This window comes from Euleptes europaea, chromosome 4, assembly GCF_029931775.1.
Source record: "Euleptes europaea isolate rEulEur1 chromosome 4, rEulEur1.hap1, whole genome shotgun sequence".
Taxonomy (NCBI): domain Eukaryota; kingdom Metazoa; phylum Chordata; class Lepidosauria; order Squamata; family Sphaerodactylidae; genus Euleptes; species Euleptes europaea.
In genome coordinates, this window is record NC_079315.1 from 10,874,450 (window position 1) to 10,935,397 (window position 60,948).

The following is a 60,948-nucleotide window of genomic DNA, read 5'->3' on the forward strand; positions in this document are numbered from 1 at the left end:
TGCTATTACAACTGATTTCCAGCCGATAGAGATCAGTTCCCCTGGAGGAAATGGTTGCTTTGGCCATTGGACTCTATGGCATTGAAGTCCCCCCCAAACCCTACCTTCCTCATGCTCTGCCCCAACACCTCCTGCCCATGGTGAAGAGGGGCCTGACCTGGCGACTCTATAATGCCATGCCACTTTGGAACTTGGTTGCCAACTCCAGGTTTGGAAATACCTGGAGATTTTTGGGGCGGATTTAGTTACGTTGTTCATGGGGATTTAGTTATGGCACATGCCGCACCCTTTGGATACGCAAATTCATCCAGGGATCTGCTTCTGCACTGAGATTTCTGTTGCTCGATCAGGATGAATATATATTGAGAGGGGAGGCGATCCAAATTGCACAATTGCAGACAATTCCTTCGAAGTACAAGAAGTTCAAGGAGTTAGACTATTGTTAGTCCAAATTAAATTTATCATAATTGTTCGCGTAGAACTTGGCACCAAAACTGTGGAAGGAGGACACAGATTTTTGTACACAGTAGAAATAAGGGAGGAGGATTTTATACTCGGTTGCCTTTGTATTTTTTTTTACTTTATATGATTCATCATGAGTTTGTTGTTAGGGTATCGACTGCGGCTAGAACAGGCTAAAAACGGGAAAAGAAAGCCTTTTCGTCCGCGCTCGACTCAAAAACAAAACAGGCACTCTTGATTCCTTACAGAAAAAGAATAAATTGACTTTTCAATAACAACTCTGGAAAGGGAAGAAAGCGATGATGGAAATGTCAGGTTCGGTCGAACTCTTCACTGGAGGATTCAAGGAGGACGAACCAGAATTTTTTCTTTTGGCCGTCAAGTCAAGGTCAATGTATGGCAACCCCTGTAGTTTTCAAGACAAGAGAGGAAGTGTTTTGCCATTGCCTGCTTCTGCATAGCAATCCTGGACTTCCTTGGTGATTTCTAGTGATGCCAGGTCCCTCTTCGCCACCGACAGGAGGTTTTGGGGGTGGAGCCTGAGGAGGGTGGGGTTTGGGGAGGGACTTCAGTGGCATAGAGTCCAATGGCCAAAGCGGCCATTTTCTCCAGGGGAACTGATCTCTGTCGGCTGGAGATCAGTTGTAATAGCAGGAGATTGCTGGCTAATACCTGGAGGTTGGCGACCCCAGTGGTTCCCCATCCTAGTATTAACCAGGAGCCACCCGGCTTAGCTTCCAAGAGCGGAGGAGATTGGGCTCGCTTGGGCCATCCAGAATCCTCCTCAGCTCTGTTCAATAGGGCTTACTCCCAGGAAATTGTCCTTAGGATTGTAGCCTCAGCCTCTTCGTCCACATGCTGGTGTCCTTGGTTGACGACTCTCTCCAGGATGGAGGGATCACAAGGGAGTGTCAGTCTTCCAGATTGTCAATATGGCTCCAACTACACACCCCAGGCAAGGCAGCACACCAGCTCTTTCTGACAAATTCTGGGTATAAATATGTTCAGATCCATTTTTAGCTTTTCCCTGAGTAGAGGGACCAACCTCATGGGGCATCCTGGAGCTTCCCCAGAAGGACAACAGGTCTCTAGACTACAGTTCCCAGGGAGGAAATGGCAGATTTGGAGAAAGGACTCGATGGTATACCATAGAGCCTAGGGGAGAGAAAAGTCCTTGAGTGGCATCACATCCCCACTGAGCTTCCTCCCAAAACTCCATCCTCCCTATCTGCAAATCTCCAGGGATTTCCTAAAACGGATTGGGCAACTGTCTCTGAGTAAATGCCCACCTAACCTCGAACTCAGGCTCCCCCTCTGTGTTCCCTGCTCCCCATTTCTCACTGTTCCTTGGATACACTGCCTCACATTGGCTCTCCTTCAGGCAGCTTTTATTCTCCTCCGTGCCGGTTGCTCTTGGGGGACTGATTCTTCTTCTGCTGTTCTCCCTGGCCCTTGTCATCCTAGTCGGTCGGCTTTCCCGATTCCAGATCTTGGCTTGCAATTTATTTATTTGTTTTATTGTGTTATTGCATTTTTTATTTTATTGCATTTTATTGCATTTCACAGAGGAAAGGGGTATTCATGGCTATTAGTTAAAATGGACACTAGTCATGCTGCATACCTATTCTCTCCAGTATCAGAGGAGCATGCCTATTATCTTAGGTGCTGTGGAACACAATGGTGCTGCTGCAGTCGTCTTGTTTGGGGGTTTCCTAGAGGCCCCTGGTTGGCCACTGTGTGAACAGACTGCTGGACTTGATGGGCCTGGGTCTGATCCAGCAGGGCCTTTCTTATGTTCTTACCCTGCCCTGCCCAACCCGAAGGCGGGGCTGCCCTCCCCCAGATCCATCCACCCCAGAGGTCCCGCGCAACTCCGATGTGTATTCTTAGGGTCGCCAGGTCCCTCCTTGTCACTGGCGGGAGCTTTTTGGGGAGGAGGGCGGGGGTTTGGGGAGGGACTTCAATGCCATGGAGTCCGATTGCCAGAGCGGCCATTTTCTCCAGGTGAACGGATCCCTATCAGCTGGAGATCAGTTGTAATAGCAGGAGATCTCCAGCTAGTACCAGGAGGTTGGCAACCCTATGTGTTCTGGTAGGCCTCCTATTTCAATGCTGTGGAACAGTCAGTTCTGGGTTTCAAGTCCACTGGGAATAGGGGGACGCCCAACTTGATTCAGTCTTACCAAGGTTGACTACAGCCTCCCCCCCAACTCATCTCCATCCTGGGTCTGACAGATCGAATCAAGAGGATTTGCCAGGAGGGCTCTTCCACATCCCATAATACTGTAATGTGACATTTTTGGAAAGTGGTCGCTTTGGCCAGAGAAGCTGCAGGCTTTCCCTCATATACAGTCAAGGTCACTCTTTTGCTGGGCTCTGAGCTATAAAATATTGAGGGTTGATTGCTTTTCATTGCTGGGGTTATTTCCCCCCTTTGATACATGTTAAAAACCCATAACAATATTAAACATTTGGTAGCAACTCCCATTGGTTTCAGTAGGAAAAACATTCCCTCTTTGCTGATGTAATTTCCAGCGACTGTACCCCTTTACCCAAGGGACCCTCCCTCTTAAATTCCAGATAGAAAGATCTCCCTTCTAGAAGCAACGAGAATCACAGTATGTTTCTGGTTCTACCATCCCCACCATTTCCACATTACTGGAATTAAACCTGCAGTATTTGTAGCCCCTCACCCCATGGGATCATCCCCAGACAGGAAAACCCGTTTTGTAGGCTATTCGTATTCTCCTTTGAAGAGTGGGCACATGGAAAGTTGGTGAATTAAAAACAAAACAAAACATTTCCCACCACAGGGATCCTATTCATCTGTTACATGTGACCCCCATCCTTCCTCCAAGGAGCTCAGAGCTGTATACCGTTTCTCCCTCCTCCATCTTGACCTCACAACATCCTTGTGAGGTAGGCTAGGTTGAGAATGAATGATCCAATGACATCCAGCAATGGTCATGTTGGCATTTTTCTTTCATGCCCTGCCTAACTCACACCTACTTCCTGTTATTCACATGAACACACGAAGCTGCCTTATGTTGAGTCAGACCCTTGGTCCATCCAAGTCAGTATTGTCTACTCAATACTGTCCAGTCTACTCTGTACTGTCTACTCAATACTGTCTACTCTGGCTGTCCAGGGTCTCAGGCAGAGGTCTTTCACATCGCCTACATGCCTGGTCCCTTTAACTGGAGATGCCGGGGATTGAACCTGGGACCTTCTGCATGCCAAGCAGATGCTCTACCACTGAGCCACGGCCCCTCTCCTAGACCCTCGGTCCATCAAAGTCAGTACTGTGTCCTCAGACTGGCAGCGGCTCTCCGGTAGAGGTCTTTCACATCACCTACTTGCCTATTCCCTTGAACTGGAGATGCTGGGGATTGAACTTGGGACCTTCCACATGCCAAGCAGATGCTCTACCACTGAGCCACAGCCCCTCTCCTAGACCCTTAGTCCATCAAAGTCAGTACTGTGTCCTCAGACTGGCAGCGGCTCTCCGGTAGAGGTCTTTCACATCACCTACTTGCCTATTCCCTTGAACTGGAGATGCTGGGGATTGAACTTGGGACCTTCTGCATGCCAAGCAGATGCTCTACCACTGAGCCACAGCCCCTCTCCTAGACCCTTGGTCCATCAAAGTCAGTACTGTGTCCTCAGACTGGCAGCGGCTCTCCGGTAGAGGTCTTTCACATCACCTACTTGCCTATTCTTTTGAACTGGAGATGCTGGGGATTGAACTTGGGACCTTCCACATGCCAAGCAGATGCTCTACCACTGAGCCACAGCCCCTCCCCTGAGGAGCAAGTGGGCTTGTTTGGACATAATGCTTCACACAGTAAGAAAAGGTGCGTGAAGGCAAGGGCTTTCTCTCTCATGGCTTGCATTCTGTTTTTATGTAAACTGTTTTACTTGTGACTTGGCAGATTCAAGCTTAACCCCCAGGAGTCCTTTTACATGAGGGAGATCCAGTCATTTTCTCTCCTTGCCCTGCTCTTGTGTGTATGCATCTCTCTTTCTCTCGACTTGTTAAAATTGGCGTGGAAGCAGAGTTAGGAATAATGCTGTTTGGTGGGAACGTGGGCTAAGTGTGCTGGTGGGATAACGTGCCTGTCAGACACCTACCCACTAACTCATTCGCCCCTGAACGAAAATAGATACTCAAGGCTCTGAAGCCGGGGCCCGATATAACAAACCCCTATGGGTAATAAGTACTTACAGTCCTCTGGAGACAGACATCAGCCCCTCTTGGTTGGCAGGCAATATGAAGCTTCTGGATTTTCCAGGAGCAAATACCACTAACATAATGGTATTCTTTCTGTATTATCGGACCTCCCAGGGCGATCCAGAGCCTTTCGTCTTTTTAACATGCTCTCAGACAAAGATATGGAGATAACTTTTAAAGTGGCCAGATTTGGGTGGCAAGCAATGAGGACCAGGCGTGCATGGGTCGAACTTAACGGTGGAGCGATTTTATATTTATACTAATCCCAAACATGTAATATTTTTAATTAAGCGCTTAACGGCTTTTATGAGTGAGAGATTGTAAGATGTTATAGGGGCTCACACTTGATGCACTTTTATATGTGTTATGTTATGTATGTATATCTAGTATGTTTTTATGCTGGTCTTGGACCGTATTAAACTCTCTTTGTACTTTGATATAAATACAAAGAGCCTGGCCTCCTGCATTTGCCTGGTCAACAAAGAAACACTTGCCCTCAGGCTGAAGCTGCCGGACTCCAGGGAAATTAAGCTACGAATATCTATTCCAGGTCTGGATTTGGAAGTAGCCACTCATGTGAGCTCGGCCCTGGTAAGCAGAATAGAAGGAGGGATGGTTTTTATATGCCGACTTTCTCTACCACTTAAGGCAGAATCAAACCAGCTTACAATCACCTTCCCTTCCCCTCCCCACAACAGACACCATGTGAGGTAGGTGGGGCTGAGAGAGTGTGACTAGCCCAAGGTCTCCCAGCTGGCTTCATGTGGAGGAGTGGGGAATCAAACCCGGCTCTCCAGATCAGAGTCCAACGCTCTTAACCACTACACCACTCTGGGTGTAGGTTAAAATGCCCTCTGATTCCAGCGTCATTCTAACATGGGGAGAGAAAAGCAGCACAGGCGGGCAATATCTGGATGCATTCACAACTGGACACATTTCAGAATTTGAATCTTAACTTTACAGTCCTTCCGTTCAACAGTATGTATATTTAAAAAAAACACCTGGAATTAGGAAAGCATACTATTGAATTTTAGAAGCTAAATTCAAGCATGGAGAATTTGATAAGAATTCTCACGGTCAAACTAATTTCAGTCCTGCAAATAATCGTTCCTAAGTAAGCCGCAACTGGTTGACCACTGTGAGAAACCAGATGCTGGACCAGATGGACCCCTGGCCTGATCCAGTAGGACTCTTCTGAGCTTCTGAAACGGGTCCTTTCCTTTTAGCGATCCAAGCCCACTCTGCTTTCTGTGGCTGTATTTCTCCTTTGAGGATTCCCAGCTCGCAAGTTCAGACCTGCAGGCTCAGGAGTTCAGCTCAGGATCGCTAGGCAAACCACCGGTAATCTCAACATGAGGAGCCAGATTCATGGGGCAGGATGTTCCCCACTCGGTTGGAGAGATCTCGCTCTCATCCTGCCTCCCCATTTCCATCAGGCCCTGTCCTGAGCCTCAGTTGGTCACCAGATGCCACTCTTTGCCTACCAGTGGTCGGCAAACCACGGATCCCGAGCCGCATGCGGCTCTTTGGCCCCTTGAGTGAGGCTCCCCGCCTCCCCATCCGTCGGCTGAGCGGCTCCTCCGCATCCCCGCGCCCAGCCAGGCAGAGGCGCCGCGCTCCCGCCAGGCTCCAGCGTGCCCCAGGTGGGAGGAGCCAGCAGGTGAGCAGGAGGCGGCGCCCCCCTCCCCTGGCCTCCCCTCCTCTCTCTCTCTCTCTCTGGCGGGGAGGGATCAGAGGCGGCGGGGAGAGGCGGTGGCTGGCCGCCCAGGCTGCTGCTGCAAGGGGGGGGAGAGAGGCAGGCTCCGTCTCGCGCTGGGCAGGAGTGGGCTGCGCGCCCCGTGCAATCCCGCCGCCGCCTCGCCCAGCCGGCCCAGGAAGGAAGGGAGGGCGGCGGCAGTGGGGCGCGGGGGGAATCCCTCCCGGAGTGCAGAGCAGGGCACCCATTGGGTGGGGTTGGGGGGAGATAGCGGCGGCGACGGGGCGCAATTTGCACGAGATCACTCCGGAGGCATAGAGTCAGTGGCTGCTGTGTAGGGGCTGAATGGGAGATACAGCATTTGTTGAGGGCAGGCAGACACTGGGGCTCCTTCCACCCCCCCCTCCCATTGCTAACCTAGTAGCAAAATCTCAGTTGCAGGAGTTGGGCGACCCTAATGGTGTTATTTATGTTGATGGGACTTAATAAAAGCGAGCTGAAGGCTCCATAAATAACTGCAGGGTGGGGGAAATGATGGGGAAAGCAAGCTGATTTCCTGCCCCCTCTTTCTTCTCCCTTTATTTGTTTAGGTGGCTCTCAAAAGAAATCTCAATCGTTGTACTGTTGATATTTGGCTCTGTTGACTAATGAGTTTGCCGACCACTGGCCTACACCGGGTACCACTAGGCCCAACCCTTATTCTTTCAGGCTCCACCCACTGATCTGCTGGGCATCATTCCCAGGGGCTTTAGGGTACAAGGCTCTGAGGATCTGGCAAACCCCCTCCCCTTCCCTCCCCAGGGTTATCCTATTTCCATTTCTGAAAATAAAGAAACCAAAGATATGTTTCATGCAGAGGTAGGAAGCTCAGGTGTGAAACAGAATTTAATCCAGTGGAGGGTTTGTCTGTTGGTTGAGATTCTGTGGGTGTGTTTTTTTTCTTTTTTCCATTGCTTGTCACTGTTTGCTTGGTCGAGGGCGAAAGGGAGGTCGAAGCAGGCGAAATAGTGGGGCAAGATGGGCATGGGGGTGATGAGGGAGAGAGAGGGCGAGCGGCGTAAGTGAACATCCAGAGGGCAACGGGAAGGAGAGCCGTCTGAGCTTGGCGCTGACCGCAACGACATCAGCTTTCAGGTCAAACGCAGCCGAACCTTCAAGCAACGGTGCGGGCAAACATGCGCACTTGAAACGGAAACAAAGGACAGGGACGGGCAAGGAGATGCACACACACACACACACACACAACAGCCGACTGTCGACATTGCGCAGCACACAGATTTCGACACAAACGCCTACCGAGGCACAAAGCACTGATCCACACGTTCCCAAGGGGCAGCAAATACGGAAATGCACGCTCTCGCTTGAACGGGCACGCTCAACCCGCGCTCCGGTCTAAGGGCGGCCTCCCAAGCATGCGCGAGCTCGCCGCACGGCAAACACGCTGCCTTTACGCGTGGGTGTGACGATGACTCAAGCGGGCCCACGGGGCAGACACGGCACGACACACGCGAAAGCCGGCTCGCACAACGGCACTGTGACGGGCGGAGGGAAGCTGCGTTCTCGACGTTTCTCGGGAGGGATTCCACTGGGTGGGGGGGCCCTGAACTTACAGGGGCCGAGCAGGAGGGACCGGCTTGCTAGAGAAGGAACCAGGGAGAGAGGAGCAGGGAGGAGGGAGGGTGTGGGCTAAGGGGCACTCAAGAGTCTGTGCAGTGGGGGGGATTAGCAGGCGAGCCAGCATGGGCCGAGGGCAGTGTTTATAAGACGCTCGGGTTACGGAAGTTGTGCCCGGCGAAACGAGCTTCATCACCCAGCTCTTCCTCGATCCTGCAGAAGAGAGACAGACAGACAAGAAGGTTAGTGGAACTCACCCCAGTCTTACAGTGAACACGATCCAGAGAAACTTAAGTCCCGCTGAACCTTAAATGTAAAAGGTAAAGTACGTAGGAGCCATTCACTCACAAGTGTGGTGCCCATGGGTACCACAGTGCTTGCCAACACCTTTCCTGGTGCCCGCCACATTAGACCACACTATCTATTGCAATGGCAAATCGAGTTCACTTTGGCCATTTATGCAGGGTCAATTCTGATGCTCGCTCAAAGCTCTTTTTTTAAACGCAACCTTTAAAATGCCTATTCACGGTCCCGACGCAAAAGGAGAAATTCCACCCCCCCACTCGCCTGCTTCTTCGTTCCTTCCATTAGCCAACCACCATTTCCATAGCTAACGTGGGACTGTCATTTTGCATGCTTCCTTGAGGAGATTCTTCAAGGAAGGGACGGAACAAACACACAAAGTCGCGTTAAAGGGGCTCTTAAGAAACGCAAAGCAGGTATGCACCGGCTTCACAGTCACTTCCTGAGTGACGGTTCAGCATGAAAAACTAAAAAAAATAAATACGCGGGGCACTTCACCCTGGGACACGCTGCTAATTACCAAGCATAAATGGCCTATATCTCCAGAAGCAAGACACCCCCCACCCGTAGTAAGCCTTGGCCCTTTCCAGTAAGGAAGAAAAAAGAGAGGGGGCCGCACCGAGACAAAATGGAGACAAAAAGCAACACACGGTGCAAGGGAATAAAATGTAATAACTAAAGTACCCCCGTGCATTTCGCACAAGCTTCTTCAGGGGGATCCTTCTCAAGGGTCCCATGCAAGCAATGAATTGCTTGCATGGGACGCTTGAACAGAGACAGATCCCCCGGAAGAAGTCCGTGCAAAACGCGTAGGGTTACTTTATTTATTAAATTGCATTCCTTTGCACCATCCATTGCTTTTTGTCTCCATTTCCAGTAAGGATCACGCCTGCTGGCGGGGTGAACAGACGTGAATTTCTCTCTCTGACCCGTACATCCTTACCTCATTAGCTGGTTATATTTTGCCAGGCGCTCTGACCTGCATGGAGCTCCGGTCTTGATCTGCAAAAGTCAATGGCTTCCTTTAGATGGCAACGACGCAAGGGGGGAAAACCTTAACCCTAAAAACTCCAGAATTAAGTACCCTAAGGCGAAGAACAACCATACACAAGGGCCAAAATTAATACTAAGTGCAAATGATCAGCTGTAATAGCAGATCTCCTGCTAGTACCTGGAGGTTGTCAACAAAACTAACATTCAGCTGCTAATGTAGTTATTAAAAAATACAGCATGTGGCAAATTAAATAATACATTTAACAACTTTGTGTAAAGCAAGGTATATTTTTCTTAATTTTGGTTTTAATGAATTAGTGTTGAAATAATATAATTGAACATTTACTTGTCTATTTCATTCAAATCAAGAGCATTAAATTTTAGCAAGTCAAAATTATGCAAGTCAAAGATTTATCAATTCAGCTCCTTAACAAAGTGTCATTTGAATTCTCTCTGCCCCAGCATGGTGTAGTGGTTAAGAGCGGTAGTTTGGAGTGGTGGACTCTGATCTGGAGACCCGGGTTTGATTCCCCACCCCTCCCCATGAGCGGCGGAGGCTAATCTGGTGAACTGGATTTGTTTCCCCACTCCTACACATGGAGCCAGCTGGGTGACCTTGGGCTAGTCACAGCCCTTAGAGCTCTCTCAGCTCCACCTACCTCACAGGGTGTCTGTTGTGGGGAGAGGAAGGTGATTGTAAGCCGGTTTGAGTCTTCCTTAAGTGGTAGAGAAAGTCAGCATATAAAAACCAATTATTCTCCTTCTCAGCTAAGCTAATCACAAGCCCTTTCCCCTTTCTGCCTAGCTGCTTCACTGTGTTCTCTAAACCTTTTTTCTTTTTTCACTCTGAAACAACTTGCTTCTGGGAAATAAAGGTTTTGAAGGGGTGTTTGTTTTATAGGGAGGAACATTTGGTGGTAGATGAGTTGTGATCTGCTTTTGACCCTAGCAGTATGTTGTGTGGAGTAATTTAATTTTTTGCATTTTGGCAAACGGGGAAAAATGTCTCATTAAGGAAGGTCTTTCTTACACTGCCTTTCAAATTTCCCCACAAGATGTGCTGGAGTTGCATAGTCTTTCTTGGCGCATCATTACTAGCAGGGAAAAGGGGTATGGGAAGAAGGCAGAGGAAGAGACGGAGGGCGGACCCTAAAAAAACCAACAACCGTAGTTAAATGCCCCGGGAACAGTTAAGTTCGCTGCTCTGTGTAGCTGACTCTGTATCCAGGAGGCTAGGAGGGGCAGCGCTACTGAACAAACAGGGATTTCTGGATTCAGAACAAGAAACCACGGTTAGTTCCAATCCTCACTTAACAGGGCAGGTACAAGCTGTGGTTTAGAATCCTGGTTTAATTTACATGGTAAAGACATGGAGGAATTTAAAATTATATGGTTAAAGGCCGCTGTATATTGGGATAAATTGGCAAAAACGGATTTTAAAAATATAGTTAACGAATTATAGTACAATGTGATTTTAATCAATTTATAATAATGTGATTTTTTCTTTTAGTCACTACACTCCATCGGAAGTCCATGGTGATGGGCACTGTGGTGGGGGGTGGGATTTTGAACTAGGGCGTAATATATATCCTTATATGTATAATAATGTAACAACAGAAACTTACGCTCTATATATGTATGTATTATTATTTTTATTATTATTTCTTTTCTTTTATCATGTATATTTTTTATTTTTCTTTTCTTTTCTTTTTTTTTGATTTATTATAAAAAAACTAATAATAATAAAAAAAGAATCCTGGTTTAGGAGTCTCACGCAAACCTCTGTTCATTGGTCAGCCTGCATTCAGTCTTCGCAATAAACCAGAGCTGAATGAGATCATGAGAGGGAGGGCATCTTGGCCATCTTCTGGGCATGGAGTAGGGGTCATTGGGGGTGTGGGGGAGAGGTAGTTGTGAATCTCCTGCATTGGGCAGGGGGTTGGACTAGATTACTCTGATGGGCCCTTCCAACTCCATTATTATATGATTCTATTCTATTCTGTGAAACCATGCTTCACATGAACACATGAAGCTGCCTTATACTGAATCAGACCCTTGGAGATGCCGGGGATTGAACCTGGGACCCTTCTGCATGCCAAGAAGAGGCTCTACCACTGAGCCACAGCCCCTCCCCAGAACATCAGTAAAGCCATGAACACCCGAAGCTGCCTTCTACTGAAACAGATCCTTGGTCCATCAAAGTCAGTACTGTCTACTCAGACCAGCGGCGGCTCTCCAGAGTCTTTCACATCACCTGCTTGCCTGATCCCTTTAACTGGTCCCATAAACTGCAGTAGTTTTATCATGACATCTGAATGCAAACAATCTCAATTCAGTATTGTTTTATTGAGGGCAAGTCGTCAAAGGGCATGTATCTATCAACCCATCCAGGATGAACAAATGGTTCACCATTCATTAATCCATTCCTTCATGGCTTCATATCCCTAGATGCATCAGCAGCTCATGCCAGATGTTCTAGCTCTCAAAATTTACCGGAAGTCGCTGGCCTGAAAGCAGTCCGATCGTCCTCAACCAGGGCCAGGGCCTTTTCGGCCGTGGCCCCTGCCTGGTGGGATCTTCTCTGAGTGAGGAGACCAGGGCACTGCACCACACCCTTATCTCAGCATGGCTCTACCACCACATCTCCAAGGCAGCTCGTTAATTCGTCCTCACCGGGCATGACTATAAAGACATTCAGGCAAGGCCCGAGCTGTGCCTACAGGGCTAACATTTCTGCTCCCATAAACATTCTGCTGCCTACAGCCTACCCGACAGTCTGAGAGCTTGCGTGGGAGAGACCCAAGAACAACCTCGAGGCATCTACATGGAACTCTCCAGAAGGAGGAGAAGGAGATGGTTTGTATATGCCGACTCCGTCTAGACATTAGGAAGAATTTTCTAACAGTTCGAGCGGTTCCTCAGCGGAACAAGCTTCCTCGGGAGGTGGTGAGCTCTCCTTCCCTGGAGTTTTAAACCAGAGGCTAGATGGCCATCTGTCAGTAATGCTGATTCTATGACCTTAGGTGGATGATGAGAGGGAGGGCATCTTGGCCATCTTCTGGGCAAGGAGTAGGGGTCACTGGGGGTGGCCTGGGGGGAGGTAGTTGTGAATTTCTTGCATTGTGTGTTGGGGGGCTGGACTAGATGACCCTGGTGGTCCCTTCTAACTCTATGATTCTATTACTTTCTCTACCTCTTAAAGAAGAATCAAACCAGCTTACAATCACCTTCCTTTCCCCTCCCCACAACAGACACTCTGTGAGGTAGGTGTGCTGGAGCTGCAAAGTCTTTCGTGGCGCATCATTACTAGCAGGGAAAAGGGGTATGGGAAGAAGGCAGAGGAAGAGGTAGGTGGGGCTGAGATAGCTCTAAAAGAGCTGTGACTAGCCCAAGGTCACCCATGTGGAGGAGGCGGGGAATAAAACCCGCTTCTCCAGATTAGAGTCCACCACTCCAAACCACCGCTCTTAACCACTACACCATGCTGTGAAAGAAAGGCAGTCTTGCCCAGCTCAGACTCAAAGGATTGTTATTTCTGCAGGGAGCCAGACAGATTTCTCTCTGCACTGAAGTTACGGGGTGCAGATGAAAAGGCTCATCAGGAAAGGCATGGATCTTCGCCCTTGTGGTTTGATCCCTTCCATCTGTTGCCTGCTTCAAATCTGGCAGCCGGTCGCAGCCAGCTACAGAATTGTCTCTGCCGACTCTCTTTCTACTGCGAACCAAATGTCCCTCCCAAAAATGTTGCCCGCTATCCGATGGCGAAGAAGAGGAAGAGAAAGAGGAGAATCAAACCGGCTTACAATCACCTTCTCTTCAGGTGGGGCTGAGAGAGTGGGACTAACCCAAGGTCACCCATCTGGCTTCATGTGTAGGAGTGGGGAAACAGATCCAGTTCACCAGATTAGCCTCCGCCGCTCATGTGGAGGAGCGGGGAATCCAACCCGGTTTTCCAGATCAGACTCCACCGCTCCAAACCACCGTTCTTAACCACGACACCATGCTGGGGCTGAGAGAATTCAGAGAGAACTGTGACTAACCCAAGGTCACCCAGCAGGCTGCGTGTGTAGAAATGGGGAAACCAACCTGGTTCATCAGATTAGGGTCTGCCGCTCATGTGGAGGAGTGGGGGAATCAAACCCAGTTCTCCAGATCAGAGTCCACCGCTCCAAACCATTGCTCTTAACCATTACACCACGCTGGCTTTTACACACTGCTGGTTTTTCCCTTATCAGGGAATATTGCAGCGCGGGCAGTGGACGATTCCGTGGCCATTGCGACACTATCGTGGCTTTTGCAGCGGTTCCTTCCCGTGGGATGTCCCACAACACAGACCTGCCACCCAGGCGGAACCTACCTGTCCAGTACAAAGTCCCACCACCAGGTCAGCAATAAAGGTGTCTTCAGTCTCCCCTGATCGGTGACTCACCATCACCCCCCAGCCGTTCTCCTGGGCCAGTTTGCAGCTGCGGGGACACAGAAAAATGAAGTCAGTGGTTTTGCTTTCAAGTCAGTCTAGAGCAGGGGTCCCCAGTGTGCTGCCTGTGGGTGCCGGCCGCCACCTTTTCTGGTTCCCGTCAAGAGTTTTTATGAAGTGGGTGGGGCCGGGTAAGAAGAAGAAGAGTTTCTCTACCACTTAAGGGAGAATCAAACCAGCTTACAATAGCCTTCCCTCCCCCTCCCCGCAGCAGACACCCTGTGAGGCAGGTGGGGCTGAGAGAGCTCTAAGAGAACTGTGACTAGCCCAAAGTCACCCAACTGGCTTCATGTGGAGGAGTGGGGAATCAAACCGGTTCTCCAGATTAGAGTTCACCGCTCCAAACCACCACTCTTAACCACTACACCATGCTGGTTTTTGCCCAGCAAGGCTTCTGACTATTGAAAATTTGATTGGCTGGGTAGATTTTTATTTAAAAAATGTTGCTTTGGAAGCAGCTGCCAGCACAGCACAAGGATCTACACTTTGTTTTTTGTTTTTTTGTTTTTTTGCAATTTACTTTTTTGGCTAGACTTGTATCCTGCCCTCAGTCCATGGCCAAGGCCAGGCTCAGGACAGGTAACAACAAATCAACAAACAGTAACTGAAGTTAATGTGAGGCAACCGTTTTGTGGCTTGCTCCGCCTCCGGAGACAGCCATTTTTTGGCTGCGCTCACCATGCTCCGTCAGAATTCCAGATGTGCCCGGAGCCTCAAAAAGGTTGGGGATCCCTGGTCTAGAGTCGTGTGACTGAGCAGCCCAAGGACTCTCGGGGAAAGGAGTCATTTGGGCGAGGCTAGGGTTGCCAGGTCCCTCTTTGCCACCGGCAGGAGATTTTTGGGGTGGAGCCTAAGGAGGGCAGGGTTTGGGGAGGGACTTCAACGCCATAGAGTCCGATTGCCAAAGCGGCCATTTTCTCCAGGGGAACTGGTCTCTAACGGCTGGAGATCAGCTGTAATAGCAGGAGATCTCCTGCTAGTACCTGGAGGTTGTCAACAAAACTAACATTCAGCTGCTAATGTAGTTATTCAAAAAATACAGCATGTGGCAAATTAAATAATACGTTTAACAACTTTGTGTAAAGCAAGGTATATTCTTCTTAATTTTGTTTCCAATGAATTAGTGTTGAAATAATGTAATTGTACATTTACTTGTATATTTCATTCAAATCAAGTGTATTAAATTTTAGAAAGTTAAAATTATGCAAGTCAAAAATTAATCAATTCAGCTCCTTAACAATAAGGAGGGCAGGGTTTGGGGAGGGGAGGGACTTCAAATGCCATAGAGTCCAATGGCCAAAGCAGCCATTTTCTCCAGGTGAACTGATCTCTATCAGCTGGAGGTCAGTTGTAATACTAGGAGATGTCCAGCCACTACCTGGAGGATGAAGGAAAAATCAGACACCTCTGTACAATTACCAAAGGATGAGAAATTCAGTACAGGAATCCAGCCATAAATGATGCCAAATATATTCTGGCTAAATCTTTACAGTATGTGGTAATATAACCACCAACACCATATATTGCCAACAACAAGTGTATTTTTTCTTATTTACAGGATGTTTCAACAGGTAAGTACACAATTAATTCCTTTAACTAGTAAGTATTGAAGCAAAGTTCACTAAAAAATGTCCTTTTAAGGTGTATTTCTTTCTTTGCAGCACAGCAGGCTATTGAAGGAGAAAACGATCGTTTCGGAGCATAAAGCCCAATTCTTCCTCAGTTCTTCCTATACAACACAATAAATAAATCTTTTCCATAGTCTCAAGCTTCTTATCATCCATTCTATGTTAAGTAATAATTTACTACAATTAAAAATCAGTTAATAATTAAAGTATATGAAGTAATTTTGTATGTATTTAATTATTAACTGATTTATTTATTGTGTTGTATAGGAAGAACTGAGGAAGAATTGGGCTTCATGCTCCGAAACGATCGTTTTCTCCTTCAATAGCCTGCTGTGCTGCAAAGAAAGAGATACACCATAACAGGGCATTTTCTAGTGAACTTTTTCTCCTTCAATAGCCTGCTGTGCTGCAAAGAAAGAAATACACCTTAAAAGGACATTTTTTAGTGAACTTTGCTTCAATACTTACTAGTTAAAGGAATTAATTGTGTACTTACCTGTTGAAACATCCTGTAAATAAGAAAAAATACACTTGTTGTTGGCAATATATGGTGTTGGTGGTTATATTACCACATACTGTAAAGATTTAGCCAGAATATATTTGGCATCATTTATGGCTGGATTCCTGTACTGAATTTCACTACCTGGAGGATGGCAACCCTAGGCGAGACTCACGCTTGGATGGCTTCAGTGACCGATCCGATCTGGTTGACTTTCAGCAGGAGACAATTGCAGGCCTTCTCCTCCACGGCCCGCTCTATGCGCTTGGGGTTGGTCACCGTCAGGTCATCCCCCACAATCTGAATCCCTACGTTTGCCGTGAACTTGGTCCAGGCCTCCCAGTCGTCCTGGTCAAAGGGGTCCTCGATTGAAACCACTGAAAGGCAAAAAGGGGAAGGAAAGATTTACCAGCGGTCCTTAATCATTAATAACAATAAGGCTGAAACAGGACTCACTTTCTCCTTATCTTCTAGTATTAATTGAAACTGAAGAAGGTGGAAAATGGTCAACGTTGGAAAAGGGGTCTGAGGAACAAGGTTGCCGGTTCCAGGTTGGGAAATACCTGGAGATTTGGGGGGATTTGGGAGATTTGACCGTGAAAGCCTTCGACAATATTTAGAGAAGAATTGTTTCTAAACTGGAGGCTTTATTATGCTTATGTGAAAACAGCATAAGTTATGAGGAGTTCAATATGGATAATATTAAAAATTTGTTTTTAAAGGTATTTTTGTTTCGTATGACAAATATATAGAAATAGAGAAGTCCACTAAACTCTGTCTGTCTGGGGTGACAGAGTTGCTCTCCTATGAAGAATGAAGAAAGAGGAGAACTTTTAGTGGACTCTTTGATGTGATATTACTCTGTATATAAGACATTTATATTATTTGCAAAGTGCATTGCACATTTTTGGTTTTCTTAAGAACAGATTTGTTAATAGTACACTTTTGTGCCATTCTGTGTCTAGCTTCTCTAGAGTGGTACCTGGAGGCTGGCAACCCTAGTTGCCAGCTCCGGGTTGGGCAATACCTGGAGATTTGGGGGGTGGGGCCTGGAGAGGGCGGGATTTGGGGAGGGGCTTCAATGCCATAGAGTCCAACTGCCAAAGCGGCCATTTTCTCCAGGTAAACTGATCTGTATCAGCTGGAGATCAGTTGTAATAGTGTTGTGCCTGAGTAATCATACCGGCATCACATTAAGACATAAACGCAAGCTACATGCATAAGCTGCTTACAAGCAAAACCACAGAAGCTGCTTCCCAGAGGTCCCCCCCTTTCCTTTACCACCAAGCACGTACGCACACACACATTCCAAGGGCTGGAAAAGTTTCCCCTTTGCACAAGGAGCAACCCAGGAGCTCCTTCCCCCTCCCCTTTACAATAAAGCTTTCGCTTTCAAGGGAACGCTCTGAACTCAATAGAACAGGCACTATTCATGAATTTGCGAAGCATACACGCATGCGCTCTGGCAAAGCTAGAATCGGATGTTAAGAAAATGTATCACTGTTGTATTGGAATGTGAAAAGTCTATATACACCCTTATATCCCTCCAACACTAGATATATGCTGCCCAAGATCAATTGATCAAGGAGCTTCTAAGGGATAAAAGGAAAGTCTATATACAATCTTTTGCTGTTGCCCGGCCTCAGTGTGACAGGATCGCAGAGCTGTTTGTCTGGATCCTGGCTCACCCGGTTATGATTTCTTGGACAATAAAGCAAGCTGTAGTTCAACCAACCTCCTTCCCTCATTGCTCTCATTGGACTCTATGAGAATGGGGGAGCACAACAATAGCGGGAGATCTCCAGCTAGTACCTGGATGTTAGCAATCAAAATTAACACCTCTGTACCTTTACCTGACTGAGGTTAGAAAATAAGTACAGGTTGTATCAAATGGATGAAATAGAGAGAGATATATGGTTGCTTTTTGATCCTTTAAGAGGAGTGATTAAGAATTCCATGAAAGCTATTGAAGCTACAGAAGCTTATATTGTAAAGTACTTATTTTGACACCAATAATTGTAAATATATATTTTTATTAATGGATTTAAAGATATGTTTTTGATAAGATAGTTTATGATATATTAAAATGTTCACATATTTGTACAGAAACGGGACTGAGGAAGAATTGAAACGATCGTATCCCTTTGTATCTTTCTTCAACTGAAGACATCGACCTTGGATTGATTGTTACTGTACCAAGACTATATAATCTTTCATGTATAAATGTTTGGCTGTGCAGCACCTTATTATATTTAATACACCATTGTTATTATGCATAGTTAATAGCTTGCTCCAGTACCTGGAGGTTGGCAACCCTAATGATCTGTCACTCTGGTAAGAAGGCTCGGGAGAAGAGAGCGCTCACCTGGGTAGTCCCGTACAAAGCTCTGGTAGAGGTCGCCCAACTCATCAGCGGAGATGTAGCGGCTGGGATCATCAGGGGATTTAAAGTCCAAGTCATATTTGCCGTCTCGGTAGAACTCCGACGCGGCAACGTCCATGCCGATCACAATCTTGTCTGTGTATCCGGCCTTCTCGATAGCTTCCTTGAGAAGTTCCAAAGCTGGGAAGGAGGGAGAGCAACTGAGATCCTCAAGCAACTACAATATCCGCAAACATCTCCTAACAATTCCCAGCGCCTTTCGGGAGAGGGATTCTGGAAAAGCAGTATGAACAAATACTGCTCCTTCTACCTTGGTTTGGGGTTGAGCGATACGTTAAATATAAAAACATGCAATAAAACACCAAAGGTTGCTCCTTCAAGGCAAATCAGCTTTGGGAAATTTGCAGGAGGACCTGAATTGAAAGCAAGTGTGGTGTAGTGGTTAAGAGCGGCCGACTCTAATCTGGAGAACCGGGTTTGATTCCCCACTCCTCCACATGAGCGGTGGACTCTAATCTGGTTTCATGTGGAGGAGTGGGGAATCAAACCCGGTTCTCCAAATTAGTCTTTGAAGTAGATTAATCTAAAAAAAGGAATGGCTCTATTGGGAAATTGATTTTTTTAAATCAATTTTACTGCATTGAACTCATTTTTTTGAAAAGAAGAAGGTTGATTTTTATATGCTGATTTTCTCTACCTTTTAAGGAGATTCAAACCGGTTTATAATCTCCCACCCTTCCTCTCCCCACAATAGATACCTTGTGAGGTAGGTGAGGCTGAGAGCGTTCAAAGAGAACTGTGACAGGCCCAAGGTCACCCAGCAGGTTTTATGAGTAGGAGTGGGGAAACCAACCCGGTTCACCAGATGAGAGTCCACCACTCATGTGGAGGAGCGGCAAATCAAACCCGGTTTTCCAGATTAGAGTCTGCCACTCATGTGGAGGAGTGGGGAATCAAACTCGGTTCTCCAGATAAGAGTCCACCCCTCTTAACCACTACATCACTCTTAACCACTTCACCACATTGGCTCTCAATAAAACTATTTGATTGTGCTCTCAATAAAACTATTTTATTTTTATATGCTGACTTTCTCTACCACTTAAGGAAGAATCAAACCGGCTTACAATCTCCTTCCCCTCCCCACAACAGACACCCTGTGAGGTAGGTGGGGGCGAGAGAGCTTTAAGAGAGCTGTGACTACCCCAAGGTCACCCAGTTGGCTTCATGTGGAGAAGAGGGGAGACAAATCCAGTTCACCAGATTAGCCTCTGCCGCTCATGTGGAGGAGTGGGGAATCAAACCTGGTTCTCTAGATCAGAGTCCACCGCTCTTAACCACCACACCACACTGAGCTAAATCAAACTTGGGCATTTAGAACCCAAAATGACAGACATGGAGAATAATTTTTCTGAGGGGAAATTTGTGGGAACTGATACCGAGAGGAAGAGAGGTGATTCTTTACTCTGTTCTGTTTCTCTTCCTCACCTTCACTGTTCTCCAGGATGTTCGGGGCAAAGCCTCCTTCATCTCCCACGTTGGTGGCATCTTTGCCGTACTTGTCTTTGATCACGCTCTTCAGGTTGTGATAGACCTCCGCCCCAATGCGCATGGCATCCCGGAAGCTCTCCGCTCCGACCGGCAAGATCATGAACTCTTGCATGGCCAGCTTGTTTCCAGCATGGGACCCCCCGTTGATCACGTTGAACGCCTGGAAGGATGCCCCAAGAAGCAAAGGGTGAAACTCAGTACCACAACTTGGACTACATCCACACCACAAATTTAAAAAGGTTTCCGAACTGATTTAGTTGCCACATCTTCCCCCTCAAATGTCCTGTGAGCCAAAGTTGTGTGATCTCAAATGCTCTACCACTGAGGTTCTGTGGCAGAGCATCTGCTTGGCACGCGGAAGGTCCCAGGTTCAGTCCCCAGCATCTCCAATTAAAATGGCCAGGCAGTAAGAAGAGGAGGAAGAAAAAGAGTTGTTTTTTGTATGCCAACTTTCTCTACCACTTAAGGCAGAATCAAACTGACTTACAATCACCCTCCCTTCCCCTCCTCCCAACAGACACCCTGTGAGGTAGGTGGGGCTGAGAGAGCTGTGACTAGCCCAAACTCACCCAGCTGGCTTCATGTGGAGGAGTGAGGAAACAAATCCAGTTCACCAGATTAGCCTCCGCCGCTCATGTGGAGGAGTGGGGGATCAAACCCGGTTCTCCAATCAGACTCCACCGTTCCAAACCACCATTCTTAACCACTACACCACACTGGCTCTCAAATGTCCTGTGAGCCAAAATTGTGTAATCTCAGATGCTCTACCGTTGAGGTTCTGTGGTAGAGTCTCTGCTTGGCATGCAGAAGATCCCAGGTTCAATGCCCAGCATCTCCTGTTAAAGGGACTAGGAAAGTAAGTGATGTGAAAGACCTCTGCCTGAGACCCTGGAGAGCTGCTGCCAGTTTGAGAAGACAATACTAAGCTTGATGGACTGAATATAAGGCAACGTAATGGGATGGTGCTGTGTATACTATCTTAACAATCCCGAAAACCAAATCTCCCAAGTCTCTTGGTCGGCAGCCATGAGTTTCAGCAGGTTTGAAACTGGTTTAAATTTCAATAAAGGCAGAGGGGGAGGGGATCTGTGGTACGGCATCCTCTCTTCCAGTATTAGAGGAATACAGACCCCTTGTACGTTAATTCGCAGTTTCTTTACTGCCCTTCTCATAGAATCCTAGAGTTGGACCATCAGGGTCATCTAGTCCAACCCCCTGCACAATGCAGGAAATTCACAACGACCTCCCCTGCAAACCCCCAGTGACCCCTACTCCATGCCCAGAAGATGGCCAAGATGCCCTCCCTCTCATGATCTGCCTAAGGTCATAGAATCAGCATTGCTGACAGATGGCCATCTAACCTCTTCTTAAAAACCTCCAGGGAAGGAGAGCTTACCACCTCCCGAGGAAGCGTGTTCCACTGAGGAACCGCTCTAACTGTTAGAAAAAACAGTTCTCTCCTCTCTGCCCCCCACAATGTACTCTGTCGGTGAAATAACAGCGGTAGATTCTTACAGGGACGGGCAGGATGAGGTCTGAATTTCCAGCCAGATCTGCAATGTGTCGGTAGAGAGGGACATCCTTCTCCGCAGCAGCTGCTTTGCACACAGCCAGGGAAACGCCCAGGATGCCATTGGCTCCGAAGTTGGCTGCGGACATCCCAAAAGAAGAAAGAAAAGTCAGCCTCATCAAGAGCCCAAGCAGCTTTGCGCTGGGTCTGACCCTGCAGAGCCATTCCGCTAGCGGTGGTGCCATCCTGAGCCCTCTGCCGATGCAACCAGAGCCTCTTGCATCAGGGCAAGGCTCCTTGCTCCAGAGGAAAGTGCCACTGTTAGTGGAACCAATCCATTGGACCCAGCCCATCAGCCAAAACCACAGGTCCCGTCTTTCTAACCCACAGCATCTGCTACTAGGCTTAGATTCTGGGCACACCTCTGCCAAGATCTTGCCGTCAAAGCTCTTCATTGGACTTTCAATGCAAAAGGACTCCCCACCCCCACCCCAACTCCTCCACTTTCTTACGGAGTAGAGAGAATGGAATTACATTTATTCTCTGTTCCATCCAGTTCCAGCATGAGGTTGTCAATCTTCTCTTGCTCCACAACGGAGAGGCCCTGCAGAAAGAAGTATCTCTTAAACCAGAGAACTACCAGGAAAATACAAGAATTTCCTGTTTCTGAAGATAAGCAAGGCCTGCCTGGCCCTGCCCTCTTCCTAAAAATACTTGGAGGGTGCCAGAAAAGGTGTCGGAGGGCACCAGGGCACCCACGAGTACCATGTTGGGGACCCCTGCACTGGAGCGTTTCCATAGACGGAAAGATTTCCACCCACCGAGCGTGGCTTTCATATCTCCCCCCTCTTGCTGCAGCACCAAATGTCTCCCCAAACTCTGCTCCTAGAGGATAGGGGACCCTCAGGAACAGCATTTGTGTGGGGGGGGGCATTCCGGACTGCAGCAGAAGAGAGGTGGCGAGAAAGTCGCCCTCTGTGGATGAAAATCCTCCTTTTGAGAAACACTCCAGTGGACCTATCCCCATAGCATTACAATTCTAATGATTGCTCTCTTGAAGTCTTTGAAGGGCTGTCACTTAGAGGAGGGCAGGGAGCTGTTCCTGTTGGCAGCAGAGGATAGGACTCGCAATAATGGGTTTAAATTGCACTTGGAAAGTTTCCGGCTGGATATTAGGAAACTTTTTTTTTACAGTAAGAGTTGTTCAACAGTGTAATCGGCTACCTGGGGAGGTGGTGAGCTCCCCCTCTCTGGCAGTCTTTAAGCAGAGGCTGGACAAACACTTGTCGGGGATGCTCTAGGCTGATCCTGCATTGAGCAGGGGGTTGGACCAGATGGCCTGTATGGCCCCTTCCAACTCTATGATTCTATGAATCCCTATGCATGAGAAAGGGCTGTCCTGTCTCATACATTCTTCTGCCTTCTCCCTGGTTCAGTAGACCACTGGCAGGCCTGAGCCCTGTTGTGATTTTGCCAGTGGTCTACTGAACCAGGGAGAAGGCAGAAGCACACGGCAGAAGAAACAAGCAGCGCATGGTCAGGGATGCGCCTGCCATCGCCTCATGCTCCCATCCAGGAGTGCCAAAATCTCCAGCTGCCTGCGCTAGCTTATCAGTGCCATCCTTTGCAGATTCACTCCAGTCGGAGCCAACTGATCTCAAAAGGGACCAGAATGGAGCAACTCTGCTATGGACTGTATAACACCCATGCCCTTAATAGACTGTTTTTCAGTTTTTTGTATTTTAAAAGCAAAGGGCTGACCCTTGGGAAGATCAAAACATAAGAACATAAAGAAAGGCCACGCTGGATCAGACCAAGGTCCATCAAGTCCAGTAGTCTGTTCACACAGCGGCCAACCGGGCACCTCTCAGAAGCCCACAAGCAAGACGACTGCAGCAGCATTATCCTGCCTGCATCCTGCTTGTGTTCCACAACATCTAATATAATTATATGTAATATAATTATAATAAGAACATAAGTAAAGTCATGCTGGATGAGACGAAGGCCCATCAAGTCCAGCAGTCTGTTCACACAGGGGCCAACCAGGTGCCTCCAGGAAGCCCACAAGCAAGACGACTGCAGCAGCGTTATCCTGCCTGTGTTTCACAGCACCTAATACGCTCCTGTGATCCTGGAGAGGATATGCATGCATCATGACTACTATCCATTTTGACTAGTAGCCATGGATAGCCCTCTCCTCCATGAACATGTCCACTTCCCTCTTCAAGCCTTCCAAGTTGGCATCCTGGGGCAGGAAGTTCCACAATTGAACTATGTGCTGTGCAAAGGAATACTTCCTTTTTTCTGTTTTGAATCTCTCCCCCTCCAGCTTCAGCATCCACGCACTACCGGGCCAGCTATGGCTTCAATTCAGGCTTGTAGAAAAATCCAATTTGTTACCAAAAAAGGGGGAGGTTTTTTTAACTGTACGTTTTATAGTTTGTGTGAGCTGCTCTGAGCCCAGCTTGCTGGGGTAGAGTGGGTTAGAAGATTGATTAACTAACTAACTAAATAAATAACACCCCTGCCCCAACGAAGAACAATGTCTGAAATGGAGTTTGGGGACCCTTTGGTTTCAGGTAGCCGGCTCAAGGTTGACTCAGCCTTCCATCCTTCCGAGGTCAGTAAAATGAGTACCCAGCTTGCTGGGGGTAAAGGGAAGATGACTGGGGAAGGCAATGGCAAACCACCCCGTAAACAAAAGTCTGCCTAGAAAACGTCGGGATGTGACGTCACCCCATGGGTCAGGAATGACCCAGTGCTTGCACAGGGGACCTTTACCTTTACCTTCCGGGCGCCAGACATTGAGGCAGCGGGGTCAGCTACCTCAAGTCCCCCCCTTCTTGTTATAATAGACATTGTTCATATCAAGGGCCTTGACACCGCTGTTTGGGGACGCATGCGGGTACATACACGCACATGGCGCGCCCAGACACCCAGAAAAGAAAGGAAAGGAAAGGGGGATAGAGACATAGAAAGAGAGAGAAAGCATGCAAGAAACAGAAGCAGATGAGAAACTGAAGGCCTGAGGGGGGATCCTTACAGAGCTCAGGAGAGCGGGGGCGATAGTGCTGTTGATATGATCCACCGCCTGCAGGACCCCTAGAGAAGGAAAAAGACACGGAGAGTGTCAGAGAAAAGCAGAAAGACACAGAGACGGAGAGCAGCGCGTAGGATCACTGGTTCTTCCCTGGCCCTTCCCTGGCATGCATCTTCTACCATTGCCAGTCCTGGGGCCGGCCGCAGCACACCCGCACAAACACGGACATGCTCGGGAGCTCTTGGGGGGGGCAAGGGTCCGGAGGCGGGATGCTACCTTTCCCGAGGAATCGGGATTTGTCGTTGTCCCGCAGCTCCAGAGCTTCGTAGATGCCGGTGGACGCACCGCTGGGAACAGCTGCCCGGAAGAGTCCTACAGAGGATCGTCAAAAACCAGAGAAGGGAAAGGGCAAAGGGAAGGAAGAAATGAAATTACGTAAGCCCAGGAGCCTTTTCAGGTGTCATTATAAAAACACAAGTCTCTAGCTCGGGGGGGGGGGGCAAACTCAATTGTTACGAGGACTGGATGTGACATAAATCTCACTTGGTCGGGGCGGGCCATGCCTCGCCGGCCCAGATCGGGAGTGGGGGGGGTGGCTGCTAGGGTTGCCAACCTCCAGGTACTTTATATGTTATATTATTCACTTCATATATAACACGTGGTATGAAAGAAAAGATTAACAAAAATTCTAATAAGTGTACATTATCAGCCGCATAATGTGACACATAGGTACAAAACAATAGTTACATACAAAAAGAGGCATGAATATAATGTTTTTTTCTTAGATAAGTATCAGAGGCTATAATCCGTTTGGTAGTGGTACAGGATGCCGGTAAATGCCTGTTTCAAATCTTCATCAGCCACCCCAATGATTCACGGAGCCTTATTCAACAGAATACTAACTGGCGATCTCCTGCTATTACAACCGATCTCCAGCTGTCAGAGATCAATTCACCTGGAGAAAATGGCTGCTTTGGCAATCGGACTCTATGGCATTGAAGTCCCTCCCCTCTCCAAACCTCTCCCTCCTCAGGCTCCACCCCAAAAACCTCCCGCCGGTGGCAAAGAGGGACCTGGCCACCCTAGTGGCTGCCTCAGCTAGTTTGCGGGACGGATAAGAGCTCTCAATGGGTCGGATCCGGCCTCTTATGTTTGACACCCCTGCTGTAGCTCTTTTCCTTACAAAGGGATGCATTTAGGATTCTACCATTTGCCCTTCAAGAAGTAATAATAATTTTTTTAATCCTAGAAAGTTATTCTTATTAAGGACATCTTTGAATTAGCTAAAAGATGGACATTATGTATAGATAAAAGTAGTAGTAATAACCAGGATCAATATAGCATTTAAAATTTGATATTATGATCTTACAATTGGTAACTTACAGGTTAATATTTTATAGCATGAGCATTGGCACACTTTGGAAGGGTGGGATGACCGAATAAATGTGGTGTGTATGTGGAATTTGTTTCGTCTTGTTTGTTTTTGTGAAATAATAAAATTTATTTTTAAAAAAGAAGAAGTAATAATAATTGTGTGCCCTCAAGTCAGAATCTACTGATGGCAATCCCAGGACCATGGGGCTTTCAAGGCAAGAGATGGGCAGAGGTGGTGTGCTCCTGCTTTCTTGGGCATACCAGCCCTGGACTTCCATGGTGGTCTTCCATCCAAGTACTGACTATGGCCCACCCTGCTTAGCCTCAAGCTCTGAAGAGATCAGTCTACACGGGTGAACTGTAAGCTAAATATAAGCAGTCAGTGCGATGCAGTGGCAAAAACAGCCTATGAGGTCTTAGGATGTATCAACAGAGGCATAACATACAAATCGCAAGATGTCATAGTCCCCCTGTACACTGCATTGGTCAGGCCTCACCTGGAGTATTGTGTGCAGTTCTGGAGGCCTCACTTCAAAAAGGATATGGACAGAATCGAGTGGGTGAAGAAAAGCGATGAGGATGATCAGGGGCTTGGAGACCAAGCCCTACAAGGTAAGGCTGAGGGACCTGGGAATGTTCAGTCTGGAGAAGAGGAGGTTGAGGGGGGACCTGATCAGTCTCTTTAAGTATCCGAAAGGCTGTCACTTAGAGGAGGGCAGGGAGCTGTTCCTGTTGGCAGCAGAGGATAGGACTCATAATAATGAATTTAAATTATGGGCTGAAAGGTACCGGCTGAACATCAGGCAAAAACGTTTACAGTAAGGATCTTTCAGCAGTGGAATCGGCTGCCTAGGGAGGTGGTGAGCCCCCCACTGGCAGTCTTCAAGCAGAGGCTGGACAAGCACTTGTCAGGGATGCTCTAGGCTGATCCTGCATTGAGCAGGGGGTTGGACTAGATGGCCTCTATGGCCCCTTCCAACTCTATGATTCTAGCCTGATCTATCAGGCTGCTTCAAGAAGTAAATGTGCTCTTAATTGCCAGTGTTCTGGCCAGCTGGTGCAAAGGATGACTCATGAGCATCTGGCCCGTGCTGAGAGTTGTATTCGAATTTGATTTTACGGTCCTTCACAAATTAAACCATTTCATACGCATGAAATGACCTACATTTGAATGTTTGCTATTTCTCGCCAACTTCAGAACGTCCTTCACAATGTACTTTTGAGTCCCACAACCCCCAAAGTTTCTGGTTTCAGGTCTGTCCGCTACTGCCTAATTTTTGCAATCCGTGCAGGGTATTAATTTGCAATTAAACTGATCGTTCTGGTCCTGCACAGGTCTCTCCCGGCCATACACAAAGGCTAAGGATCAGGATGAAATCTGATTCCGGGGATTGGGTGTGCCGAAATAGCATCACCGTCAGTCAAAGAACTGACTTGCCAATCAAAGGCCCAGCTAGTCCAATATTCCTTTACCAACAGTAGCCGGTCAGATGCCTCTGAGAAGCCTGCAAACAGGATACAGAAGAGGCTTCCTCTTCTAAGGCCGTTTACATTTGTGCTTCCATTTCTTCTCCTACAGCTATGGCTTCAAGTTTACCATCTTTCTCTTTATCTTCTCCCTTTATTGTTTCTCCAGCTATCGTATCTTCTAATCCTGTATTCTCTTTCATTATTCCCACGGCTGGTTCCCGGATGCAGGGCTCCTGGGCAAAACAAACCCTTCTACCACTCCCTTATATACATGTGCTCTTGCGCACACAAGTGTGCATACATCCTCCCACCCCTGCCCCCTAAGGCGGGGTACGTGGTGTAGGTGGTAAGAGTGGTGGATTCTAAGCAGAAGAACCAGGGTTGATTCCCCACTCCGCTACATGGAGGTGCTGGAGACTGAAGCTGGGATCTTCTGCACGCAAAGCAGATCCTTTACCATCGAGCCGTGCTCATGGAAGATGATACCCATGCTGTCGAGCTCAGCGATCTCTTGGAGAAGGGCTCTTTGTGTCTCACGTTTCCCTTCCTTTCCCCCTTTCTCTCCCCTGCTTCAAACTGGGAACGCTTCAGAGGGCACAGCTGAAATCAAAACTGCGCAGGCGTTTTTTCCTCTGTGGCAAACGTGCGAGGGAGACGGAGACAGCTCCACAGGGCGCCCCTTGCCCTTTCAAGCTCACCGCCTTTGGACAGATCCGATTCATTACCACAAAGCCTCGGGCTGCAGGGGAGACTGTCAGCTGCCTGCCTCTCCCACATCCCCGCGTACCTTTGGCTGTGTACATATCCACCTCAACGGTGGGATTCCCGCGGGAGTCCAGTATCTCACGAGCGTGGATCTTCTCCATAGCCATGGCGGCAGTTAGTCGTTCTGGAAGAGAACAGAGATATGAATGAAAGGCAGAGACTAATTCATCGCTTTCCAAATGGCAAGATTTGCTGTCGCCATCGTGAAGGATAAAAAGATGGCAGGGCACGCTGATGTCACTTGTCATCTTTTATTTGTCTCTGGACTGTATGAAGGAGGAGGAGGAGGAGGAGGAGAAGAAAGAAGAAGAGTTGGTTTTTATATGCCGACTTTCTCTACCACTTAAGGGAGACTCAAACTAGCTTACAATCACCTTCCCTTCCCCTCCCCACAACAGACACCCTGTGAGGTAGGTGGGGCTGAGAGAGCTCTAAGGGAGCCGTGACTAGCCCAAGGTCACCCAGCTGGCTTCGTGTGCAGGAGTGGGGAAACAAATTCAGTTCACCAGATCAGCCTCCGCCGCTCCTGTGGAGGAGCGGGGAATTAAACCCGGTTCTCCAGATCAGAGTCCACCGCTCCAAACCACCGCTCCTAACCACTACACCACACTGGTGTATGGTCTTTCTTTCTTTCCTATTACAAGATGCATACATTTTAATGGTGAATTTGTATTTGTATTTTAATACTCCCTGAAAAAATGTTGAATTCTTTAAATTATTTTACTATTTTTAAAAAATTTGGTGGAATTTCCACTTTATTCTGTATTGTTGCTATGGGTTTTTAATTTTTTTTGCTAATGCAATAAAGACTTGATGATAAGAACAGAGATATCAGGTGGGCAGCCCAAGGAGACAAAGGAAATAGATGATTCATTCATTCATTTGATTTCTACACCACCTCTCCAAAGCTCAGGCCGGTTTGCAATGCAATAAATATCACAACAATATAAAATTTAAAAACCAACACTTTTTCCAATATTGTGAGATAGTTGCCGTTGATAAAGGCATTTATAGAAGCCATTAGTCCTAGCTGCCACGCAGATGACTCAGTAGTCCCAAGTATAGCCCAGGGACTGCCTAGTCACATAAGAGTAGACCAGTTATGGTTGCCACCTCTGGCTTGGGTAGTTCCTGGAGATTTGTGGGCGGTACCCAAAGACAGGGGCCCCAGCAATTATGTGATTTCACTCTAGGACTTCAGTTTCTTCTTCTCTCGGTGGTATACCACAGAGTCCGCTCTCTGAAGCTACCATTTCCTCTAGGGGAACTGATCCCCGTAGACTGGAGATAAAGTATAATTCTGGGACAACTCCAGCTCCCACCTAGATGTCGGCAACCCTATGAGATGCCATAGGGAAACCCACACGCAAGGCCTACTAGAATAGCCCTCCCCTGCTGGCCTCTCCCTGGTTATCTGATGGCAAGAGGCCCTATCTGGCTCTCCTGACTGGCGATAGACCCATCGCCCACAAATATGGAATTTTTAATCCATCTAAGCCGGAGTGGTGTAGTGGTTAAGAGCGGTGGTTTGGAGCAGTGGACTCTAATCTGGAGAACCGGGTTTGATTCCCCACTCCTCCGCATGAGTGGCGGAGGCGAATCTGGTGAACTGGATGTGTTTCCCCGCTCCTCCACATGAAGCCAGCTGGGTGACCTTGGGCTAGCCACAGCTCTCTCAGCCCCACCCACCTCCCTGGGTGTGTTGTGGGGAGGGGACAGGAAGGTGATTGTAAGCCGGTTTGATTCTTCCTTAAGTGGGAGAGAAAGTCGGCATATAAAAACCAACTCTTCTTCTAAGCTACTGGCCCTTCCCACATCTTGTAGCAGTGAGTTCCACAAACCCATTGTCTGAAATCATACTTCCTTTAGTTTATCTTTACTTGCTTCACCCCAGGCCATCTCCAGTGGTTTTGTCTCCAGAAAAAGAGATGGCAGGAGGTACACCTGTTTGGAAACAACAGCCTTTTGTCTAGAAGCACGCTTGCCTAATCCTTGATTTGTGGGGACTCTCCCCTTTGATTCCCCATGGATTTGACACCTTCCTGGGCCTCTCCGATCTATCTACGTATCCCAGGGTTTGGAAGGGACTCAGCGGCTATTTCCTGGAGGACTTTGGAACAAATGAAGCCCTAACTGCCCTTAGCCAGAGGTCCAGTCCAGTGGGAGGCAGTGCCCCTTTCTCTCAGGAAGGGCACACATGAACACACAAAGCTGCCTTCTACTGAATCAGGCCCTGGGTCCATCAAAGTCAGTATCATCTACTCAAACCAACAGCGGCTCTCCAGGGTCTCAGGCAGAGGTCTTTCACATCACCCTCTTGCCTAGTCCCTTGAACTGGAGATGGCGGGGATTGAACCTGGGACCTTCTGCATGCCAAGCCGATGCTCTGCCACTGAGCCACAGCCCCTCCCCATGGCTCTCCAGGGTCTCAGGCAAAGGTCTTTCACATCACCTCCTTGCCTAGTCCCTTTAACTGGAGATGCCATGGATTGAACCTGGGACCTTCTGCATGCCAAGCAGATGTCCTGTATCTGAGCCATGGCCTCTCCCCATCTCCAGGGACGACCAGCCTGGGCCAGAAAAGGAACAGGCCACAATTTCCAGCAGCTGCCCTATCTGTGAAGGCGTCTGTTCTTCCACCTTTCCTTTGTATCACAGAGTGGGTGGGCATGAGAAGAAGAAGAGTTGGTTTTTATATGCCGACTTTCTCTCCCACTTAAGGGAGAATCAAACCGGCTTGCAATCACCTTCCCTTCCCCTCCCCACCACAGACACCCTGAGAGGTAGGTGGGGCTGAGAGAGCTCTAAGAGAGCTGTGACTTGCCCAAGGTCACCCAGCTGGCTTCATGTGGAGGAGTGGGGAAAGAAATCCAGCTCACCAGATCAGCCTCCGAGGCTCCCGTGGAGGAGCAGGGAATCAAAACCCGGTTCTCCAGATCAGAGTCCACCGCTCCAAACCACCGCTCTTAACCATGACACCACGCTGGCTCTCACACCACGCTGAACTCCACTTTGGGCTCCAGGGGGACCGGATGGCTATCCACTCTGCCATGGAAGACTGACGGCTACTTTCTACTCCAGTCGCAAACTCGAGGAAACCCAAGAAAGCAAATTCTCCCAAACATTAGCCACCTTGTCTGCTGAAGATCGCCATGAAATTGCTGAGGGATATCCTCTGGGGATTTGGGATACGGTGGCCTCAGCATTACTCTTTTTGTCTTTCCAGATACCAGAGAGGCAGTGGGGTTTCTGAAATAGTATCTGGGCAGTAGATTGGATGAGGGCAAACAAACTGATGCATGCTGCAGATTCAGTGGAAGCCCCATTGACTGGGAACATATTGGATCAGGACTTGGTTGCACGGTTTGTACTAACTACATGAGAGCCAGCTAGGGTTGCCAACCTCCAGGCGCTACCGCTGGAGAGAAAGATTGCGCACTCTCACTCCCTTTTTTCTGGGGGGAATGTCAAGACGCAACTGGCCATAAAGCAATTACCAGCAGCAATTAACGCAGTTCGCCCTTGAATGCTTGACAAAAATATTTCAAAGGAGCTGATGAAGCTTTTGGGAAACGCAATACGACTGGCGTCCCCTGTGTTTATTCCTTTCACCTTGAATTCTCCAAGGCCTTCCTTGCACCCGACAGGTATGCCTCTGTGGACCACGAAAGGTCCCTGTTCGGATGCTTTCACAACTTACTTTGAGGCTTTGTGCCCATGAACAATTGTTGTGCTGTTAATGAATTGCAATTCTACATTCTGTAATTTTGTTGTTATATTGTATGCATGTGTTTTTCTGGACTTTGCCTGAAGTTAATGCCCAGTAAATATTGATTGTTTTCTTAACACATGGCATATGTCTGTTTCTGTACCGTGATTTATATTGAGCCTTCGTGCTGTCTATTTCCTAAAAACCTCCAGGTACTAGCTGGAGGTCTGCTGCTATTACAACTGATCTCCAGCCGATACAGATCAGTTCGCCTGGAGAAAAATGGCTGCTCTGGCAATAGGACTCTATGGCACTCCCCTCCCCAAACCCTGCCCTCCTCAGGCTCCGCCCCAAAAACCTCCCGCCAGTGGTGGATAGGGACCTGGCAACCTTAGAGCCAGCACAGTATAGTGGTTAGAGCAGGGGTATTGAACTGATTGGTTACAGGGGCCGGAAATGACATAAATGTCACTTGGTTGGGCTGGGCCATGCCTTGCCAGCCCGGAGCGGGAGCGGGGTGGGGTGGCTGCCTCGTGGGCCAGATAAGAGCTCTCAAGGGGTCGGATCTGGCCCGTGGGCCGTATGTTTGACACCCTTGGGCTAGAGAATTGGACTGGGATCTGGGAGTCCCGGATTCGAAGGCCCACTCTGCCATGGAAGTTCACTGGGTGACCTTGAACCAGTCGACACTCTCAGTCTAATCTACCTCGCAGGGTTGTTGTTAAGGGTAAAATGAACGAGGGGAGGACGCTGTAAGGCACTTTGGCTCCCCGCTGGGGAGGAACGTGAGATGGGAATGGAGTAAATAAATAAATCCTGAGTTGCACTTCCCAAACGCTCAGGTTAGAAGTTTCATTTTGGCCTCGAAACCATCACAGGTAACTGTAGCGCCCGTGTGGTTGAACACATGAAGCCGCCTTAGACTGAATCAGACCCTTAGTCCATCCAAGTCAGTATCGTCTATCAGTCTGGCATCGGTTCTCCAGGGTCTCAGGCGGAGGTCTTTCACATCACCTACTTGCCCAGTCCCTTGAATTGGAGATGCCGGGGATTGAACCCGGGACCTTCTGAATGCCAAGCAGATGCTCAACCACGGAGCCACAGCCCCTCCCATTTTGCCGGGCTCTTTTCCTGGATACAACTTGACCTTGCCTACGTTGGCTTTTTCACACATGTTGAATAATGCACCTTCAGTCCATTTTCAGCCGCACTTTGGATTTTATTGTGAGAAACGGCAAAAAAAAACCCTCTTGCAGACGATTACCATAAGCGCACGGAAAGTGGATTGGAGGTGTATTATTCAGCCTCTCTAGCTGCCTCATGTAATCAAAATGGGATATAAATATTTTAATACAGGCAACGAAACATACTTGGTTTCCAAACAAAGAAGAAACTGTGCCATACCCTGATATTTACTAGAAATCCGTATCCATCTGTTCATCAATTTTAACAATCACTTCTTCCCGCAAAGAATCCTAGAAATTGCAATTTGGCATGATTATTATTTATTTGTTTGTTTATTTATCACTATCCCCACCTTTCTCCCCAATGGAGACCCAAAGTAGCTTACATGGTTCTCCTGTTTTATCCTCACAGCGACCCAGTGAGGTTGGTCAGGCTGAGAGTGTGCGATCGGCCCAAGGTCACCCAGCAAGCTTTCATGGCTTGGGAGATTCCAATCTGGGTCTCCCAGACCCCTCTTTGCCACCCCTGCTATTACAACTGATCTCCAGCCGATAAGAGATCAGGCAATCGGACTCTATGGCATTGAAGCTCCTCCTCCCCAAACCCCGCCCTCCTCAGGTTCTGCCCCAAAATCCTCCCGCCAGAGGGACCTGGCAGCCCTGTTCCCTAGGGATGAAAGGTAGTTTTCAAGGGCTCAGCTGCCAACTGTTTTGAAGGCAGCAAGGGGGAAGCAAAGAGCATCAATATATATTTATCCCGTCCTGCGCCATCTGAGGACCCACAATGCACCTGCAAAACATCACAAGGGAAGATTAGAGATTGCCCCCTCCTCTGACAGTGATGGAGGTAACTTAGGCTCATTCCCGAATGCCTGCTCCGCAATGTCTCCGTGCAATTGCCCTCTGACGTGAATTTGCCTTTGGCAACGTAAAGACGTCTCGGAGCAGCGATGAGATTGCGAGGGATGCTCTTTGGTTACCGGGAGGAGGGAGGGAAATGCAGACGCCTTCCCTTCAAGTTGCGCACGTCTCCATCTGCAGGGAGCCCGGCATATAAACTGCAGCGGAGCTCGCTGGGCAAATGCTAGAATCAACACGGCCCTGGCTGCACGTCATAACCGGGACAGAAAAGGTGAATCCTGTGACTTGCATAAATTATGCAAACGACGCAAAGAGGCCAAATCTGACCAATTATTCTGCAACGTTTGCTATTTCTCCCACTCGATCTGGGGCTTGCTAATCATTGGAAGAGGTAGCAAACAAAACAAAAAACAATGTTGTAAAATTGCAATATATAACTAAACCAAAACAACACCAGGCTAAAGAATCAAGAAATTTATCAATACATATATATAACAACAGGAATAGATAACCTATAACTTAATGTGAAATATAAAACACCTAGATATATAGATGTATACCTAGGTGATTTATATTTTATAGTAAGTTATAGGTTATCTACGCCCGTTGAGATATATATACATATAACTCAATACATCTATATCTCAATACATCTCTCTCTCTCTCTCTCTCTCTCTCTCTCTCTCAATACATATATATAACTACAGGCATAGATAACCTATAACTTACTATGAAATATAAATCACCTAGATATATAGATGTATAGGTTATCTACGCCCGTTGAGATATATATACATATAACTCAATACATCTATATCTCAATACATCTCTCTCTCTCTCTCTCTCTCTCTCAATACATATATATAACTACAGGCATAGATAACCTATAACTTACTACGAAATATAAATCACTTAGATATATAGATGTATATCTAGGTGATTTATATTTCATAGTAAGTTATAAGTTATCTATGCCTGTTGTTATATATACACTTGCAAGCATAAATGTGCGATGATCTTATAATTCGGCCCTGAGCAGTGTCATACTAAGATCACTAAGATCATCTATCTATCTATCTATCTATCTATCTATCTATCTATCTATCTATCTATCTATCTATCTATCTATCTATGATAGATAGCTGATAGCTAGACAGACAGACAGACAACCTATAAGAAAATTAGTATTTTTGTATCTTAATTGACTGGAGGGGAAACTTGGGAACTGCCAATGTACCGGTAGTATTAAAATCCACCCCTGCTGAAAGAACCCTCAAATTATCCCTTTCACAGATTCCCAGATAAAAGGTTTTATCCGTCTGTCTCTAGCTTCGTTGAGCAGGTCACAGCTAAGCAAGGCATGCTGAAGAATGTCTATTTGGCCAGACCCCCTTCGACATTCTCACAGTACAGTACCCTATTTAAATGACCCATTAGCTCCCCTGGCGGAATGGCGTTCAGTCTAGCAACATAAATCATCGTCTGTGCCGTGGGGTTGTCAGAAAATCAAAATTTTCGGGAGAGATTGCGGCAAATTTAGACCTAGGTATAGAGGTGAGCATGCTCTACGTGCTCTTATCGTAGTGCTTCTGAAATCCAGTTTTTGCAAGCAGCTCAGGGTTGAAGAAAGAGCTGCCGATCCTTTGCAACGATCAGAGCTAGAACTAAGGACTAGAAACTTGCTATTTTTAATGAAGAGAGGATGCTGAATTCCACTCACGTTCATATCCAGTTTGTGTGTGTGTGTGTGTTTGGCTAGAACTAGCAACTCTGTCAATGACATCATCAGAAAAGGAGGGACACCTTTATAAAATTCATAAAATTTTATAAAATGATGCATGGTATGGAGAGAATGGACAGGGAGAAGCTTTTCTCCCTCTCTCATAGTACCAGAACGCGGGGTCATCTGCTGCAGCTGGAGGGTGAGAGATTCAAAACAGATAAAAGGAAGTATTTCTTCGCACAATGCATCAACTGTGGAACTCCCTGCCCCAGGATGGGGTGATGGCTGCTAACTGGGAAGGCTTTAAGAGGCAAGTGGACATGTTCACGGAGGAGAGGGCTATCCATGGCTACTAGTCGAAATGGACACTGGTCATGATGCATACCTATTCTCTCTAGGATCATCGTCTGTGCCGTGGGGTTGTCAGAAAATCAAAATTTTCGGGAGAGATTGCGGCAAATTTAGACCTAGGTATAGAGGTGAGCATGCTCTACGTGCTCTTATCGTAGTGCTTCTGAAATCCAGTTTTTGCAAGCAGCTCAGGGTTGAAGAAAGAGCTGCCGATCCTTTGCAACGATCAGAGCTAGAACTAAGGACTAGAAACTTGCTATTTTTAATGAAGAGAGGATGCTGAATTCCACTCACGTTCATATCCAGTTTGTGTGTGTGTGTGTGTTTGGCTAGAACTAGCAACTCTGTCAATGACATCATCAGAAAAGGAGGGACACCTTTATAAAATTCATAAAATTTTATAAAATGATGCATGGTATGGAGAGAATGGACAGGGAGAAGCTTTTCTCCCTCTCTCATAGTACCAGAACGCGGGGTCATCTGCTGCAGCTGGAGGGTGAGAGATTCAAAACAGATAAAAGGAAGTATTTCTTCGCACAATGCATCAACTGTGGAACTCCCTGCCCCAGGATGGGGTGATGGCTGCTAACTGGGAAGGCTTTAAGAGGCAAGTGGACATGTTCACGGAGGAGAGGGCTATCCATGGCTACTAGTCGAAATGGACACTGGTCATGATGCATACCTATTCTCTCTAGGATCAGAGGAGCATGCCTATTATCTTGGGTGCTGTGGAACACAGGCAGGATGGTGCTGCTGCCGTCGTCTTGTTTGTGGGCTTCCTAGAGGCACCTGGTTGGCCACTGTGAACAGATTGCTGGACCTGATGGACCTTGGTCTGGTCCAGCAGGGCCTTTCTTATGTTCTTACCTTCCCTCTTCCACTGGCCGTGCCGTTTTAAGGAATGGATTCCTTTTAGTCAACCTGCCCCATTGTAAGGATGAGAGCCCGTTTGGCTGTTCCGGAGCGGCAAATGCCCTGGGCTCCCTGGGGGGAGGACAAACGTCGACCAGACCCGGCCTTCCCAAATGACAATGCCCTCCCATGACGGAATCTTTTCAATTTGTTTCAGGCCATGTCAGCACATAGTACCAGCTTTTATGGTTAAAAAACAATCTCTTCTCCGTGCATTGATCCTAACTGCAGGGTTGTCTTGGTGAGAATAAAACGGAGGAGGGGAAAACAATGTTGCACGCTGCTTTGGATCCTCATCAGGGAGAAAACCACGATAAAAGTATCCAAATAAGTTCTAACTGCTTCCTTTTTCTCCAACCAATTTGCCTACTACAAGGACTGGATCAGTAGGGCTGCCAACTTCCAGGTACTAGCTGGAGATCTCCTGCTATTACAACTGATTGCCAGCCAATAGAGATCAGCTGGCCTGGAGAAAACGGCCACTTTGGCAATTGGACTCTATGGCATTGAAGTCCCTCCACTCCCCAAACCCTGCCCTGCTCAGGCTCCGCCCTAAAAACCTCCCACCGGTGGTGAAGAGGGACCTGGCAACCCTACTCCACCCCCAAATTTCCAAGTATTTCCCAAGTGGGGGTCAGCAACCCTACATACACTCCAAGTAGCTTCAGTCCACTCCCACCAATAAGTGTCTGTCCAGTTATCTGGACATGTATATCCCACTTTCCCCAAAGCAGCATGCAACGTTGTTCTCCCATCCTATGTTTGACGTTCACAACAACATCCCTGTGGGGTAGGACAGGCTGGGAGTGATTGGTCCAAGGTAATCCAGCCGGCTTCCTTGGCAGATAGGGTTGCCAACCTCCAGGTACTAGCTGGAGATCTCCTGCTATTACAACTGATCTCCAGCCAATAGAGATCAGCTCCCCTGGAGAAAATGGCCGCTTTGGCAATTGGACTCTATGGCACTGAAGTCCCTCCGCTCCCCAAACCCCGCCCTTTTCAGGCTCCTCCCCAAAAACCTCCCGCCAGTGGGGAAGAGGGACCCGGCGACCTTATGGATCAGCCCTTGGGCAATGGGGCTGGAGGGTGCTTGAAAACCCCGATTCCTAAAAAACATTGTACGTCTCATCCGTTGCTCTTCCTCTAAGGATCTCAGAGCTCAAGTTGGACGGTTTCCCAAATGATCTCAGCCTGGCTAGGCAGTTGTGGGTTCTTCTGCACACTGTAGTTTCAATATGGACAGCTGGCCCTGAGTGCAGAGAGACAGGAGTCTTCTGGAATGGAGAAGGGTCCGCATATAAATGGTTTCACCCTATTTCTCGTCACCCAAGAGCCCCTGTGGTGTAGTGGTTAGAGCGTCAAGCTGGGATCTGAGAGGGTGTGCGTGTTAAGCGCCATCAAGTGGCTTCCGACTCCTTGCGACCCCCCCAAAACATGCTATCTTTAACAGCCTTGCTCAGATCTTGCAAATTGAGGGCCGTGGCTTCCTTTATTGAGTCGATCCATCTCTCGTTGGGGCTTCCTCTTTTCCTGCTGCCTCCCACTTTTCCTAGCATGGCTGTCCTTTCCGGTGACTCTCGCCTTCTCATAACGTGACCGAAATACGACAGCCTCGGTTGATTCGTTTTAGCTTCTAAGGTCAGTTCAGGCTTGCACCGATGGGATCCGCGAGACCCAAGTTCAAATCCCGACTCTCCCGCGAGAGCTCGCGGGGTGACCTTGGGCCAGTCCCACGCCTCCAGCCCAACCCGCCTCCCGGAGTTGTTGTGAGGATACAACGGAGGAGGGAAGGACAACGTAAGCCGCACCGGGGAGAAAGGCGATGAATGAATAAATGAAATGAATGAATGAATAATCCCTGATTTGTATCCACTTATAGCTCCGTGGAAGGATGGCCCACATCGGCCGACGCACCGAGGGCCCTTGGGGACAAGGGATGGCGGAAGAGCCTTTGGCCGCCCTCCCTTCTCAGCCGCCGGACTCGCCTCCTCGCCCAGCGGGCCCCCTCCTTAACGGCTGCTAAGCCCTTCGGCTAGCGACAGCTCTAATCGGGAAGGAAGAATTAATGTTAAGAGTGTCAGCGCTGGGCTGACCTTACGGGGTGCCAAGAAGAGATTTACGGGCACCCTTGCCACCTGCATTGTGCGTGACGCAGAGGACGGGCGATGGAAGGGAGGGGGAGGAGGAGGGGGGAATGGGCTGCAGCGATCCCAAAAGGAGGGGAGGAAAGCAGAGGCCTGAACACAGCCAGGTTTCGAGCCTCCCTCGCCTCGCCCGAATCCGACAGAACAGGCCTGCCAGGAGAAGCCCGCGGCGTCTGGGAGTTTCAGGCTGGGATTTTCTGGAGCCCACGCGGGTCTGCCTTCCCCTCCCACCGTCTTCTGCGGCGCCTCCTGGACCGGCATTCCCCGGCAGATGCTCCGCTCAGGAAAACGGGCTGGCAGCCTGTCCAACGCCACAGACGCTCGCTGCGGGGAGGCACCGGGTCCCGGAAACGTGCGCACATCCCTGGGTCAGGGGGCAGCACTGCCGGGCCCTGGTGCGTGCGTGCATCAACCACCCTGTCAGTGTCAACACTTCTGCCACGCAATCTAGATCGAACGATTGCTAGCCGCTCCTCAGCGTCTTGCGGCCGTCCTTCCAGTCCTGAAGGAGAAGCAGCCCAGGTCCGGTTTCCCTCAGCTGTGGGGCCGTGGCTCAGTGGCAGAGCATCTGCTTGGCTTGCAGAAGGTCCCAGGTTCAAATCCCCGGCATCTCCAGTTAAAGGGACTAGGCAAGTAGGCGATGTGAAAGACCTCAGCCTGAGACCCTGGAGAGCCGCTGCCGGTCTGAGTAGACGACACTGACTTGGACGGACTGAGGGTCTGATTCATAGAATCATAGAGCTGGAAGGAACCACCAGGGTCATCTAGTCCAACCCCCTGCATAATGCAGGAAATTCACAACTACCTCCCCACACCCCAGTGACCCCCTACTCCATGTCCAGATGGCAAAGATGCCCTCCCTCTTATGAACTGCCTAAGGTCGTAGAATCAGCATTGCTGACAGATGGCCATCTTGCCTCTGCTTAAAAACCTCCAGGGAAGGAGAGCTCACCACCTCCCGAGGAAGCCTGTTCCACTGAGGAACCGCTCTAACTGCTAGAAAATTCTTCCTAATGTCTAGACGGAAACTCTTTTGATTTAATTTCAACCCGTTGGTTCTGGTCCAACCTTCTGGGGCAGCAGAAAACAACTCGGCACCCTCCTCTATAGGACAGCCCTTCAAGTACTTGAATGTGGTTCTCATATCCCCTCTCAGTCTTCTCCTCTTCAGGCTAAACATACCCAGCTCCTGCAACCTTTCCTCATAGGACCTGGTCTCCAGATTCAGTATAAGGCAGCTTCATGTGTTCATGTGGCTCAGGGGGAACACTGCAGGGCCCTGGTGTGCGCGTGTGTCTGGGCGTCAACAACCCTGTTAAGTGACAACGCTTCTGCAACGCAATCTCGATTGCAGGACGAGTCAGACGGGCCACCCCGCACAGCCTCCCTCCCTCCTTCCCTTCCAGACGCATCTCTCCTCCACCTTCGCCCCCTCCTTCCCAAAGCATCCCCGAAGAAAACAGCACGGTGGCGGAAGGGAGGCAACGGCGCTGTCCTGAGAGAGGAGGCCAGGGCCAGATAAGCCGGGATCAGGGATTGAGGGGGCAAAGGGCGCTGCTGGGAAGCCCCCGGGGGCCGCTGGGCTGAAGGCCACGCACGGAAGGCCGGCTTAGCCACATCCCAGCCTCGGGCTGCACATCCTCGGCTTGGTCTCCGCGCCAGCCGTTGCAGGGCACCCGTCTGGGCAGCGCACCACCGTCCTACGAGCCTGTTCAATCCGGCAAGGCTTGGTGGGAGTTTTCCTTACGCCGCCCCCCTCCCCAGGCCACCGGGTACTGGCTTGCCACCCTTTGGGTAGCAATCGTCTGCAATCCGTCTGTGTGGAGAAACTGGACGCTCAGGGTGCCCAAATCCTGCCTCTGGCCTCCCCGAAGAGAGGCTGGCTTCCCTCGGGAGGTGGTGAGCTCTCCTTCCCTGGAGGTTTTTAAGCAGAGGCTAGATGGCCATCTGTCAGCAATGCTGATTTTATGACCTTAGGCAGATCATGAGAGGGAGGGCATCTTGGCCATCTTCTGGGCGTGGAGTAGGGGTCCCTGGGGGTGTGTGGGGGGGAGGCAGTTGTGAATTTCCTGCATTGTGCAGGGGGTTGGACTAGATGACCCTGGTGGTCCCTTTCCAACTCTATGATTCTATTCCCATCGGGGGCTCTGCTCCCCCAAAGCAGACATCTCTGCCAAAGTACCCCACGGGAAGGATACGGTTGCCCCACGAGAAGAAGCGGGGGGAGGCAGGGAGGACAGGATGCCAGTCAACTTTGGCATGAGAAAAGCCGGGAGACGACACACAAACCGAACAGCAACTTCAAGACGGACGAACCGATTTCCCAGTCGCCAAATCTTTCCCATGTTACAAAGGAAAAGAACAAGAGTCCAGCAGCACCTTAAAGGCTAACAAAATTATTGGCAGGGGTATGAGCTTTTCTGGTATCCAAAGAAGTGAGCTGCGGTTCCCAAAAGCCCACCCCCCACCAGAAATGTTTGTCAGCCTTTAAGGTGCCACTGGACTCTTGAGCTTTTTTAGTTGTCTCCAGTAGCGTGCAAATAACATGCTAGCAGAGAGACCACGACGAGTAGCCGCAATTGTCTGCAGCAGCAGAAAAGCGCGAGAGTCCAGCAGCGCCTGAAAGGCTAACGAAGAAGGGAGCCATGGCTCCCGAAAGCTCACCCCCTGCCAGAAATTTTTTTAGCCTTTAAGGTGCCACTGGACTCTCGCTCTTTTCTAGTTGTTACCAGCAACGTGCAAATAACATGCTAGCAGAGAGACCACGACAGGTAGCCGCGTTGGTCTGTCTGCAGCAGCAAAAAAGAGCAAGAGTCCAGTAGCACCTTAAGGGCTCACGAAGAAGGGAGCAGTGGCTCCTGAAAGCTCACCCCCTGCCAGAGATTTTGTTAGCCTTTAAGGTCCTACTGGCCGCTTGCTCTTTTCTAGTTGTTTCCAGTAACATGCAAATAACATGCTAGCAGAGAGACTACGACGGGTAGACAGTTGCCTGTCTGCAGCAGTAGAAAAGAGCAAGAGTCCAGTAACGCCTGAAAGGCTACCGAAGAAGGGATCTGTGGCTCCCGAAAGCTGACACCCTGCCAGAAATTCTGCTAGCCTTTAAGGCCCCACTTGACGCTTGCTCTTTTCTATTGCCAAAAACAGACTAACACAGCTACCCGCGGTGATCTTCCCCACGTTGTCAGTCTCGCAAAAGCATCATCAGATGTTTGTTTTCATTTTGCTACGCCAGCCAGACTGACGGAGGTCGTTCCTCTGCATGCATCGAGGAGGGGGGGGAGGCATTATTTGGGGAGGGGGTTAGAGGAGGGCGTCATCTGGTGGTAAGCGCTCCTTCCCTGGAGGTTTTGAAGCAGAGGCTAGATGGCCATCTGTCAGCAATGCTGATTCTATGACCTTAGGCAGTTCATGAGAGGGAGGAGGGCACCTTGGCCATCTTCTGGGCATGGAGTGGGGGGGGTCACTGGGGGTGTGGGGGGGGGAGGTCATTGCGAACATCCTGCATTGTGCAGGGGGGTTGGACTAGATGACCCTGGTGGTCCCTTCCAACTCTGTGATTCCAACAGAGCGGTTCTTCAGTGGAAGAGGCTTCCTCGGGAGGTGGTGAGCTCTCCTTCCCTGGAGGTTTTCCAGCAGAGGCTAGATGGCCATCTGTCAGCAAGGCTGATTCTATGACCTTAGGCAGATCATGAGAGGGAGGAGGGCACCTTGGCCATCTTCTGGGCATGGAGTGGGGGGGGGTCACCGGGGGTGTGAATTCCCTACATTGTGCAGGGGGGCTGGACTAGATGACCCTGGCGGTCCCTTCCAACTCTAGGATTGTATGGCCCCCCCTCCCCGCCCTTAAGCCGCCCCCCCGGGGGGGCTGGGGTCCAGGGGCAGGAGGGCACCTACCTGCCCCCGGGGGGCTGGGGTCCAGGGGCAGGAGGGCACCTACCTGCCCAGGGCAGCGGCGAGAGGCAGGGGGTGGGGGCTGGCGCGGCGGAGCTGGCAGGCTGCGGGACCTCGGAGCCAGCGGCGGGCGGCAAGTGGCGAGCCGGGCGAGCCGCGGCAGCCAGCAGCAGCCGTCGGGCGGGGAGGGGGCCGCCCCTGATAGGGCCATGACGGCAGCATGTGACCCTGCGCGGAGATGAGTCAGGGTTTCGAGGGAGCTTTGCAAACGGCACGTACAGGATGGGGGGGAGACGGTGGTGCAAAGAGGGGGGGGGCGCTGCAGACTCAGCCCTCGGCTCCCTCGAGCCTTCTTTTATTCAGATGCATCAAAATCACAACTCGGGCAAAAGGGGGGGGGGAGCCCCGTACCCCCCACACAGATCAGCACAGCTTCCCCCCCCCCCACGGCTTGCAGCCCCCTCCGGGCCGGAGCTCTTGCAAGATGCATCGAAATCACAACTCTTGCAAGATGCATCAAAATCACAACTCTTGCAAGATGCATCGAAATCACAACTCTTGCAAGATGCATCGATCATCACAAAGTGGGGGGGGGGAGCCCCGTCCCGCCGTCACCGCCCCCCAGATCAGAACAGCCTCCCCCCGGCTTGCAGCCCCCTCCGGGCCGGAGCTCTTGCAAGATGCATCAAAATTACAACTCGAGGAAAGTGGGGAGGGGGGAGCCCCGCCCCGCCGTCACCCCCCCGATAAGCCCCCCCCCGGCTTGCAGACTCCTCTTGCAAGACGACTCCGGACAGCCCCCCCCCCATGGGCTCCGGAGAGCCCCCTCCGAGCCGCCCCCCCGGGCGAAGCAGAGTCTGGGGATGTGAGCCCCCCCAAGTGGACGGCAGGGGGGGGGTGTCACTCGACGGGCTCCGGGGTCTCCTCCGCTTCCTGAAACAGAGAAGGAGAGGAAGCGTCAGGCGGGGTGAGTCTGCGGGGTGGGGGTGAGGGGTAGGTTTTTATATATATATATATATATATAATAAAATTTTTTATTTTTCTTCATTTAATATATCAACAGAAACAATATAATAGTAATAATAAAAAACAAGTAATATCTCTACTTTAACAATAAAATGACTTCCTCTCCCTCTTCCATCTAAAAATAAAGTGCATAAACTTTTGCTAACGGAACGAATCCCAATATTATTTTAATTAGCCTGTTCTTGTCGTATCCAACATTATTAAATCAGTACCTAATATAAAAAAAATTAATACAAAGTGTAAATAAGGGATTGGATCAAAGAGTATCCTTTAAATGGTCCCGTTAAAAAATGATTTTCACAGTACGTTCTCCAAGCCTCCCATTCCCCCCCCCCCAAAAAAAATTGTACATTATCATTGTGGTTTATCAAAGCTGTAAGCTTCGCCATCTCGGTCAGTTCCAGCATCTTTTTGATCCCCCCACCCCCCATGATCCCCGCACTAGTTTATGCAACAGATCGGCCCCTCTGGAAGTTCTCCCCCTGCAAGCCCCGCTGCAATTAAAGGCCCACGGGGCACTAGCAATGCGGCTTGAGCAGGGTTGCCAACCTCCAGGTGGTGTCTGGAGATGCGCTTTTACAACTGATCTCCAGCCAATAGAGAGCAGTCGGAGAACATGGCCGCTTTGGCCATTGGGCTCTATGGCATTGAAGTCCCTCCCCACTCCAAACCCTGCCCTCCTCAGGCTCCGCCCCAAAACCTCCCGCTGGTGGCAAAGAGGGACCTGGCAACCCTGGGCTGGAGCCAGGAGAGCTTTCGCCCCACAGGCTGGAAAGTCCAAAGATATTTCATTTGCTGATTCTGTGACCTTAGGCAGTTCATGGGAGGGAGGGCATCTTGGCCATCTTCTGGGCATGGAGTAGGGGTCGCTGGGTGTGTGTGTGGGGGGGAGGTAGTTGTGAAAGTCCTGCTTTGTGCTGGGGGTTGGACTAGATGACCCTGGTGGTCCCCTTCCAACTCTATGATTCTGTGATTACACACACACACCCCGTCCGGCTGTCAGGAGGCTGAAGCTGGTTCCCAGTTCGTTCCCTATTCCACTTCCTCATTCACATTTCCTAGTTCCGTGTTGGCGAACCTATGGCACGCGTGCCACTTCCGGCACGCGTGCCACTTCCGGCACGCGTAGCCCTCTCTGCCGGCACGCGCGGTTCCTCCAAGCAGCTGGCCTTTCCGGCTCTGCCCCGCCCCGGGTGATCTCCAACCAATAGAGATCAGTTCCCCTGGAAAAAATTGCCACTTTGGCAATTGGACTCTATGGCACTAAAGTCCTTTCCCAAACCCCGCCCTCCTCAGGCACTACCCCAAAAACCTCCCACTCATGGTGAAGAGGAACTTGGCAACCCTAGCCTCTCCCTCTGGGCCCCCTCTGGGGGTGGTATTCAGGTTAAATTGCCGCATTGGCACTCGGCGATAAATATGTGGGTTTTCGGTTGCAGTTTGGGCACTCGGTCTCTAAAAGGTTTGCCATCACTGTCCTAGTTTCTGAATGATGCTGAAGACAATTTAAAAGCAGTCCCCTGTACTTGAAGGACTGTCATACAGAGGAGGGTGCCGAGTTGTTTTCTGTTGCCCCAGAAGGTCAGACCAGAACCAACGGGTTGAAATTAAATCAAAAGAGTTTCCGTCTAGACATTAGGAAGAATTTTCTAACAGAGCAGTTCCTCAGTGGAACAGGCTTCCTCGGGAGGTGGTGAGCGCTTCTTCCCTGGAGGTTTTTAAGCAGAGGCAAGATGGCCATCTGTCAGCAATGCCGATTCTATGACCTTCGGCAGATCATGAGAGGGGGGACACTTTGGCCATCTTCTGGGCATGGAGTAGGGGTCACTGGGGGTGTGGGGGGCAGATAGCTGTGAATTTCGTGCATTGTGAAGGGGGTTGGACTAGATGACCCTGGTGGTCCCTTCCAACTCTGTGATCCTATGAATGTGGGGGTGTATGATATGTGGTGGTCCAATCCTTATTTTGGGGTGCAGAGCTTTTAAATTGTCAGTCAGAAACTAGGAAATGTGAATAAGAGAATGGGGAACAAACTGGGAACGAACTGGTGGTCCCTTCCAACTCAATGATTCTGTAATCACCGGCAGCGCCTGCATGCAGCCCACCCTCCAGGAAGCATATCAACACCCTCTCTCTGGCCAAGCTTCTTTCAACCGTAGTGCCCACTCTGCTTTGGCACCCTGCCCGGCATCCTGGGAGCAGAACCAGATAAGCTGTCGGTATTTTAAAAGAGAAGGATTGTCCCTTTGCTGCCCTGGCTCCCAGCCTGACAGCCGATGATTTAGACCTGGAGAAACTATTATGCCTGGTCACGGCCACTCAGGCTTGCACAGTGTGGGACTATCGCTTCCTCCATTTCCATCTCCCTCTTTGACCTTCGCTCAGTCTCCTTTATGAAATATTGAGGGGACTCCGCACTGAAGGCTGGTTGGATCAGACCCAGGCTTACATAAGAAAAGCCCTGCTGGATCAGACCGAGGCCTATCAAGTCCAGCAGTCTGTTCAAATAGTGGCCGGCCAGGTGCCTCCAGGAAGCCCACAAACAAGACGACTGCAGCAGCCCTGTCCTGCCTGTGTTCCACAGCACCTAATATATTTGGCATGCTCCTCTGATCCTGGAGAGAATAGGTATGCAGCATGACTCATATTCGTTTTGACTAGTAGCCATGGATTGCCCTCTCCTCCATGAACATGTCCACTCCCCTCTCAAAGCCTTCCAAGTTGGCAGCTTCGGGCTTCTGTTTCTGACAGCGGCCAGGAAAAGGGCACAGAGGCAAAGACCATGCCTCGTTGGAGTCCCCATGATTTGGTGTTCAGAGGTATACTGCTTCTGCACATGGAGGTTCAACTTAGATGTCATGACAAATCGCTGTTAACACCCCTGACTTAAAAAAAATCTAGCCCCTCTTTTTTTTAAAAAAACAAACACCATCTGAGCTGTCACTACACAGTGAATTATGTAGGATTATGTATTGGGTGATGAACAACTTTTGTCTGTCCTGGACCCTTTTGGAACTCAACTTCACTGGGTTACCCCAAGGGCCGGAATTATGAGAGTTGGAAGAAAAAGTCCATCAGTTGCCCCTACCCTCTTTGCTCATAATGGTACAGATCTTCCTAGTGTTTATTTTCTCCATTTATAGGCACAGTCATTTTGAAAAAATTCTTCAAATCTTGTTGCCTTTTCTCGTGGAGAATGGGATCGTTGTAGCTACCCTTTCTACCACTAGGATATCCTCTTTTGTACAAGGGCAACAAAAACCCCTTTTCCCCCCTAAAATGTGCTGGCGCCATGCATTTATATAACAGCATTAGGTTTTATTTTCAATCCCTTTCCAAATAATCCCCAACAGCGATTTTGCCTTTCACCCCGTGCCACACAAGAGCCGTAATGCTAAACACTGAACACTGCACCTCTATTTGGGGGGGGGGGGTAAATCTTCCAATATAGTATTCACTTTCGTCTTCCAAGGTTTTGCAAGCCCCCCCCCCCCCGCCTCTTGGGAGAATCAGGGCCCTCCTTGAGATTTTCTAGGGAAATTCTCCTTAATACCTCACAGTGTAGCTTTCTTAACTATCCAGGATCAGCGAAGCTCTCCTGTTTCCCAAATCTGTGCTCTTGCTTGACTTTAAATTGTATGGGGTTTTCTATCCAGGATCAGCTAAGCTCCTGTTTCCCAAATTGCTTGACTTTAAATTGTATGGTGCTTTCCCCCAGCCTGCCACGTCCTTTGTTCCCCTCCCCACCCCAAAATGTTCCTGATTTCTCCTCCTGTTAGGGCGAAACTAGAGGATATGTTTGACATTTAACAGTCATATGAGCCATGGGGGAACTAACGTTCCCAAGTGTGCCAGGTCTCAATTTGGTGAGGGAAAGGGCCTTCAACCTTCTCTCCCGGACCATTTTCCCAAACCGAAATGGCCACGGGGGAGAAATTTGCCGAGCAGAGTGGGGATGCACATGAACACATGAAGCTGCCTTATACTGAATCAGATCCTTGGTCCATCAAAGTCAGTATTGTCTACTCAGACCAGCAGCGGCTCTCCAAGGTCTCAGGCGGGGATCTTTCACATCACCTACTTGCTTAGTCCCTTTAACTGGAGATGCCAGAGACTGAACCTGGGACCTTCTGCATGCCAAGCAGAGGCTCTACCACTGAGCTATGGCCCCTCCCCAAAGCCTTGAATGCCAAGCCATTGAACACATGAAGCTTCCTTACTCTGAAGCAGACCCGTGGTCTGCGAAAGCCAATACTGTCTACTCAGACTGGCAGCCGCTCTCCAGGGTCTCAGGTCGAGGTCTTTCACCTGCTACCTGATCCTTTTAGTTGGAGATGCCGGGGATTGAACCTGGGACCTTCTGCATGCCAAGCGGATGCTCTCCCGCTGAGCCAAGGACCTGGGTCTCCCAGATGCTAGTCCAACATTTTAACTCCTATAACCATGCTGGGTTGGGGGAGCCGTGACCCAACTTGCGTCAAACATATTGGCTCATTGGGCCCTTAGCTACAGATCCAAACCATCTGTGCCCTCTTGGCATCGCCCCATCCCGCCATGTCTCACCGGCTCCAGTTCCAGCCCTAGCTCCTTCTCTCTCTCCCTTTCCTTTTCCAACTCCAGTTCTTCTTCCCGCCGCCGCTGCCGGGTTTCTTCCGCATCGAAGCGCTCGTCCTCCTCGAAGAAATCCTTATCCAGGCGCTCGAGGCGGGGGAGCAGCACCAGGGTCTCCAGGCGGTAGTCCCCCTCTTCTGCGCACGGGTTGTCCAGCAAGACCAGGGCCCTCAAGATGGGCAGCGTCTGAAGCTTAGCCACTTCCTGGATATTGGAAATCGCGTTCCCCCTGCGGAGGGGTGGGAGAACGAGTTTTGAAAAACTATCGGACAGGCCCCACTCTTTCTCCTCTGCTAAAACCTAAAGGTCAAGAATACAGCAGAAATGGGGGGAGCGTAACCAAAAAGTAACATCTAAAGGATTAATAGTGTTGATGTTAATGTCCGCTCGGAGTAGGGTTGCCAGCCTCCAGGTATCCCAGGAGAGAACCTTGTAATATATGGAAGTTCACTAGCCACTTGCTGGCAGATAATTTGAAACTAATGCTACCCATGGGAGTTATGTGAAATTATTTGAGAGGAAACACCAACTTGCAGTTTAAGACACCTGGGGAAGAAAAGAAAAAAATATAAAATGAAATTTATGTAAAGTACAGATGATACTTACCTGTTTGCACTTAAAGAAAAAGTACATACCTTTGTGGATATAGGAATATTGCATGTGTTGGTTGTATACCATATTGGATTTTGGAAAATTGTATTTTGTATTTGTACTTTTGTAAGCTTGTTGGATGTTTAGAATTGTTGTGGTATAATATAGAATTTCTTACATTTGTATAAGAGCTTGTTTCTGTGTCTACTTGGTTGTAACTAACCTCCAGGTAATAGCAGAAGATCTCCTGCTATTACAACTGATCTCCAGCCGATAGAGATCAGTTCACCTGGAGTAAATGGCCGCTTTGGCAATTGGACTCTATGGCATAGAAGTCCCTCCCCTCCCCAAACCCCGCCCTCCTCAGGCTCCGCCCCAAAAACCTCCCACTGATAGTGAAGAGGGACCTGGCAACCCTAGCTCGGAGGGTTATAGCAAGATAGTGGAAAACGGCAGAATTTTTAACGTTACATTCTTGGTATTCTGAATTGTGGCAAATAGCTATGGCACAAAAATTGACACATCAGCTTAGAGCAGGGGTCTCAAAACTTTTGGCCCGTTGAGTGCGGTTCAGAGCTCTTGCGCCCGCTCGCGCCGGCAGCCAGGTTGCGGAGCCGGCGCGCCTGAGAGAGAGAGAGCGGGCGCGCTGTCTCCCCCCCCACACACCATGGAGAATGGCCCTGTCCCCCTTTCCCTTTCCCTCAATGGTTGGGAGGCTAAAGCCTCCCCTCCCCTCTAGCCACGCGATTGCTGGGCGGGCAGCTCGGCGGTTCCTGGGCCCCCTTGCCTATCAGCTGTTGGGCGGGGTGGGCTTCCTTTGGTAGACCTGGCCTCCGGCTGAGTCCCATTGGGAGGCCATGTCTACCCACTGGCTTTCTTGGCAGTAGACCTGGACTCTGAGGAGGGGGAAAAGTCCCCCTTCAGAGGCCAGGTCTACCAATTGGCTTCTATAGGCCTCCAGAGGCCAGGTCTACTGCCAAGAAAGCCAATGGGTAGACCTGGCCTCCCAATGGGACTCAGCCGGAGGCCAGGTCTACCAATAGGCTTTTATGGTGGTAGGCCAGGCCTCCAGACGAGGACTCCGACGGGGAGGGGGAAATGGCAGGGACTTACAATTTAATTTTTATCAATAAATAAGATCACTATTAAGTATGATATCAAGTTTTATTCAGTGTACCTATAGTTTAATTAAGACTTAAAACTTTAATTAAAGTTTATTAAGTTAATAAACAGTGTACCTACCTATATAGTTTAAGTTTAAGAAATTTGGCTCTCAAAAGAAATCTCAATCGTTGTACTGTTGATATTTGGCTCTTTTGACTAATGAGTTTGCCGACCCCTGGCTTAGAGTTATTAAAGGCAAGGCTAATATATGGGATTCTTTTACGAAACACGGCATGATTTCATCTCATATACAAACCAGAAAGAAATTCACCATGCACCTAAACCATTTCAGAGATTATGGAAAACAAATTAAAGTTATAATGACCCCTTCCTCTTCTTCTCATTTCTAAATGTATTTACCACCTATGTTGTTATTGTACTCCATTTATACCTGTAATCAAAGGAAAAGAAAAAAGTTCATATATGTATGTATGTATAGGTGTGTATATATATATAGAATCATAGAGTTGGAAGGGACAACCAGGGTCATCAAGTCCAACCCCCTGCACAATGCAGGAAATTAACAACTGCCTCACCCCCCCACACCCCAAGTGACCAGAAGATGGCCAAGATGCCCTCCCTCTCATCATCTGCCTGTCATAGAATCAGCATTGCTGACAGATGGCCATCTAACCTCTTCTTAAAAACCTCCAGGGAAGGAGAGCTCACCACCTCCTGAGGAAGCCTGTTCCACTCAGGAACCACTCTGTTAGAAAATTCTTCCTAATGTCTAGATGGAAACTCTTTTAATTTAATTTCAACCCATTGGTTCTGGTCCGGCCTTCTTGGGCAACAGAAAACAACTCAGCACCATCCTCTATATGACAGCCCCTCAAATACTTGAACATGGTTATCATATCCCCTCTCTTATGTATATGTGTATATATTTATTTATTTATAATAATTTATAACAAATATTAAGCCTTCAACCATTAGTGCTGTAATTATAGTTTTGCTGTTTTCTTTCTTTGTTGTTGTTGTTGTTTTGCTTTACGTATTTATGTGTTCCTGTGTTTGTGAACTGTGATTGTATTTATTTCTGTTAAAAAAAAATATTTAAATTTTTTTTTAAAAAAACATTATAAGCTCTTATGGAGGAATAAAGAACTTTTTTTTTACTATGTAACAAAAGAAAAAAGAATGCATTAGAAATGTATGCCCCGAGAGCATATACAGCCAGCGATATGTCAACTGCACTGGTTCCAGCTGAAGCATCAGATCAGGTTCAAGGTGCTGGTTTTGACCTTTGAAGCCTTACATGGCCTGGGACCGTCGCATCTGCGGGACTACCTCTCCTGGTATAACCCCCACCCCGAAGATTTCTACGGTCATCAGATAAAAACCTACTGGTGGTCCCTGGCCCTAAGAGTGTGTGGCCGTCCTCGACGAGAGCCAGGGCCTTTTTGGCCCTGGTGCCGGCCTGGTGGGATGCTCTGTCCCTGCTGGATCAGACCCTGCAGGACCTTACAGAGTTCTGCTGGGCCTGCAAGACAGAGCTTTTCCACCAGGCCTATGGTTGAGGGCAGCCGTGGGCATCATCTTCTACTGGCCTCCCTATTCCCCCCCCCCCTTCACTTCTATGTTATTCTTGTTAATTGGGGAGGGGGGAGCTGCTGCTTATTCCGGGCACAATGGGCTAAATTTGGCGCCATCTGGAGTTTTTAAGGTTTTTAATCTGGTTTCATTGTTTAATTTTAGAATTATTATTAATTTTATTGTTGATATTTTGATGTATCCTGGATAGAATCATAAAATCGTAGAGTTGGAAGGGACCACCAGGGTCATCAAGTCCAACTCCCTGCACAATGCAGGAAATTCACAACTACCTCCCCCCACCTAGTGACCAGAAGATGGCCAAGATGCTCTCCCTCTTCTCTGCCTAAGGTCACAGAATCAGCATTGCTGACAGATCTCCATCTAACCTCTTCTTAAAAACCTCCAGGGAAGGAGAGCTTACCACCTCCCGAGGAAGCCTGTTCCACTGAGGACTGTTAGAAAATTCTTCCTAATGTCTAGACGGAAACTCTTTTGATTTAATTTCAACCCGTTGGTTCTGGTCCGATCTTCTTGGGCAACAGAAAACAAAAAGGTCGGACCAGAACCAACAGGTTGAAATTAAATCAAAAGAGTTTCCGTCTAGACATTAGGCTGATGTTACCCACCCTGAGCCTGGGCTTGGCTGGGGAGGGCAGGTTATAAATTAAATAAATAAATAAAAAATAAGAAATAGAAGCGGGAGAACACAGGTTTGCATGCGGAGGGTCAGTTCAGGGCATTTCCCCACTAAGTGGTTCCCACTGGGATTCTGCTCTGGTATCAGATGAACCATTAGTGTCAGATTCTTCTGTTTACAACCAACAAACACACCTATGAGAACTAACTTGGGGGGTGTCAGTTGAAAAGTGTCCATAGTCCTTTCAGAGCGTGGGGGTGGAAAGTGCCATCAAGTCGCAGCCAACTTATGGCGACCCCATAGGGTTTTCGAGGCAAGAACATAAGAACGGCCCTGCTGGATCAGACCAAGGCCCCTCAGGTCCAGCAGTCTGTTCACACAGTGGCCAACCGGTTGCCTCCAGGAAGCCCACAAAACAAGACTGCAGCAGCATTATCCTGCCTGTGTTCCACAGCACTTAATATATTAATATAATTATCATAAGAACATAAGGAAAGCCCTGCTGGATCAGACCAAGGCCCATCGAGTCCAGCCGTCTGTTCACACAGGGGCCAACTAGATGCCTCTAGGAAAGCCACAAAAGACAACAGCAGCATCCTACCTGTGTTCCACAGCACCTAATATAATTAAATATAATATAATTATAAGAGCATAAGAAAAGCCCTGCTGGATAAGACCAAGGCCCATCAAGTCCAGCCGTCTGTTCACACAGTGGCCAACCAGGTAACGCTGCTTCCCCATTACTCCCAAAGGGGCTTACGATAGAGACTCGGAACGGAGGCCGTGGCACCCACCGTAGGTTGATATACTGAAGGGACTTCATGCTTTCCGAAAAGCCGCCCAGACTCTCGAGCGCATTGTCACGGAGGTGCAGGGTTGTGAGTTGCTCCAAATCCTCCAGACCTTCTATAGTGGTAATGGAGTTCTGAGCCTGGGATAGGGAGACGAGGGGGGGGGCAGGGTAAGAGATGGAGGACGAAATCAGATCAGGGGTGGATCTAGACAGCGTACGTTTCACACATTCGGTGAGGGAACTAGCAGAATCTGCAGCTCCCCTCATTGAGTTACGGTTGCCCAGGTTCTAAAGGGGGAATATTCCAATTCAAATATTCCTCATAAGAACATAACATAAGTACATAAGAAAATAAAGGCCCTGCTGGATCAGACCAAGGCCCATCAAGTCCATCCATCTGTTCACACAGTGGCCAACCAGGCGCCTCTAGGAAGCCCACAAACAAGACGACTGCAGCAGCACCATCCTGCCTGTGTTCCACAGCACCTAATATAATTGCATATAATATAATTATAATAAGAACATAAGAAAAGCCATGCTGAACCAGACCACGGCCCATCAAGTCCAGCAGTCTGTTCACAAAGTGGCCAACCAGGCGCCTCTAGGAAGCCCACAAACAAGACGACTGTCTTGCCTGTGTTGTACAGCACCTAATATAATTATATATAATATAATTATAATAAGAACATAAGAAAGGCCCTGGTGGATCAGACCAAGGCCCATCAAGTCCAGCAGTCTGTTCACAAAGTGGCCAACCAGGCGCCTCTAGGAAGCCCACAAACAAGACAACTGCAGCAGCATTGTCTTGCCTGTGTTCCACAGCACCTAATATAATTATATATAATATAATTATAATAAGAACATAAGAAAAGCCGCTGGATCAGACCACGGCCCATCAAGTCCAGCAGTCTGTTCACACATTGGCCAACCAAGGGCCTCTAGGAAGCCCACAAACAAGTATAAGGCATCAGGACTGAAGCCTAGAAAGATTTGGGAAACTAAGCACTGACACTGGTTTGGAGGTTCTGACATTCAGTGGACTGAGGTGTGTGAACCACTCGCTGAAGTACAACCACCAATGGTGTCTCTTACCAGGTACAAATTTTTCAGCTTGGGCAGGTGGAGTCCCGCTGTAGACTTGAGTCTGTTACTCCGCAACTCAAGCGTGTGCAGATGGGAAAGCTTGAGTGGATCTAGTCCTGATATTTCCTCAATCTCGTTCCCTGGACGCCAGAGGAATAGAAAGTGATTGTGAGATTTATTCCCTCCATATTTTTTTAGCCAGTGGTGCAGATAGGGTTGCCAACCTCCAGGTGGTGGCAGGAGAACTCCTGGTATTACAACTGATCTCCAGCCAATAGAGATCAGATTACCTGGAGAAAAGGGCCACTTTGGAAAGTGGACTTTACAGCATTATACCCCACTGAAGTCCCGTTTTGGCCATTGGACTCTATGGCATTGAAGTCCCTCCCCTCACCAAACCCCGCCCTCCTCAGGCTCTGACCCAAGAACCTCCCGCCGGTGGCGAAGAGAGACCTGGCAACCCTCGGTGCAGAGTAAGGGCTCGATCTTTGTTTATTTTCAGTCTTTCTTTCCTTTTGCAAACTTAGCTGCCGGGATTGCTTCGTGGAGCGGAAGAATGGCGTGAAGACCAAAGGAAATACTAACCCTTTCATCTCCTGCCGTTTCCCTGCCTTCCTTAAAAACGTCCTTAAACTGCTTCCACAGGAACTTGTTTCCCCAGTGGGGATAAATACAGGTCCAGGGAGGTAGTTTCCAGTGAGAAAGCAGAGGGTGAAGGGTTACATTTTCCAACCCCTCACGCCACTCTCTTCCTTGATTCCACCATCCTGGAGGCTGCATTTGCAAGAACATTCTCTCCCCAAAGCTAAGAGTGTCCCCAACTATGGAGACAGTTTCAGGTGAGTAGCCATGTTGGTCTGCAATAAAAGAGCAAGAATTTGAGTCCAATAGCACTAGGGTTGCCAACCTCCAGGTATTAGCTGGAGATCTGCTATTACAAATGACCCCCAGCCGATGGAGATCAGTTCAACTGGAGAAAATGGCCACTTTGGCCATTGGACTCTATGGCATTAAAGTCCCTCCCCTCCCCAAACCCCGCCTTCCTCAGGTCCTGCCCCCAAAAACTCCCGTTGATGGCGAAGAGGGACCTGGCAACTCTAAATAGCACTTTAAAGACCAGTTTGATGGGGAAGGTGGGTTATCAGCCTAAAAATAAATAAATAAATTTTATAGACCTCTATCATGTCTCCCCTTAACCACCTTCTTTTCAAGCTAAACAGCCCTGAGCGTTTTAACCGCTCCTCCTAGGGCAGTTGCTCTAGCCCCCTGATCATTTTAGTTGCTCTTTTCTGTACCTTCTCAGCTCTGCAATATCCTTTTTTTTTAGGTTTAAACGCATGAAGCTGCCTTCTACTGAATCAGACCCCTGGTCCATCAAAGTCAGTATTGCCTACTCAGACTGGCAGCGGCTCTCCAGGGTCTCACATCACCTCCTTGCCTAGTCCCTTGAACTGAAGATGCCGGGGATTGAACCTGGGACCTTCTCATGCCAGGCAGAGGCTCTACCACTGAGCCACAGCCCCTCCCCATGGCTCTCCAGGGTCTTGGGCAGAGAGGTCTTTCACATCACCCTCTTGCCTAGTCCCTTTAACTGGAGATGCCGGGGATTGAACCTGGGACCTTCTCATGCCAGACAGAGGCTCTACCACTGAGCCACAGCCCCTCCCCTGTGCCGTGTTCACCCACACACCTTTCAGGGTGAGGCTGGCCAGGCGCGGGTGATTAATGCCACCAGTGTCCTTGATGCAGTTGCCGGCAAAACTGGCGATCTGCAGGTACGGCAGCTCGTCCATGGCGGCGCTGGTCAGCCGATTGTTGTCCACCTTCAGCCACAGCAGGTGTGTGAGGAACGACAAGGCAGACAGGTCCTGGAGCAGGTTGTCCGACAGGTCTACGTAGCGTAAGTGGATGAAGCTCTGGATGATGATGATATCTGTCAGCTCCCTACCACAGAACGAGGGTGGGAAATTATATGAAGAAGAAGGAGAAGAAGGAGGGGAAGGAGGAGGAGAAGGAGGAGGAGGAGGAGGAGAAGGAGGAGAAGGAGCAGAGTCGGTTTTTATATGCTGACTTTCATTTATTTATTTATTTATTTATTTATTTATTTATTTATTTATTTATTTGTTGGGTTTATAGCCTGCCCTCAATTCTCAGCAAGCCAGGCTCAGAGCGGGTCACGACATAATAGTAAAAACATACATTAAAACATACTTTAAAATTCCACACTCCGTACTATAATAAAACAAGATGGCATTCCCTTCTAAATCGTAGCCACTGGCAGGTCCAAACCTGCAATGGGCCCCCAGACCAGACTGGGGGAAGGATGGGGAGGCCAGCAAATGGTGATAGTAGAAAGATTTGCGGCTGCCCTCAGGTATAGGTATCTTAAGGAAGAATCAAACCGGCTTACAATCACGTTCCCTTCCCCTCCCCACAACAATCACCTTCCCTTCCCCTCTCTGTGAGGTAGGTGGGGCTAAGAGGGTGTGACTAGCCCAAGGTCACCCAGCAGGCTTCATGTGTAGGAGTGGGGAAACAAATCCACTTCACCAGATTAGCCTCCACCACTCATGTGGAGGAGAAGGGAATCAAACCCGGTTCTCCAGATCAGAGTCCACCGCTCCAAACCACCGCTCTTAACCACTACACCATGCTGGCTCTCACCAAAAATTCAACACTAGCTTTCTGGCACCTCTGCCCAACCCAATCCCATTTCCCCAGAAGAGTTGGTGAAGGGACAGGATCTAAAGGTTGCCAACTCCAGGAAGTTCCCGGAGACTCGGGGATGGTGCCAGGGAAGGGGAGGGTTTGGGAAGGGGAATGACCTCAGCAACGCCATAGAGTCCACCCTTTGAAGCAGCCTTTTTCTCCTGGGGAACTGATCTCTGTAGTCTGGAGATCAGTTGTAATTCTGGGAGTTCTCCAGGCCGCACCTGGAGGCTGGCGACTGTATTAGTAGTGTATGACTCATACACTCACTTTTCTCTGGCCTCAAATTTCACAAAGGCGTGAGCCAAGCCGTTGCCGGTTTTACACAAAAGCGAGAGGCCTTCTTTGAAGTGTTCCTCGGTGAGAGGGTTGGAGACGGGGTGCTGGGGGGAAAAAGCAGAGTTGGGGAGGGGAGGAAGCAAGATACCGCTAAGATTATCCGATCACGACCCCGATTCGCCCTGTCCTTTTAGATTTGCCACTGAGACCGGAGATGAGGCAGCAGCAGCATCTCCTACGTATTTCTCTCTTCCCCCCCCTTCCCTCTCTCCTCTCCTTTTCTCCACCCACTGGCTTGTTTGTATTGTGTAACAGCTGGAGCAGTCTTGCTCATGCAAACAGGCTGGTGGGGGGGGGGGGACAGATCATGGCAGGACTGGAAAGGTAGGGAAAGAAGAAAAAGAGTTGGTTTTTATATGCCGACTTTCTCTACCTTTTAAAGAGAATCAAACTGGCTAACAATCTCCTTCCCTTCCTCTCCGCACAACAGACACCCTGTGAGGGAGGTGGGGCTGAGAGAGTTCGGAGAGAACTGTGACCGGCCCAAGGTCACCCAGCAGGCTTCATGTGTCGGAGTGGGGAAACCAACCCGGTTCACCAGATTACAGTCCGCCGCTCATGTGGAGGAGTGGGGAATCAAACCCGGTTCTCCAGATTAGAGTCCACCACTCTTCACCGTTACACCACGCTGGCAAAGCTACAGAAGAACAGAAGAAAAGCCCTGCTGGATCAGACCAAGGCCCATCAGGTCCAGCCGTCTGATCACACCGGGGCCAACCAGGTGCCTCCAGGAAGCCCCCAGACAAGACAACTGCAGCAGCACCATCCTGCCTGTGTTCCACAGCACCTAAGATAATAGGCATGCTCCTCTGATCTACTGGCTTGTCTCCCAAACAAGGCAAATGTAAAGGGCAGGTGTCAGGTTGTTTGTAAGTTGGTAAATTCTCAATAAAATCTGGAGTCCGTTAATGTGTGTGTGCGCTGTCACATCACAGCTGACTTATGGCTACCGTGTGGGGTTTCCAAGGCAAGAGATGTTCGGAGGTGGTTTGCCATTGCCCGCCTCTGCAGGCAATGTAAGCCGGTTTGATTCTTCCTTAAGTGGTAGAGAAAGTCAGCATATAAAAACCAACTCTTCTTCTCTGCTTGGGCTGAGGGAGTTCTGAGAGAACTGTGACCGGCCCAAGGTCACCCAGCTGGCTTCATGTGGAGGAGCGGGGAATCGAACCTGGTTCCGCGGATTACAGTCCACTGCTCTTCACCACTACACCCCGCTGCCAGGCAAACCCTGAGTCTGCTTCAACATTCCTGCCATTTCTAAAAGAAGTTATCCTCCGTATGGTTTCCTTTTTTCATCTGGGTTTTATTTCCTTGCAGACTCAAAGGCTCAGTTCAGATATAACAAAAAACCCTGCTGCTGTTGTTTTTAACAGAGGCTAGTGTGTTAACCCAGCAACACCCTTATATACACACACACAAGTTTAAAACAGCCTCTCTCCTATTCTGTCCTTTCTAAGAGAAAAGTTTCATCAGAGTGAAAAACCACTCACAACCGATCACTTGGTAACCCGGCTCACGATCTGTTTCCTTCCTTCGTTCATTTTCTCATTGGGGGGGTATTGCAGAATTACAAAGCAATATGCTGAAGACCAGCAGAATACATCCAATCAACAATGCAATAAAACTGCATGACGCAGTCAAGGAACAATGAAATAAAAACAATCCAGTGTTAAGAATAATAAGTATAAATATCAGAGGCGTTTAGTTGGAAATAGTAATTTTGGATAATTTTGTTTTATGTATACGTCAAACGGCTTTTCAGTTTATACATAAGTATTTGTTTTACAGGCATGTTAAGCATATGGTTTATATTAACAGGTGGCTATATAATGTAAACTGTTGATTAGGTTTTAAGGAATAGTATAATAAGTAGACTATCTATTAACCGAAATTATTTTGCGGTTTAGTATACTATAACTAAGAGCCCTGCAGCGCAGAGTGGCAAGCTGCAGTCCAAGCTCTGCTCACGACCTGAGTTCGATCCCGACGGAAGTCAGTTTCAGGTAGCCTGCTCAAGGTTGACTCAGCCTCCCATCCTTCCGAGGTCGGTAAAATGAGTACCCAGCTTGCTGGGGATAAAGGGAAGATGACTGGGGAAGGCACTGGCAAACCACCCCGTAAACAAAGTCTGCCTAGTAAAAGTCAGGATGTGACGTCACCCCATGGGTCAGGAATGACCCGGTGCTTGCACAGGGGATCTTTACCTTTACACTATAACTAAGGAATATCGGAGCTATCCGTAACATAGTCTCTTAATATTCTCAATAACCTAATTGTCATTCTAGAGAGTGGCTTGTTAAATGACACATTTTGGAAGGTTTGAAATACTGTATGGGAGAGTCTTGTTTTGTATTGTAGTGTGTAGAGTGTGTTTGGTTTATTTTTTTCTGTCTTAAATAAAAATCTATTAAAAAAAATCCAGTGTATTAAGCCTAGAAACAACGCAATATTAGCAGAGAAAGTAAAAAAAAAGAAAGAAAAGCTGCCTGGAATTTTTCACAGAAATAGGGAATCCTCGCAGAGCTAAGCCCTTTAAACTTCCCTTAATTTCATTACTTAAGGGTAAATATGTGCTTGAATTTATCTCACAGATCGTGAAACCTCCGTATTTTAGGCACAACGTAACAGATCCTATTAACACATCACCTCTTCTTCTTCTTCCTCTGCTCCTTCCTTCTCATCCTCCTCGTCTTCCAGTTTCTCACCAAGCTCATCCTTTTCATCGTTATCGTAGTCATCTTCAGGTTCGTCGTCGGACATTTTCAGTGGCTGGGGCTTTCAGGATAGAGAGACCAAAAAGGGTACTGGAAATTGGCTGTGCTGGGGAAATGGAGATAGGAATAAAATTAAGTTTAAGGGATTTAAGAAAAACAGTATAAGTCGAAAGAGTGTGTACTCAGTGCATACGGAGTGTGTACTCAGCCAGAAATACTCTTCATCCCTCAAAAATGGCCATTTCATACTATCTCCTGGGCAGGGGGCCTTTTTCAAATGAATACCCGTGGCTCAATTGAACCACATTTTATACACCCGCAAGCTGGGGGTTATTCTTTCAAGTGAAGGCCTTAGTTTGAACTAGACTTCGCCCTCTGTTTCGATTGTAATCATAAAAGGACTCAGAGACATCCTGAGGCCTTTTTGAAACTGATAGGCCTAGATCCTTAAGCCACGGTCCTCTTCTAGGGTGACCACCAGGTATAAGGGAGGTATAGATGTGGGGAAGAAGAAGAGTTGGTTTTTATATGCCGGTTTTCTCTACCTTTTAAGGAGAATCAACCCGGCTTACAATCACCTTCCCCTCCCCACAACAGACACCTTGTGAGGTAGGTGGGGCTGAGAGAGTTCGGAGAGAACTGTGACTAGCCCAAGGTCACCCAGCAGGCTTCATGCGTATGAGTGGGGAAACCAACCCGGTTCACCAGATTAGAGTCCGCCTCTCGTGTAGAGGAGTGGGGAATCAAAACCGGTTCTCCAGATCAGAGTCCACCTAGGATTGCCAACCTCCAGGTAGTAGCTGGAGATCTCCTGCTGTTACAACTGATCTCCAGCCGATAGAGATCAGTTCACCTGGACAAAATGGCCGCTTGGGCAATTGGACTCTATGGCGTTGAAGTCCCTCCCCTCACCAAACCCCACCTTCCTCAGGCTCCGCCCCAAAAATCTCCCAAGTATTTCCCAACCTGGAGCTGGC

At 48.7% G+C, this 60,948-nt stretch overlaps 2 protein-coding genes across 2 annotated transcripts; both read right to left on the minus strand.

The window, feature by feature from the left end:
• Nucleotides 1-8,104: 8,104 nt before the first annotated feature.
• Nucleotides 8,105-28,114, minus strand: ENO2 (enolase 2). Its single transcript, XM_056848341.1, has 11 exons — nt 28,016-28,114; nt 24,661-24,756; nt 24,388-24,446; nt 21,879-21,948; nt 21,350-21,483; nt 19,772-19,994; nt 18,269-18,466; nt 16,079-16,280; nt 13,657-13,765; nt 9,250-9,308; nt 8,105-8,216 (listed from the first exon to the last, which is right to left on the minus strand). The coding sequence occupies exons 1-11, from the start codon at nt 28,098-28,100 to the stop codon at nt 8,147-8,149; spliced, it is 1,305 nt and encodes a 434-aa protein (XP_056704319.1). The 5' UTR covers nt 28,101-28,114; the 3' UTR covers nt 8,105-8,146.
• A 15,554-nt stretch (nt 28,115-43,668) lies between these two features.
• Nucleotides 43,669-60,017, minus strand: LRRC23 (leucine rich repeat containing 23). Its single transcript, XM_056848419.1, has 7 exons — nt 59,904-60,017; nt 57,189-57,301; nt 55,900-56,153; nt 54,219-54,349; nt 53,128-53,264; nt 48,358-48,634; nt 43,669-43,701 (listed from the first exon to the last, which is right to left on the minus strand). The coding sequence occupies exons 1-7, from the start codon at nt 60,015-60,017 to the stop codon at nt 43,669-43,671; spliced, it is 1,059 nt and encodes a 352-aa protein (XP_056704397.1).
• Between the last annotated feature and the right edge of the window lie 931 nt (nt 60,018-60,948).

What these genes read in the sequence shown, in the direction of transcription:
- LRRC23 (XM_056848419.1), bottom strand. Translation starts at nt 60,017, where the DNA reads ATGTCCGACGACGAACCTGAAGATGACTACGATAACGATGAAAAGGAT. An exon ending in CAGAGGAAGAAGAAGAAGAG is followed by an intron (nt 57,302 to 59,903) that starts GTGATGTGTTAA and finishes TTTTCCCCCCAG; the next exon opens with CACCCCGTCTCCAACCCTCT. An exon ending in TAGGGCTGGAACTGGAGCCG is followed by an intron (nt 43,702 to 48,357) that starts GTGAGACATGGC and finishes TCTCTGTTTCAG; the next exon opens with GAAGCGGAGGAGACCCCGGA.
- ENO2 (XM_056848341.1), bottom strand. Translation starts at nt 28,100, where the DNA reads ATGGCTATGGAGAAGATCCACGCTCGTGAGATACTGGACTCCCGCGGG. An exon ending in ACCTCATCCTGCCCGTCCCT is followed by an intron (nt 19,995 to 21,349) that starts GTAAGAATCTAC and finishes GCATCCTTCCAG; the next exon opens with GCGTTCAACGTGATCAACGG. An exon ending in CTTTGTACGGGACTACCCAG is followed by an intron (nt 16,281 to 18,268) that starts GTGAGCGCTCTC and finishes TTTGCCTTTCAG; the next exon opens with TGGTTTCAATCGAGGACCCC.